The 63609-nt window shown below is 38.9% G+C and overlaps 3 protein-coding genes and 1 pseudogene across 3 annotated transcripts in view; all 4 read left to right on the plus strand.

Annotated features, from left to right (window-relative positions):
• Positions 1–9099, plus strand: part of LOC138032781 (uncharacterized) — a 45413-nt gene extending 36314 nt beyond the window's left edge. The window contains exon 7 of the mRNA XM_068880507.1: positions 7950–9099. Within this exon, the coding sequence (XP_068736608.1) occupies positions 7950–8290 (341 nt within the window). The 3' untranslated portion in view covers positions 8291–9099. The remainder of the gene's footprint in view (positions 1–7949) is intronic.
• A 10359-nt stretch (positions 9100–19458) lies between these two features.
• LOC138032799 (uncharacterized) lies at positions 19459–50786 on the plus strand. The gene is made up of 7 exons (XM_068880528.1): positions 19459–19516; positions 22312–22669; positions 22758–22904; positions 23390–23512; positions 24674–24796; positions 42436–42954; positions 50264–50786. The coding sequence occupies exons 2-7, from the start codon at positions 22351–22353 to the stop codon at positions 50602–50604; spliced, it is 1572 nt and encodes a 523-aa protein (XP_068736629.1). The 5' UTR covers positions 19459–19516; positions 22312–22350; the 3' UTR covers positions 50605–50786.
• Positions 50787–56633: 5847 nt separating this feature from the next.
• LOC138032797 (uncharacterized) lies at positions 56634–57798 on the plus strand (annotated as a pseudogene).
• Positions 57799–63247: 5449 nt separating this feature from the next.
• The window catches only part of LOC138032786 (leukocyte tyrosine kinase receptor-like), a 52935-nt gene continuing 52573 nt past the window's right edge, over positions 63248–63609 (plus strand). Inside the window, exon 1 of the mRNA XM_068880514.1 lies at positions 63248–63302. The gene's annotated coding sequence lies outside the window, so the exon portion shown is untranslated. The remainder of the gene's footprint in view (positions 63303–63609) is intronic.

The raw sequence follows: 63609 nt of genomic DNA on the forward strand, positions 1-63609 counted from the left end.
CATAAGTGACAAGTAAGCAGATTCAGTTCCCCCCTTAGGGGCTGAAGCTTGTGAGTTCCTAGTAGGGTCAGGAGGTACCAGCACAACACCTTGGGATACGAGATCTCAACACCTTGGGATACCAGATCTGACTGGGCCAAAAGGTTACCACAAGGATTCCATCTGCTTTGCAGGCTTGAATGTTGCCCATGCATCTTTCTATCAGGCTAAATGGGGGAAATGCATAAAAATAAAATTTACGCTAATCTACAGAGAGTGCATCTATAAATAAGGCTTCTGGAACTGGTCTCTAGTAGGAGACATAAGGCAAACACTATTTGTTCGACTTGGTCGCAAATAGATCAATGGTTGGGGTTCCCAATTTAAGTGTAATTGTTTTTAAATACTAGGATCAAGCATCCACCCAATGCAATCATTGAACTGCCTGGATTCTACGTCTGCTTGGGTTTTTCGCATTTTGTGTGGGCATTGCACTCTTTAGACTTAGATTCACCCACATTATTGACATAGCAAACAGCCGTCGAGTTGTCACATTGTACTTGAATGTGGCAACTTGAGCAATAAGCGCACAAGAATTTAATGGCCAATAAAATGGCAAGACGCTCCAGATAGTTAATGCGGTGTGATGCTTCCTCATTAGCCTACCTCCCTCCTGTCAATTGTTCATCTCTTATACCTCTCCATCCCTGGGAAGAGGCGTCTGTTTGGAGGACGATATCAGGGTTGCGATGAGAGATTATGGATCTTATAAGAGGGGGAGACTTTGCACAACCACCATTGTACGTCTATCTTAGATTGTTCTGATAGAGTACAAAGGGCAGAGAAGTTTCCTCTGCTTGCTACCAGAGCCTACGTTTTGTCATGTTATAGATTTCAATAGTGCAATGGGCCATATTCTACCCCCTGAAAGCTGAAGACAATCAGGCCTATTACTTCTGCCAGGTCTTGCATTGTGCACTGGTCTTCCTTTAATAACTTGCCACAAGCCAGCTTTAGTTCTGTCATTCTCTCAGGAGTGAGCTGCACAGTCATGGTAGTGGAATTCAATACAAAACCCAGGTAGGTCAATATTTGAGAAGGGATCAGTATAGATATTTCCCTCGGGATGTAAAGCCCCACGTTTTCAAGCAGAGATACAGTTTGTGTTACATTCTCAGCACACTCTTTAAAGGTATAATCTTGAAGATAGCAATAATCAATTTATGATGATAATAATAAGCTTTTTTGTCTAAGCACCTTAAAGACTGGCTTAAGAATCTTAGTGTATATTCTGGGGGCAGAGGCAAACCCATTAGGTAAGCAGGTAAACGGATATAACTTGCTCGTTAGCAACTGGTACTGTGTATTAGTCACCTTCGATATCCACTGATACCATGAAACATTCCTGAGTCATTAAATCTGTGACTGATTTTAAAGAGTCTATTTTAAAGTGTCTGTACACAACAAATTGGTTAAGCTCCTTTAGGTTTAGAATCATGCAGTAGTCAACACCATTCTTTTTTAATCTGAGAAAAATTGGTGAAATAAATTCACCTTGTGAGTGTTTGGATACCACAATTAGACTTTTGCAAAGGAGCTTTGTGGCTTTAGAGTCTATAGTCTCAGAGTCCACATGGTCAAATCAAATGACTCTGGGATCACCCACTTGTATAGGGTGTTTATTGTGCCACAAACTCAACGTTTGCGTTAAAAGGCTTGGGGGAATGGGTGTGTTGGTCTTGACTGTGCTTGTAACCAAACCCTGTAGGTTTTATATTTCTCTAGCTCTTGTTACCACGTGTTTTTCGAGCATCGTCTTTAAAATTACGACCAATTTTCCTACTCACTTTACTTCCTCAGAGAGGTCTTTGAGCAGTTTTGAAAGGTTGGAATCGTTGCCAAACAAGGAATCAGTAAATGGCACTGACCTTGAACACAATTTTTTGTAGTCCTCATTCAGCTCTGGTTTAATTTCTTCACGGCGCCGCATGCTAAGCTCAAATTTAGCCGCGCCAGTGAGTGCAAGGGCTTCAGTAGTCATTTTAATTCGACCATTTGAGAGATGAAAAGTGCATCGTTTGGAACTTTATCCCGAGCTTGCACTAGCTCCTGGATGACATAAACCAAAGAAATAACACCTTTCATGAGGTTCCTTGAATTCACTGTAGTTTAATATCAGCTGATCGTGTCTCTGATTTAAGTTTGTCCCAGAAAAGGTGATTGATTTTGGTGGTTTCTAAGCAATCACAGTTTTAACGTCTCTTGTAGCGGTTTTGAGTGTCAGTCAAGACGTCTTGTGAGAGCTTTATTCTCATTAACCCTCGCACGATTTTCGCGACCTGCTCATTTACAGCAGGCGCTTTCTTCTCATCGAGTTTAAAAGTGTCGGCAATTCCTGCCGATACCTCGATCTCCTCCAAGGGGTTTTGTGAATCACTTAAGGCATCAGAGCCCTTAGATAACAAATCCTTACCTCTCTTCTCAGTAGCGCCAGATTGCTGGTCAATGCTCCTGCTTTCTTTGCTTGTACAGGAGTCAGATTACTGGCCTGAATCCTGTTGTTCACCAGGATGGGAGAGGACAAAACGCGACACCCTACTCCTTGGCGTACTCTATGGAGCACCCAAATGGAGTAACCCTAAAATTTATTTATTGGTCAAATTTAATAATTTACAGTTCGATGCAGTTCACGAATTGGCCGCCATCTTGAGGTTTCATGGGTATTTCGTGTATCCCTTATTATAGTGTATTTTTATAACAAATATTCATAAAAACCGTTTACCCCTGGATACCCATTCAGGCCTGTGTATGCCCATAAATATAACAATTATTCCATGAGAGTACGTTGGATATGAGATGGTATATACGTAAATGCCACAGATCAAGTGATCAATCACCCATGTTGCCAGCATGGTTGTCCTGATAGTGTAGTGGTCATCACACCCGACTAGTTGATCAGGGGAACGTGGGTCCAAATCCCGCTCAGGGCAATTGCAGATTTCCACAGAAGTTGTCCAATGTTGAGTTTCCTGTAACTCTCTCTCACACTTCCCCTCCCTTCTTCCCGTTTCAATGTTGACTGTTTAAGTTTTCAACATTTTTTTTTTGTCTTGCTGGCAACACTGATAAGGGGGAGGGGGGAAAAAAGGGGGCTGCAGTGTGGGAGAAAATAGGTAAATTAATAACGCCCCTAGAAGGTGAGGTCTCTCCACTAATTTTACAACTTGTTGTAGCGATTTTGCTAGCAGTGAGCCCCTGCCAGTGAGCTCATGTTGCTGATTGCACCAAAAATTTCGGTTAAGCCTTTTTCAGGGGGCCCCGTATGGCCCTCAACTCCACGGTTCTCGCTTGTTTCGTCCATCCGTGCGCGACAAATGAATTGGAGTCTGCGAAATAATGCTCCTCGATCGTAGGTACTGTCTTGGACAATGTTTCTGGGTGATTCAAGTCGGTAAAACGTTGAAATAGAGGATTTGCACCTTGCATAGTTTTTTTTCGACCGACACGAGCGAAGGCGGCAAATGCACTGACCACTTGGGCGGCTACTGCTTTACTGCTTGTACTGCTTTGTTCGGGTTGGCTACTCCTTTCTCACGTAACTTCGTAGTACGTATGATGACGAGGCAGAATTAGATCTTTCGCCCCGCTTAGTGCCCTTGTAACTTTATACCTATTCACATACTCTTACCTTACTTCAATTACTGTTCGCCTTTATGGGATACTTGCCGGTAAACAATTAAAAGAAAAACGACAAAAAGATTCAAAACCGAGGGGAAAGGGTTATTACGGGTTCTTCATATGATATTAGGTCTGTTGATGTGTCGAAAAACTTGAAATGGAAAACACTTGAAACTAGACACTTCCACATGAAGGCTTCATTATGTGCAAAATCCTCAAAGATCAATCTGTTCCCCACCTGAGAGACTCCTATGTAAAGCTCAGTGAAATTAACATTATTTATAATCTCAGGAATCTGGAGACTGACCTAGCACTTCCAAGGCCAAAGAAAAATTTCTTAAAACGCAGCTTTAAGTATAGTGGTGCAATGCTCTGGAATAATATTCGCCATGAGGCAAAAGCCACACAATCACTTTCGGAATTCAAACGTAATCTTGCATCTTTGCATTTTGATGGATCACGCTGAATCCCTGTGTTAGTATCACTTGACTTAATTTTTTTTATTCTTATTTAGCTCTTATTAACCGAGCAGGAGGTCTGTATTGGAGAATCTTGACCGAGGTCGTGAGTACAGACCGAACGCAGTGAGGTCTGTACAAGCGACCGAGGTCAAGATTCTCTCATACAGACTGACTAGGCTCGGTTAATAAGATGTTTATTATATGGCAAACAAGAACAATTTAACGCGTTTAATGTAACTGGTTTGTACTAACTGACATTTTGCTTGCAAACGGCGATGAGTGACGATGAGCTGAACTTAAGTCTGGCAAAGTTTGCTCATCATCCTCTCTTTTGTCATCATGCTGTTTGGCACTTTCATAAATGAATATTGGTAGAAGAAAATACTCAATATCTTTGCACTTTAGTTTGCATCTTTTCACCGCAAAACATTACCGGTCTGGATGCCGGTCTAAATAGGAAAATCTAGACCGCGGTCAATATCGATTTTAGCCAATCAAATTCGTGAATTTTGTAGTTCCCAGTCCTCGTGAGACAGAGCCATATAATAATATATATTATTATATGGCTTGTGTTTGTAGCCGATATAACGCGCGCTCTGATTGACTAATTGTGACTGAACTGAAGGGCATTATTCTCCCGTAATGCCCACGGGTCGACTACGGGCTTGCAAAAACAAAGCAAAAGGTAATTAAAAAGCCATATAATAAGCTACTTATTAACCGAGCTATAGCTCGAGCCGTACTAGGGAATAGGTCGTGGCAGTACAAAAACGACCGAGGGCCAATATTCCCCAGTGCGGCCCTCGTGCATGCTCGGTTAGTAAGAAGTTAATAATGAACAATCACTCATCATTTCGGTTTCAAAATTGTGATTGCATGCGAATGCTACAATCAAGGTCAATTGGATCATGAAGGTTGGTGGAAAAAAATTAACGAGGTGTATTCTAAATCAACTGTTGTTGTAATTGACGACGAGGTTTGGACATCATGCTGTGACGTCATGACCGGGATTGGGATTGGCCGATAAACGTTTCATTTTCCGGGGGAAACAGTTTCGTAGTCGTGCTCTCAAATAAAATAAATAAATAGGTCTTTAATGTTTTTTTAAGAAAAACAAGAACAGTTACATTAAAAAAAAAAAAAATAGCCGAGAGAATTAATTAGAATTACAAGGCTATCGACATTACATTAAATAGCTACTCTATATTTGAAAAAATGCCTGTTAAAAAAAACTATTTTTAAAACGCTGGGTATTAATCCTAGGGAGTTGACTACTAGGAACTCTGAGGCGCCGAGCTTTCTTTCCTTTTGGGGACGGAAGGGTACAGAGGGTGACCGGGCATACTGGAGATCTTCTTGAATAGCGAGCGATCAACCTCTTCTAATTCGCCATATATGTCAATTCGGTACGAAACATTTGCGTTTAAAGCAGCGCTGTAAGTTCTGAACCGTCGTTAATTCAGGTATTAAGGAGGCGTATACGTGTAGACCGTACGTTAGTTTGGGTAGAACAATTGATCTAAAAACGTAATCTACGTCTGGTTGTCGGTATCCCTCTTTCCGTAAACATCTTATCACATAAACTTAAGACACTTGTTGGCCTCCTGCAGCTTAACCTTAATATGCTCGTTAAATCTATGATTACCTTGTAAAGTAACCCGTAACACCTTTAAACAAGAAACTTGCGTTATTTTGCTCACAGGGTCTATATCATGAGCAACCTTCTTACAGAGTATTAGTTCATTATATTTTTTAGGATTACATGCCATGGCATTATCTTGGGTCCAACGTAAAAACTGATTGACAACCTCTTGAGAAAGATCTATTTCATTTTTACATACGTTGACTGGAAAAGTGGTGTCGTCAGCATATTTAACTATGCTGGTAAGGTCATTATCCCAAATGGCCAAATCGTTCATAAACAAATTAAAAAGATGGGGCCCACTGACACTACCCTGGGTTGTTCCTTTGTTCACATTATGCCATTTGTAGATAACACCCTTGAATATGAGTCTTTGTTTCCTATCCATGAGAAAGCTTAAGTACCAGTTAACCAGATAAGGATTGAGATGAAGAGCCTTTAGTTTTTCCACAATAAACGAGTGTTTTACATTATCAAAGGCTTTCGAAAAATCCACTGCAAAAAGCCTAATATAGTGACAATCCTTATCATCAAGTGCCCTTAAGTAATTATACTGTATTTGAATCAAGGCGTCTGTACAACTGCAGCCCTCCCTATACGCATACTGTGTGAAAGTCAGATTTTCTTCAAAGACTTTCTTACTGTAATGATGGTATACAGTTCTTTCAAAACAGCGTGCTATAACTGGAGTCACGTTAATTCCCCGAAAATTCGAATATTGAACAGGAGTGTCTACCTGTGGGAAGAGATTGATGTTAGCTTTTTTCCAAGCTGTCGGCCATGTGTAGGAGGACAGAGACTTATTCCACAGAGCAGTCACCACAGGAGCGAGACTTGTACAATTGTCCCTCCAAGCTCAAAACGGCAACCCATCAGGGCCTGTAGCGGTTTTTTTAATCTTGGATAATGCCACCATCACATCAAATTCCTGGACCGCACTGGTTTGACGTAGTTCTCATCATTGCACAAATCCTCAAAATAATCATTGAGACCAGCAAGAAATCCCTTTTCTAAATATGGCTGAGATTTCTCTTTCCTTAAGGTGATGTTATCCACTCTCCTCCACCAATGCAAACTCCCCTGTGCTCCATTCCTACCCCAGTTTTCTCGATTTTCACCAATCAACTTGTAGACCGATGGCAAGTCCTCCACTTTGCGAACGTGGCCCTTATCAGCAGCTCTTTTCTTCTTCCTTAACAGATATTTAACTACTGGAGTAATCCACGGAGGGTCAAGGAAAGACATCACAACTCTCCTCACAGGGAAACACTTATCCATAAGATTGTGCAGTTCGTTATTTAATACGCTAGTTGCTATTTCAACATCTGGAGCATTGATCACAGGTGTTCAAACAAAATCTTCTAACTCTGAAGTAAATGTTATCTTGTGATGCTCTCTAAATTCCCTAAAACAGCATTTAGATCGGATTGGTTTAATTTTGTTTCCAGGAGGAAGTATCACGCCCCAGTGGTCATTCTTTATCAGCGCTTGAAAGCGTAAGGGGTCGTTGAACAGCTCAGAGTGGTTTGTGAGGCAGTTATCCAAGGCCAGATGAAGTGGAAAGACAGTCCAGATCTAACCGGTTCAGATCACCTCCACAGAGTACTAACCCATTTGGATGCATGACTAAGAATGTATCACAACGATCGATGATGGTATCAATAAGATCACCTTCATCATACTGAAAACTTGGAGGATGGTACAATCCAGTGATCAGAATATGATGTCCTGACAGAAGTACTAATTCCACACTCAGCATCTCGAAGGAGCGTTCGCGATTAACATTCAAAACCTTTAAGTTTTCCCGCACATATACTGCAACTCTACCTTTCTTTCGCTTATCAGTTCCGGCCCAATCTCTATCCCTTCGATATACTGTATACCCTTCAATAACAACAATACTGTCCGGTTTCTGTCTGCAAAGATGCGTCTCTGAAATAACGCCAACATCGATATCCCACGATCGAAAATCTGCCGCCAGAGCTACAGATGCCCGTACTCTATTCTTGGTGTTATTGAGACTACAGGAACCGGAAATAATCCCGTAGAAGATGATCCTTTATTAACACACGCTAAATTTTTCCAGTTAACACCGCCTTGACACCTCTTGACAGCCCGAGACATATGGGGAATAGGGACAACGGTATTTGAAACTACCATTATTTTACTTAATTTCCCTTTATTTTCAGGTGGTGGTGGGGGTGGCTTCTACTCCAGCGGAAGAAGTTCAACGCAGTTTGGAGGTAGCATGGGAAATGGCGGAGAAGGTGGCAAGGGGTTTCTTCAAGGAGGAGTGGGTGGACGAGCCTGGTACAACAATGCTATTGGAGGATTTGGAGGTGGTGGTGGTGCCTATGGAGATGGAGGTGGTGCGGGAGGTGGTGGAGGTTATTCTGGGGGAAGTAGCGGAGACAACAAGTGGGATTCATGTGGGGGAGGAGGTGGATCTTACAACGCTGGAAAAAATCAGCAGAATGAGTGCTGTTACAATACAGCTGGACATGGTCGGGTGACCATAACTTTAACGTAACTCATCAGGTTAAATTGAAGAGTTCTTTTGAAGGATCATTTTAAACTTGACGTACAGCTGCCTCCTGATTTCATTGTCACTTTGTGCCCACAAAAATCTCTTTTTAGTAAGCGCCTTTGTCTAGTGTTAAGTAGAACTATGAAATGTGAACATCTCGCAAGGTTGTAGATATTGTGATGTTTTATTTGTGACCGTGCTAGACTCATACCGTAGCCCTGCTCACTCTGGAGACGAACCTGACACTGATTGGAATCCCGTGTTATATCCGCAACTTGCTCTCGCACTCTGTGGACAGCATTTAATTAATTTAATATGGAGCCAACCGTTCTGGCCTCGTCTTATATTTTAGCATTTTAATGGAGAGCTTTTTGTCCTCAATAAATAGGGACTTTGTGCAAAGGAGACGTAACGTTTCTTTGATGCGGTTGCGGCCGAAAAAGTCATAAACTCCACCACTTAGTGCCGCCGAATTATGTCTCTCGCTATAATCCAAGCAGACAAGCGCCTATTTGTTCGCTCTGTCACACGCACTGATAAGTTCATGAAGACAATGCCAAAGCAGTGGCTTTACTTTGCCTAATCTTCTACTTGTGACATTTTAAAGTTTTTTTCTTATTTTTCTATTTCAGTCTAAAATAAATTTTAAATCACCGTAAATTGTTTCTCATGTAAGTTTGTGCATTTCAGCCTTATAGTAGGCTGCTTATGTGAATATTCTAAGTTAACCCTTTGATCCCCAGGAGTGATCGGTACGTAAATTCTCCTCACGATTTCAATGAAATGCCAGCCAGACAGGTATTGAGAATTAAGAATAGAATAGAATAGAGTAGTTGAAATGACCCTCGGAAAGGAGTTATTATCAACAGAAGATTTTTAACCCATTTTTGGAGTAATTTCAACCGCAGTTTTGGAGTTGAAAAACAAGGGGTTAAAGTTACCCCCAAAAAGGAGTTATTTTGAACCTCAAAATGTTACTCCATTTTGGCGCAGTATTGACTCCAAGAGGGGTAAAAACTATCCCATTTGAAGAGTTGTATTAACTCCAGTTTTGGAGTGACATTGAAGAGTTAAAGTTACCCAAAAAAGGAGTTATTTTGAACCTAAACTTTGTACTCTATTTTGGAGTCATAGTAACCCCATTGGAAGAGTTGTATTAACTCCAGTTTTGGAGTTTTATTGAGGAGTTAAAGATACTCCAAAAAAGGAGTTATTTTGAACCTAAACTTTGTACTCCATTTTGGAGTGTTTATAACTCCAGGAAGAGTTAAAACTACCCTATATGAAGAGTTAACTTAACCCCAGTTTAGGAGTTATTTCAACCCCATTTAGGAGTTAAAGTTACTCCAGAAAAAGAGTTATTTTGAGCCTAAAATTTTAACTCCATTTTTGGAGTTAAAATAACTCTCTAAAAATTACTGTGCAACAAAGAATCCATAATAGACATAATACTAGTTAGGAGAATACAGGTTTCGATCGTGGGAATGAAAGGGTTAAATAAACTATCTTTTTTATCTTCTTTACGTTTTTGATTCATGTATTAGTTCTCCTATTTCATGGAGCTCCCTTTACTTGGAGAACCTATAACGTTGTATGGTTGAGAAGCACTTTTTTTTTCATTCACTCTTCGGCTCGTGAAAGTCTTGTTGTTGTGAAGTTTTCAAAGCTTCGTGGCATATGAAAAAAAGGTTTACGGTGTTGACAACTTGCTTACATAGTTTTTATTTCTTTGAAAACACATTTCTCAGTTTCATATATGAGTGCAATCAAATTGTCATTCGTAGCTAGTTGCTAAAATTGTGTTGCGTTTTGTAGCTTTAAGGGTGCCATGAAAACAACGAACAATTAGATAGTAATTATGGCAATGATTGTTTCACCTGCAAATGAGGTTTGTTTGCAATGGATGAGCAGACCGGACTCATTGTCATTTTGGTCGATCGCATGCATTTGGTAGGCGAATATACAATCCTCAAAAATAATCTTATAATAAGCGGTTTTCCCAATCCCGTAATGCATGCAATACGTTTTGTGGGCTTCATAAAAACAATGCAAGTTATTTACGCTTGGGACTGTTTCATGCTTCAGTGAACTGGGTATCTATTGTTTTAATGCAAATAAAGTCCAAAAATGAACTGTATTACGGGATTTGCGAATATATTGAATGAGAAATTTAATAAGTTACATGCCAACTCCAAATAGACCTTATTCACGATGGCCGCCATGATGAATTTGCTAATATCATACAAATTAGCTACACACTTTAAGGGGGCAAACAACACATGTTCGAGAGGTTGTAACGAACAGATGATTTGTTTCACTTTCATTGAATGTTTATCGCCTAAGTTGTAAAACAGAATTATTATACACAAATTACTTTGATGTTTTTTCTTTTTTTTAGTGAAAAATGAGCAGATAAGGAAGTAGTAAGTCAAAATGTCAAAGGCAATCAAAGATATAAAAATTATTATAAAAGGTACTTAATTCTAAATTCAAAAATATACTTCTAGCAATGTTATTTCAACATTTCGACTAGCCAATTTACGGAAATTTGCCTTTTTTCCAATGTTTGCCCCTCTGCATAAGACATGGCTAATTTGCATGACCATTTGAAAACCAACATGGCGGCTATCGTGAATAAGGCTTATTTATTAACAAGCTAAGCCTTAAGTAGTAGCTAAAATATGAGCGGGAGATCTGTAAGGGCGTTTACAATGGTGAGCCGAAGGCGAGTAATTGTAAACCCCCATACAGATCTCACGCGAATGTTTTGTCGTACTTGTGAAATCGAACAATGGATCCGTCCCAAAGGAGTGAGCGCATAGGACACCAATAGAAGTATGAATAATTATCAGTGACTGATGAAGCGTGATTATGGTGACAAGACGTTGTCGTTTTCCGAAAACCGAAAAGGAATAAATCGCCTTGCTGTCTGAAGCAGTATCTATATATACGAAATAGGAAGTGAATGTTTTTACCTGGCAAAACACAAGAATGAACAAAAAGGTGCAACTGGCATGGAAACACAAGGAGGAAACGAACTTGAGTCAATTGATCTCGAGGACCTGTCAGTCCAACTTGAGCACATCTTCGCAGAGAGTTTAAACTTCTACCTTTTTTTATGAAGTAGCGAAGTAAAGTGACGAACGGTACCCTGCTAAGACGCTTTACCTGCTTGTTTGCGGTATTAACCGGCATTTAGCAGATGTTCATGGGGAAAAGGCTTTCAACTACTGGGGAAAAGTGACACAAGGTTAAAAGACATTCTTGAATGTTTGAGGAAATTTGTGTTGCATATTGTCAGAGAGAAAAATTTGACGGGTAAATAAAATTAAATTCATGATAAAAATATGACCATTGACCACCAATGTGTTTTGCATTTTAATCCGTAGAGATCTGTATTAAAGTTAATGAATACTCATTAGCCGAGTAGGAGTCTGTGTCAAAAGTTAATACAATTGATTAATAATTCATCCACCCTATCCTTTCCCTGCTAACTATTCAATCCCTCCTCGTGCTTTCAGACAGTTGATTGTATTTGGAATTTACGGAGGTGCACATGCGACCCAAATACTGGCTATTGATTGATCATAACTTATGAATATTAATGACTTTTACAAACGTTTTGGCAAAGTAAAGCAACCATATTTAACGTCGGTAACTCGTAACAGTAATTACTGGGTTGCCTATGGGCAAACCCAGTCGAGGTCTACGTTTAGTTTGTTTGTTTTCTTTTTTTTTTTTTTGTTTTTCTTTTTTTTTTTTTTTCCGTGTCGGTAAAAGTCTTGCCTGTCACTCCCCTGGTAAGTAGTGTCTTTGTGTATAGAGCCTTCTGCGCGTATTTTCTTAGGATCGAGATAAAAACTAATGACTGCGCAAACTAAAGCATACATGAGAACAATAAAGCGGACGGAATAAATAATTAGTAAAGCAACAAGAAAAACGCGATCTGCCGTTAGTAGAGTTTTCGACCCTAAGGAAGAACTCACACCTTGAAGACACAATTTATATACCAATATGTAAAACAATACCACAAAAGAGTTGATTACCAATAACTCTTAAGGAGAAGGAAAACTTCTCTTTCAATGCAACTACGACCTCAAATATTTATGTATCAACGAACACTTACAAAAATTCTATCGAGTTGTATTAATACACTGGCAAGAATTAAACTGTTCAACGCCTAAAGATAAAGAAGACATTTTAAATCAAATTAATTGGAATAATCGTTTTATACGAATAAACCAATCATTTGTTAATTAACAATTATTGGATGAGGTTGAGCATGTTAGCGATAATTATCAAGGCCAAAGTTTGTGTTATGTAGGTATGACGTCAATTCTACATATATAAATATATTGTTTGTAGGTATGACGTAAGAGAAACAGAGCAAGCAAGAATTAGCTGCGTGCTTATAGTTAATCAAAATCGAGCTAGTGACACCAATGTATAATAATGTTTATTATCGAGTCTGGAATCAAGTCGGCATATGTAAACTTGCCTGCCTTGTTAATGATTTAGGAAATAATTTTTTGTCGCTTAGGGCGTTTGTGCAAAAGATTAAAATTAAATGTAATTTTTTGCACTACCTTAGCTTCTTGTCGGCTATACCTGATCAGTGGGAAAAAGCATAAAAAGAGACGAGCAGCGGAAAAAAAAGCCTAAAAAGAGACGAGCATCAACATGTCCTGACAAGCACTCAACTAGCGATCGATAAGCTCACGTGCAAGACAATACTCTGATTAGCCGACAGCAGTGTCCACCTACTGCAGAAAAAAAGATTAATAGAGTGCGCTTTTGATGCACAAAGGCGACAAAGAGTTTACTATTTGACATTTCGTGTAACGAAAGAAGTGAAACTATCCATTTTTCAGTACAAAATAATACATACTATACTATGTACAAATAACATTTTACACAAAATGAAGAAAAAAACCTCACCCTTACTGCCCATATTGTATTAATGTTGACCAAACGATTTCTCATCTACTCTTTTCGTGTTAATATGTTGCGAAATCGTTCTGGTCTCAGTTTACTACTTGGTTTAATTCGATTTCTCCAGAAAAGAAATCTACGCTTTCTAAAGATGAAATAATATATGGAGTGCTTGACGACTGGTCATCTTGTTTAACCCTCAATCACTTAATCTTAATCGGAAAATACTTTCTTTATACTAATGCCTTAGATGATAAAAGACCTCAGTTTGCTGATTTCATCACCCTTGTACAAGATAAAATCGACATAGAAAAATATATCGCAATCATGACGAATAATTCCTCTGCTTTTGTTAAAAAGTAGTCCATATTTCTCACCTGAGTAAATTTCTCAATACCTTTAGTTAGTCAGCAAGTCAGTTCCTGTAGTTAGTAATTACATTGCATGTCTTGCCTGTCTAAGTAACGTTATTATATTTTATGCGTCCCGTATTTATATTAGTATTAATATTGTAAACTGCGCAAATATTGCATTGTAAACAGTGTTAATACCATGTTTTTAGCAGTGATTAGATTGCGATAAGGTCAGTACTCTGTTGTAAGTAATATTAAAATTGTGAATAGTATAATTACCGAGTCGTATGTAGTATTAGTATTGTTAATAGAGTAAGTAGTATGTAGTGTTAGTAATGTAAGCAGTCCAAGTAAAATAAGATTTAAAAAAAAAAAGGACAATTATACGAATTCTTTTAGCGACACACGGAAAATGAATATCTGCTAAACTGCGTACTGCAGATATTTTAACATTCTGCACTATCCAAAGAATTAAGTCACAAACGCTAGAGAACATTGGATATGGGTCGGTCGAATGACGTCATATCGAAACCAAGGCAAAAACAAAGAATGTCCTAAGTAAAAGGAAGAAATCATATTCAATACTTATCTTGAAGCAAAGCCCCAAACGACTACGCTTGTCATCAAAATTACGAGTGTTTGTGGATTGAAGATGATGATAAAGCTGCTTGGGAGCTGAACAGCTTGTTCCTCTTCGGTCTGTGACTTTCTTTGATTTTCCTTTCCGCTTTATTCTCAGACCGGGACTTCCGCTTCTCGTCGTAGGTATCAGAATTCGAGCCATCACTTAAATACTTGCTGACTGTATATTAACCAACCAAATTCGCTCTTATCTGCTAATTTGATTGCCATGATCCGCTTTACTACCAGGTAGGAGCCATCTTCTAAGGATCTGTCTCTCTTCCAAGGATTTTCAATCAGTCAAATATGCGACAAATCCGTTTTCAGATTCTGTGTTTGATTGGAGATCCGATAATCCAGATTTTAATATCCTCATCCAGATTTCCCAATCGAAAGCACCCTGTATTTCCGTAATTCTGAATGGTTTCGACAAGACGTTCTTTCTTGGATTTATCACCAAACAAACTGATGTAATGTTTTCCACAGTACTTTTGCAACAGCAACAGTAATCATCCTTAGCAGCGCGTGGGAAACGGCTGCTGTATATGTTTATTAATATTTTGAGCATGCAAGACCCTATACAAGGCAGATTTGATTTAGTAATGAAGCATGAATCATATACTGAACTGCCGATATAAAATCAAGTAAAGCTATGATACTCGCAGTTATGGACGCCATTTTAGCAATTGTGTACCTTAAAAAAATTCAGGATTTCAACGGGGTTTGAACCCGTGAGCTCGCGATCATGACCGCTGCGACTCTCCAACCAAAGCCACTGACTTTGAGAACTGGTCATTTGTGGGTTTTAATTTTCCCTAGAGGAATGAATCAATGAACAAATGATGTATATGCTAAGATTGCGTCCATAACTTCGAGAATCATAGCCTTACTTGATTTGCTGCCGCAGTTTAGTACATGATTCCTTTTATATACCATTTCGTTCATTGATTCATTCCTCATGGGAAAATTAGAAACCACAAATGACCAGCTTTCAACGTCATTGGCTTTATAGCTCAGTTGCTTAGAGCGTCGCACCGGTATCGCGAAATCACGGGTTGCACTACCTTAGCTTCTTGTTTCCGGCCCTATACCTGATCAGTGGAAAAAAGCATAAACACAGAGACGAGCAGGCGGCAAAAAAAAACCAGCCTAAACAAAAACGAGCATCAACATGTCCTGACAGCACACAACTAGCGATCGATAAGCTCACGTGCAAGACAATACTCTGATTAGCCGACGCATGTGTCCACCTACTGCAGGAAAAAAGATTAATAGAGTGCGCTTTTGATGCACAAGGCGACAAAGAGTTTACTATTTGACATTTCGTGTAACGAAAGAAGTGAAACTATCCATTTTTTTCAGTACAAAATAATATATATATACTATATACAAATAACATTTTACACAAAATGAAGAAAAAACCTCACCCTTACTGCCCATTTGTATAATGTTGACCAAACGATTTCTCTCTACTCTTCGTGTTAATATGTTGCGAAAATCGGTCTGGTCTCAGTTTACTACTTGGTTTAATTCGATTTCTCCAGAAAAGAAATCTACTCTTTCTAAAGATGAAATAATATATGAGTGCTTGACGACTGGTCGCATCTTGTTTAAACCCTCAATCACTTAATCTTAATCGGAAAATACTTTCTTTATACTAATGCCTTACAGGATAAAAGACCTCAGTTTGCTGATTTCATCACCCTTGTACAAGAATAAATCGACATAGAAAAATATATCGCAATCATGACGAATAATTCCTCTGCTTTTGTTAAAAAGTGTCCATATTTCTCACCTGAGTAAATTTCTCAATACCTTTAGTTAGTCAGCAAGTCAGTTCCTGTAGTTAGTAATTACATTGCATGTCTTGCCTGTCTAAGTAACGTTTTATATTTTATGCGTCCCGTAATTATCTTAGTATTAATATGTAAACTGCGCAAATATTGCATTGTAAACAGTGTTAATACCATGTTTTTTAGCAGTGATTAGATTGCGATAAGGTCAGTACTCTGTTGTAAGTACTGTTAAATTGTGAATAGTATAATACCGAGTCGTATGTAGTATTAGTATTGTTAATAGAGTAAGTAGTATTAGTGTTAGTAATGTAAGCAGTCCAAGTAAAAATAAGATTTAAAAAAAAAGGACAATTATACGAATTCTTTTAGCGAACACACGGAAAATGAATATCTGCTAAACTGCGTACTGCAGATATTTTAACATTCTGCACTATCCAAAGAATTAAGTCACAAACGCTAGAGAACATTGGATCTGGGTCGGTCGAATGACGTCATATCGAAACGAATGCAAAAACAAAGAATGTCCTAAGTAAAAGGACGAAATCATATTCAATACTTATCTTGAAGCAAGGCCCCAAACTATACTCTTGTCATCAAATTACGAGTGTGTGTGGATTGAAGATGATGATAAAGCTGCTTGGAGCTGAACAGCTTGTTCCTCTTCGTCTGTGACTTTCTTTGATTTTCCTTTCCGCTTTATTCTCAGACCGGACTTCCGCTTCTCGTCGTAGGTAGCAGAATTCGAGCCATCACTTAAATACTTGCGGACTGTATATTACCAACCAAATTCGCTCTATCTGCGAATTTGATTGCCATGATCCGCTTTACTACCAGGTAGGAGCCATCTTCCAAGGATCTGTCTCTCTTCCAAGGATTTTCAATCAGTCAAATATGCGACAAAATCCGTTTTTCAGATTCTGTGTTTGATTGGAAATCCGATAATCCAGATTTTAATATCTTAATCCAGATTTCCCAATCGAAAGCACCCTGTATTTCCGTAATTCTGAATGGTTTCGACAAGACTTTCTTTCTTGGATTTATCACCAAACAAACTGATGTAATGTTTTCCACAGTACTTTTGCAACAGCAACAGTAATCATCCTTAGCAGCGCGTGGGAAACGGCTGCTGTACATGTTTATTAATATTTTGAGCATGCAAGACCCTATACAAGGCAGATTTGATTTAGTAATGAAGCATGAATCATATACTGAACTGCCGATATAAAATCAAGTAAAGCTATGATACTCGCAGTTATGGACGCCATTTTAGCAATTGTGTAACCTTAAAAAAATTCAGGATTTCAACGGGGTTTGAACCCGTGAGCTCGCGATCATGACCGCTGCGACTCTCCAACCAAAGCCACTGACTTTGAGAACTGGTCATTTGTGGGTTTTAATTTTCCCTAGAGGAATGAATCAATGAACAAATGATGTATATGTTAAGATTGCGTCCATAACTTCGAGAATCATAGCCTTACTTGATTTGCTGCCGCAGTTTAGTACATGATTCCTTTTATATACCATTTCGTTCATTGATTCATTCCTCATGGGAAAATTAGAAACCACAAATGACCAGCTTTCAACGTCATTGGCTTTATAGCTCAGTTGCTTAGAGCGTCGCACCGGTATCGCGAAATCACGGGTTCAACCCCGCTGAAGTCCTCAATTTTTTAGGCTTCTTTACGGCATTGCTAAAATTGCGTCCACAAGTGCGAGGATCATAGCTTTACTTGAATTCATATCCGAAGTTCAGTATATAATTCATTTCATATATCATTTAAAGTTCGAACTGAGATTTCATCATTTCAACTTACCTTTAATGTTTCCCTGTTATGTTCCTGCTGTGTTTTCAACGGTTGCTGTGTCGTGTTCAAACTGTATGTACGAGGATCTTTTTCCATTTGTGGACACTACCTGCCCCCTGACGTCTCTGTCAGGGCTTCGATTGCACAGCTAGTGGATTGAAATGAAAGAAAAACCTTTGCCCTTGAATTCCACGTGGATTTGTGGCCGTGGGAATATTTTATCCGGGAATATTTGACTCAATTTGGTTACTTGGTAGTTCATTATAACCCTTGAAAACCGAGGAGCTGATACTGGCTCAATTCGCTTTAAATCTGAAAAAATATATATTATAATAATAAAAAAAGAAAGAAACACACACAAAAAGGAAGGAAGCGAGCCACAATGGTGATAAGGTTAGGCTTTTTTATTGAGAGTTTTATCTTAAAACTATCCCCTCAGTTCTTTTATCAGGATTCCCATACAAGTCCTCATTTTTTTTTGTTGGCTTTCCCTTGCACTGAGCTTGGGGCGCCTTTCTTCTCTGTTTTATGAAAGGAAGCAATAAATTTTGACTGACAGGCGTTCCAGGAATGGTACTTTCTCCGTCCGTAGGCGAACGAAGGTTTCGAAAATATCGAGGGGTTGATTGCAGGCGGTCCCCCCCCCCCCCCCCCCACTTGCATTCTCGTTTGACTTCGCTCCAGGTTTTCTTCTACGGCCATATCCAAAAGGATCACTTGAAAAGTCAACCTCGGGGAAAAGAAGCGTCTAAAATTAGCCAAACCGTCTGCTACGCGGGCTATAAAAACTGATTTTACTTGCCTTTACTTGCGGACGTCAGCGATTGAGCAAGTTGCTTTTGCCACGAAATAAGCCAACATCTTTTTATTTAGCTGTAACTTCATACAGAGGTATTACACGTAAAATGAGTAATAGTGGACAGCAGTAATCCACTGCTAGTAAAATTTATTGCGTGCGCTCCTAGTTCTAACAAGTAGGGAATATATCTGATACTAGTAACTATATGTTTATTTACCCTGCTTTACGGAGGTTTCCTTAATTTGCTTCTCTGGAGAGAAGGAAAGAAAACCTCTGCAGGAATCTCCTCGATGCCATCCAGAACTTTGGACGACAAAATAACTCTTAACCGGTTTAAAACCCGCTATAACCAATTTGAATTTTAACGCTTGCCTAATGGCTGCTGAGTGGAAGTGACGTTGTATTGACGTCAAATCGCGCATTCGTGACAGACCATCGAGGAGATACATGCAGAGTTTCCTTTCCTTTTCACTAGAGAGGTAAATAAAGGACAACTGCCAAGTTAGGTAATTATTTTTATTGGCACAGATTACAATAATGACGGGTCAATCATAGTCTGAAAGCATCATGTGTGTGGTTACACACAGTTTTAGCATGTGACTACATGATATTGATTTCTTCAAAAAGGTATTTCGAATTCAATCCACACCCCAGTAAAGTTCATCAAAGCTACTGTGAAGCAATAACTGTGACTTTCTTTAAATTAGAAAGAAAACAATATTTTTTTAGGCAAACACGGAAAATGAAGAAATTGCGAAACATTTAATTTGATACTACCAATGTGTTCGACCCCCATAAAAAATTTAAGCTTGAATAAAAAATTCATTAAACCCCTTTTTAGAGCTTAACAGGACGCACTCTTCAGGCAGCGTCTAACGATCGCATTGTGTCTTAATAAAGAAAATCTGGCGACAGCAATAAAGGTATGTAATAGATATATGTTACAATGAATAACAGGATTCAGGAATAAGGTATATGGCATGTGTAATAATAGTAAAAGGAGTCCGTTTGTAAATTAGGATGCCCATAGGGAACTTAAGCAGGGACGACGACTAAGAGAGTCATCTACAAATTCAATATGACTTAAAAGAATTTAATATTTTCGTAGTTATTCAAAATGTTTGGTACGTCAGCTGTATGCCATTTTTCCAGGAATAAAATTGGAACGAACGGTGAGAATGTTTGAAGAAATGTTGACTCTTTTCGTTGAATGTTTACATCCTACATTTCACGTTTTTTTTTTAGCTTGAGCACTGTTAAAAATGATATAAAAATGTTAAAGGAACGTGAAGAGCATCGTTGTTTAAGGCTGTGAGCTACTCAATAGCGAATTAAGCATGAGCAAAACCTATTGACGCAAAAGGGGAAATTGTCGTCAATTAGCATCTCGTTCTAACAAAACGTGATCGAAACACTTACCACTCTGTGTACCCATTGCTGCAGTAAATACATGCCAGCGTCGCAATTAAAGACCAGCCCTTAAGCTCCATGAAATAACATGATCTCGCAGTTGGCCCTCTTTCAGTCGGCGTGATACTTTATTTAAAGTATTGCGTGCAGCGCGAATGCTGTTCATACCCGGATTTTCCAGGCCTTTTTAACGCTACTTGAATTCCTTTGAAAGACAACCATTCTCAAGAATAAAACGTCATGGAATTTCAACAGCGTAACTGAAAGGAATCTTTAATTTAAATCGCGTCATTTCAAAATAAATGCATGTGATTGTTGCTTTTGCTGAAACAGCTGATGTGCACCTGTAATTCAGCTCATCTAAAAATCAGAAGAGAAAGTACCTGTCGTGTTTATTTCATTAAGGTAACAGAGGGCCTTCGTTTCTTGAAGCAGTAATATCCGCTAAGACATTAAAAATTGAAACAAGTTGATTCCATAAGTTTCTTGTAACTAATAGACTGACCAATATACGGGTTGTAAACGCTTAAATTATTTGTATAAGAGACTTTATGTATCTGCGAGGGAAAACAAACTGACGGATATAAGACTGAGTTAAAATCCCGCATTTATTCGGATGTCGCTCCCAATACGGGGCAAGTTTGTTGCCAAGAAGGACTATGAACAAGATGTTAAAGTTCAAGTCTAGCTTAAGTCAGTTGTTGCGAATGTTCTGTAAATGTCCGATCGCCGGTTTTTCGGACTAATATTTTTGGACTTTAAAAATACCCATAAAATGACCGAGGCATACTAGAGTAATTTGTTATTAACTTATTGTTCCTTCCGTTATTGGTCACCAGAGCCTTGTGAAATTGTAAATTAGAGAAAGTTAAACATCTTAAGTGCCTGTGTGTTTGTAAGGAAACAGTAAGTATTTGCATCCCAATACACTTCAAACCAGATTCCATTTGCGAATGTTGTGTAAATGTCCGATCGCCGGTTTTTCGGACTAATATTTTTGGACTTAAAAAATACCCATAAAATGACCGAGGCATAATAGAGTACTTTATTATTAACTTATTATTCCTTCCGTTATTGGTCACCAGAGCCTTGTAAAATTGTAAATTAGAGAAAGTTAAACATCTTGAGTGCCTGTGTTTTTGTAAGGAAACAGTAAGTATTAGCATCCCAACACACTTCAAACCAGATTCCATTCCAGTCGCGAGATTACATCTTAAATTTAGAAGCAAGGGTGGCACAGTCGGTTAGTGCGCGGCCTTGGTGCATAAGGTCCCGAGTTCGATTCCCGGATCTCACATCCTTGTTTCGACTTCTTTCCATTCAGTGTAGCCTAGGTAACTTTAAATACCCTTAAAACGGAGCACTGATGGAAAGAGGGGGTAAAATGAGCGCACCGTCGGCTTCCTGGGAGAGTACTCTCTAGAGAGTAAAGGAACTTCCGACGTTAAATAACGTGTACCTTTACCTTTACCTTTAAACCTTTCAGATTCTTTGATGGAATCGACATGTACCTTCCGAGCATTCTAATGTATTTTTATGTATACATATGAATACGTTCACGAATTTTGAACTGGATGAAGAAAAATAATTCATAATGATTTACAGATCTGGAGATGTATTTGAAAAATAAATTCTCGTGCGTGTATGATCTAGAATATAAATGTATTGACACAATCAATTGTTGACTGAAACTTGCAATTGGGATAACTAATCAAGAGAGCTTTTATCCTGTCTTTATTAGGACTAGTGCTTTGTGTTGTGTATCACAATTCGATGTCTTCTCTGATTGCTCGTGCAGCTATGGGATACGAGTGGCAAAGCGATGATACTGTTTGAGAGATAGTTGTTTGTGCTTACCGTAATTTAGTTTAACCGATATTTACGATCCGTTTTACAAGTAATATTGAAGAAAGATTTTAAACTTTACATGTACCGAATCTAATGCAAATGAGAAAATTCTATTGTTTTCGCTCATTTGAATTAGATTCGGCACATGTAAAGTTCAACGTTTGAAACGGGCCTTATCCTCGGTTAATGAGGGAACAACTCTTCCACTCGTGCTCTCTGGAACTTGAATCATGCACCAAATTGAGTGATGCTCTGTACTGAGAAAAAAATCAATAATTAATTATCAAGAAATAAAATATCGTTTTAGTTATTACGAGCCACTTTCAAATACAGCAATAAAAACTTACCCATGTATAGTTACAAACGAACCGAAACCGTCAATGCCATGATCGATATGTTAGAACTACTAGTGATTAAAAAAGATCTAGTTCATAGGTATGTGTTATTAATCTCTTTTCAGTTGTCTGGAAAACGGTTTACAGCTGTTACCGCAAAGGAAATGAAAACGCTATCAGTGTTCTTGATTTGTGTAGCCATTTGTCAAATTGTCGACAAAACAAAGTCGCAACAATGTCCTGCATTTGGATCTGAGGAGTCCATCTTGGGATGGATGTTGCAAGGACACATCTATCAAACAATGATGGCCAATATTGGCCTTCATTGCCTTTCGGTCTGCCTCAAGGATGATCGATGCCAAAGCTTCAACTTTGTGATGTCTCTCCATATGTGCGAATTCAGTGATCGCACCAAGGAAGCCAGACCTGAAGATTTTATTCCTGATGCAGACAGATATTACTTCAGAAAATACATAAACAGAGGTAAGTGGAGTTTAACAACCTAGGTTTGTTGCATGGAAAAGACTGCTCAAAAAAAGATAAAGGAATAATACTAGTTTCTCAATTTCAGTCCCACTAGGCTCCATCTCTGACCTAGCAGCCACGTCCTGCAAGGAAATTAAGATGAGTGAAGGAAGATCACCCAACGGCAAATACTGGATGTCTTCAATAAAGCCAGGGATTCCAGTTCTTGCATTTTGCGATATGAAAACTGAAGGTGAGATCTGATAACCTCACACTTCTGTAATTAATCTTCTTCTCCATGTTCTTCTTCATCTCCATTAGCTATATCCTAACGTCAGGATTTATGTAAATCATCATCTTCATCTCCATCTCGAGCCTTGTCTTCATTTTCACCTACATCCACATCTTAAAGCTCATCCAATTACATCTTTATACCCCTTATATTTTTATCTGGCTCTATTTCCATTTCCATCCGCAGCTCCACCTGCAGCTGCCTCATCTTTTTAACTTCCTTTTTCTTCTCTTAACCTCATCCGTGTACCCTGTTCTCCTGCAATCCTTTCACTGTCTCGTTCTCTACCACTTTATCTTCTTCCACGTAATTCTGGTTCCATCGAAGCAAACCTACCACTGTCTTTTCGGTTGCCTTATCCTGTTGAATTTAAAGCAAAATAATGGGGCGGGTTTGGAGATGGACTACATGCTAATCGCGGTTAAAATTGTTCCTTTATGTTGTAGATGTTAACGAATGCACTGCTTCTTCACCTGTGTGTCATGTAAATGCTACATGCAACAACACTCTTGGTTCCTACAGGTGCACTTCGAAACCCGGATATGCTGGGGACGGAAAAACTTGCAAAGGTAATTTAAAGTCCACCAGAGATAGTTCAAACAAGCATTTTCTAAAATAAGAAGGTAGTAACTTTGCACGCAAATCTAGAGTAAGGGCTACAGTCAACGATTTTGAATATTACGTCTTTATAAAATAAACACGTTGAAACCCGGGTTAGAAATGTGTTTCTTAGGACTTGGTAAACTCAATACCTAGCTGGGATTAGATACCATGAGAACTTATTAAAAGTTATCTCACGGGTGACGGATGATAATTCAGACAACAATTTAAGTAATAGATAAAATATTCGCGTCCGACCTTTATGGGCATTTAAAACGGCGAGCCCCAGGCGAGCCGTTTTAAAGCCCATAAAGGAGTTTGGAAATACTTAGCATTGAATTTAGCAAATCATTTACATAAAGCTTTTGTAGTAGAAACATGGCTGCTCGTTTTCGGTCTCCAAAGTGTAAAGAAGAAGAAACCAGTCTAGTGTGGGAGCCTATTCGAAAGGAACACAATACAACACTAAATGGGGTAGAAAAGTCTTCGAGTAATGGCAGCAGCGACGGCAAAATAAAATGCAATGTCAGTAGTTGTTGGAGTGGCCTATCTCAAATGCGAAAATGCTCAAGATCTGACCTTTTCAGTAGAACACTTGTCGCCAAATACGCTAAACGTTTGGCTGAGCAATTTCGTTTGTGAAGAGGCCAAGCAAAATGGAGAGCGTTAGCCGCCCAATTCGTTTCATTTGTTAGTTTGTGCGATTAACTGTCGTTTACCTTAGACGGGAGGAGAGGATGCATTATACTTTCTTAACAAATCACGCAAAAGGCAAGTAAATTGTTACGTAATAGTTGTGATTGAAATTTCAAACTTGTGATTGATTAATGAACATTATATAATTTTACAGCCTCGTCTTCATTAAAGTTAAGCATACTAATTACGCGAGTTAGAGATTTTATAAAAGTTAATCATATTAATAATTCAACTAATTTACAATTTATCAACCCCAGCCTTTTCCCGCTACCTATTTAATCCCTCCCAGTGCTTTCAGACAGTTGAACTTTATCTGGATTTACACACCTATATATCTGACCTGAATAGTGCGTTTTTCTAGGCAGTCACCCTTATGAATTATTAGTGAAGTTTACAAAGTCTCTTAAAGTTGATTTTTTAAAATTCATTTTTAGATTTTGATGAATGCAGCGCTTCCCTTTCCGTTTGTCATGTAAACGCATTATGCAGCAATATCTTTGGCTCTTATCATTGCGCGTGCAAGCTGGGATACGCTGGTGATGGAAAAACATGCAAAGGTAAACTCCAGAAGAAAATACTAGATTACAGTTCACATAACCAGTCACAGAGCAGCCAGGTCGACAAGCAATTTTCACGATACTCCGGCTTAAGTTAAAATGATTGTTACGATTCAAGACCCGACCCGACCCAGAACCTGGTGTTTTGTTTGGGGATGATCTGCTGCTGTTACACTAGTCCTTTCGTACATTCACTAATAAACGTCATTTGTTATTAATGAAGTGTAAATTGGTTTCACGTGAAATACCTAGAAGGAACTTCTTAGAAGGAAATATTAGCAAATGTAACCAACTTTCCTCTTCCCGCACAAAAATACGCGGGTATACATTCGGGACCAAATCCAAAATAAACGCCATTTTAATAAGTAACCGGCAATTATATAACGCTATGTACAATTGTGCAGTGACAGTGTGGTATTGCTTCATGATTGGACGTAAGTGCTTCCATAATCTTCAACTGCGGTGCCCTCGGCATCTCTGCAGGATTTTGCCATACTGGCTTGGGGACTAGAGTGCTATCAGATCTCTCTGTGATTGTTGCATGCAGGTTTTGCGGATGGGGTTGCCTCTGGTTGGCCCGCATGTGCCTGCTGATTAACTGTTGTCTTGCTGGCCCTTCTTTTGGGGATTTCTGGAAAAATGTTGGTCAGAGAATGTGTACTGTGATCGGGCCTGTTCCTCGGGCCATTGCTAGAGATATATATGTCATTCTCTTTTCACGAACACCCGTGACTCTGCATCAGCGACAGGGATACTAACTGTGGGCCGGTATTTGACTTCGATGTCGTAATCAGAGCAAGAAAACAGCAAGCTTGGCAGACGAGCAGGAGCTTCGGCGAGTGCATTGTCGGTTTCAAATATGGTGTGTCTTCCTACTATATACGACTGGAACTTCTAAAGACCAAATGCTTATTTGTTTATTTTTCATTTATTTTTCGGCGTGGCGATGATTAATACTGAGCAAGATAATAGTTGAAAAGTGGTCTTTTGAACGATTTTTTAGTTCTCTTTTCACGTATAGATAAGGGATTATCATTCCAATAATAACATCCTATAACTGTTGGGCAGAATTTTCCTTTATTTATTCTAAAGCTACTAGGATTTACGTGTTGCGGGGATGCACTTCTTGTATCATAATTATATTGCTCAGATACCAAGGCTAACGTGAAATTAGATGGCTTTTTATCTACCAAGTGATCATAAATCAGTTGGCAGGTATTTAGCTTAACAATGTCAGGGAGCTCAGTTAGGCCAAGGTTTACATAATGAGGCGTAATATGATCTCGAAGTGGAACATCATTAATAACTCTTACAGCTTGGTTTTGCAGCTTTACCAATTGTGAGCTTCGTAATTATTACCCCACAGAATGCAGCCGTAGTTTAAATAGGGGTAGACAAGTGCGTAGTAGATACTAATCACGCGATGATATTTCACTTTTGCTGATTTTACTACTAATATGGTCAATGTGATCATGCCAAGATAAAGAGCAATCAATAACTAATTCTAAGTATTTAATGTTGTACGACTGCTCAAGGTATTGGTCCGCAATTTTTAGAGGAGGGTGTACGTTAGAATTAACTTTTTGTCTCGGTTGGAAAACTAGGTATTTTGTTTTACTCAAATTCAGAGTTAATATGTTAGAACAAAGCCATTCATAAATTGCTGGCAATTCAGAATTAATTAACTGTAGCAATGAATCTGGGTCCTTACCAGTCACAGTCAGCGAAGTATCATCGGCAAATATTCTTATGCAATAGTAGTGAGGTGCATTAATAATATCTTTTTATATAAACTAGAAAAATAACCGGACCCAAGATCGAACCTTGGGGTACTCCTGAGTTTATTTCTAGTAAGTCAGATTCAACGCAATATTAACAAACATAAACGTTAAGTTGTGATAATAGGATATAATGGTTGACCGTATCGAATGCTTTACTTAGGTCTAGAAATATGGAAATAGCATGATTTCCTTGGTCAAGGGCTTTTGTTATCTCATCTATAAGGTCTACCACCAGTCAACTGTGGTCATGCCAGATCAAAAGCCATATTGATTAGGTACCAAAATATCTTCATAGGTGAGATCAAATGATAATTGGTTAAGAATGCATCTTTCAAAAATTTTACTTAGTGCTGAAAGGACTGATATAGGACGATAATTATTGCATGAAGAACGAGAGCCTTGTTTAAGGATTGGTATAACTTTGGCAATTTTCAAGTTTCAGGAAATATGCCATGTTTAAGTGACAAATTTATGATATGTGTCAGCGGTCGAAATATTTCAAGTGCAGCAGAAGATAATAAGAGCGGATGTACGTTATCATAGCTACAAGATTTCTTTGTGTCAATACTTTCTAATAGTAGATAAACCTCGGTTTCATTTACTTGAGCGAAGCGAAATGTTGATTTTTTTCCTCTTCATATAGGTTGAGTAGTGGCGATCCGCTTTAGGCAATTTCGATGCTAGTTCAGTCGGAACATTGCAGAAGTACCTGTTAATAGCATTTGATATTGAAGATGGATGCTGGAGATCTTTATCCTTAACTTTCAGATTGTCAATGTTCCAGGATGGCCGCTTTTTATTGGTTATAAGGTTAACATTATCACACTTTTTTGTTTTTGTTTTTGCGGAGTCCTTAAGTACACTATCGTAGTGTAAGGTTCGTAAGTATCAATTGAGACAATCCTGTTTTGATAAATTTTACATTGCTTATGATAATAAATATTTTGAGTTGGCAACCATTTTTTATAGAGCTCGTTACTAACTTTGATTCATTTCCTCAATCCTTTCGTCACCCAGGGCTTGTCGGACTTATATTTTTATATTAATCGATTTAAGCGGTGCATGTGCATTGCTAATGCTATTGAAAGTATGAAGGAATCTAGTTAAGCTTTCGTTTACATCATAGCTCTTGTATACTGTTGTCCAATTATCATTCCTCAATGCTTTTTGAAAAGCAATGTTATCGAACCTTTTAAAATCTCTAATTTCAATTTTATTGGGGAAGGGACTTAGCGCAGGGTCATACGAAAGAGTAAAGACTGACAAATGATCAGCTATCTCTAGGGCAATGCTACCACTAGTACTTGAAGACACAAAGTTATGTAGAGCCAGGCACTGCATCTCTGAGTATCTGGACTCCGTGTCGGTTAACCATCTTGATGCCATGGATACCGAACTCTCCTTACCGCTTTTACCAATCTAGTGCAGCCGGACTCCCAATCCACTTTGTATTGGGCATAGATAGAGCTCTGCCCTGCTGGTTTTCTTCCTACTTAAAGTGGGCATTTTCCTTTGCGAGGGTGGCACTCAGCGATCTTGATGGAAACGGTCTAGATAGGTAAGTAGCCCAAGGATGGATAAGAGTTCCTTAGTGTTAGCTGGTGCAGATATTTTTCTAATTGATTCAAGCTTGTCAACTGCAGGGTGGATGCCTTTCTTTGCTTGTGTATGACCGCAAAATTTGACACTTTGTTATATGGATATTAATGACATTGCGGAGTTGACGCTCAGGTTGTCAGCATGTCTAAGAAAATCTTGTCTAAGAACGCCTTCCTCTCTGGAACCGATAAGAAAACCATCGTTAGGAATATTACTATAAATGTCATCCATTTGTTGATGGGAGACATCTTGGGGCACTATTATGCCAAAGAGGAGACATTTGAACCTGTATCGCCCGAAGGGCGTATTGAACGTGCAATTATAACATGCGAGACGCGTGAGCGAGTTCGCTGTGCAAGTACCAAGTTAAAAACTGGGAAAAAAAATCTCATGATATTGGGGAAGGATCTCGTCGATACTGTGGCTGCAGCGATGCTCACACCGAATGTACCAATTTAATTTCTTAGGGTCCAAGCATAGCCTGGCCTTCTTTTTCCCGTTTGATGTTTCTCTGATATTGCGAACAATGGTGTTGACCCAATCGGTAGGCCCAGTTACCTCTGTCATAATGTCTTCTGCGAGAATCTTGTCCAAATCGGCTTTGTGTAAAGTAAGAATATTTATCGGTAATGTACGGGAATAGAGGGCACTTATCTTGGGGTTTTATATCAGCTCTATGAGGTATTAAACACTTGGGAAACTGCCAATCTGTTCTTCGTATTCTTCTAGGCCTATGGATGCGGGCTGTACCAGGCTTGCAAGTCGGGGGGGATGTTTTTTTCCTCGTGTGGTGTTTGGGTACTTGAGAGCTCCTGGTTGTGTATAGTGATGATACCGAATTCTTGTGCAATCTGGCAACCGATCATAGATGGGTGACCAGGGGCCTGAGTTGTCTTTGAAGGTTACTTTGAGAACGATAGCGTCAAAGTTGCTGGTGGAGGCTCCTCTGCAGCCCTTTAGGACAGCAATGCAGGGTTTTATTTCAAGAGAAAAGCCAAGTCAGCAGATCATCCATAGTTAAAACACACGTGTCTGCACCTTCAGCAACCCTCATTTAGATATTGTGTTTATCATAAACTCAGACGGTGGTAATTAATGATCTTTCGGGGAATCAGGGTTGTGTAGTGGTCATCGATCGTGACTCCCACCTCTGTAACGAAATTTAAACTCTAGCCTCGGGACGTATGTAGGCTGAGTTTCAGTCGATCTCAACCTCACTCCTCAGGTCTCTCTCCGGGTACTCCGTTTTCCTCCCTCCTCAAAGTCAACTCCCAGTCAATCACATCTCGCTGGGTTTGCGGTGCTCTGAGATCACACATGGATTGTATGGCGGAGGCCAAGGGCGCACCCATATGCAATTGGTCCTATCTCGTTGAGCCTGTCGATCCTGAAAAGCCCTTTTGGGAGCGGTCAACTAAGCGCACATAAACTTCTACATTTACATTTACGAATGTAAGAATGATATATACATATGAAATGAAATGTTGGTAGAACCCACTGGGAACTCGGAAAAATCCGAGCCCCAGATGGGATTCGAACTCACGACCCTCCGTGATCTAGTCGGATGCTTTAAGCACAGAGCTACTGGAGACTCATGGGGAGCGCTGGTGAAATGTGAGTCTTTGACTCGAAATGCATCACGCAGCTACAGAGTCAAACAACGACTGACAGCATAGCTCATACCTTGTATAGCGCAAGTCATCTTAAAGCATATCTGAGATGCGGCCAACCAACCACCCATGCGAGCGAACGTGAAAATCTTATACACATATGAAATGAAATGTTGCTCGTCATAGAGTCTTCAGTTGCTCAGTTCTTAGAGCATCCGACTAGATCACGGAGGGTCGTGGGTTCGAATCCCATCTGGGGCTCGGATTTCTCCGAGTTACCAGTGGGTCCTATCAATATTTCATTTCATATTTACATGTACATTTACATTTACGATTGGGATAACGGCTAACGCTAAGCTAACTGAACTTTCACCGCGAAGTTGTGATGGTGTCGAGGACTACTGTAATTAGGTCGGAGTCGTCATCGCCGGCTTAATCGTGGGTCGTGTTCTCTTCGTTGCCCAACTGTAAGTGGATGATATGGCCTCTTTAGCCTCGGATTTGAACAATTTCGTCCACTTGTTTGAGTCGTGCACTCTCTGGAAATGGCCTATTTTGCTGCAGTACGTTCATGATTTGGTATACAGGCTGGTCACGTATCATATAATGCAGCCCTTGTGTTTGAATTTAAACCTCGACTTGTCTTGGGGCTGGAAGTAGAATGGTGGGCTTTATTTGGGATCGTCTACTCTTGAACAGTGAGGGGGAGGAGGTTGTGTTGGGAGTTGTATCAGGGTTTCTCTTACTCTGCAGAGACTGTACACTGTCTTTATTTTTTTTTAATTAAATGAGTTTTCTTGATAAATAGAATCCGTCCTAACGAAGTCTGTTTGCAAGCCTAATACCATTATATCTTCGAGCGTTTATTCCATCATGTGAATCTTCATAAAAACGAAATATTTCTATGCAATTCCAGAATACAGTCAATCGAACGCGCCCTAAACACGCGCGTTATTTCATCGGCTCAGGGTACATCTTGAGGTAATAATTGAGAGGATTTTTATAGTAACACTTGAAAAGAATCGGATAGGAAGAAAGTCGAGAGCATATGGAACACTGCCTTATATAGCTTATGGAAAATCACTCAACTTAAAACCTTGTCGACTCAAAACTCTTCTCGGTTTTTTGTTTTCAAGATAGTAATTTACATCCCTAGGTAAGGGGCCCTTTGTACGTTTTTATCTTGTTTTTTTTTTTTTTTTTTCCGATATATATATATTTTAATTTAATGCAGGGGGATAATTTGTACACCAAAATTATGCAATAATAAATGTAGGTCACCGTCCTCATTTAAGAGTAAAACACCATCGAACCTGTCTATCTCGATTATTATAGATCGAAACAACAAAATTTTCCACGTTCTCGGAATGCGCGGGCTTATTCGAAAGGAGTTATGGGTCATTATTCAAAACTTGTCTCACGTTTTTTGAGAACTGTCCCAGCGTGTATGATCCACTTACACATTTGACCAATTTATAAATATTGACACACCACATGCGCAGGAATCACCTTAAATGCTGGGTTATAGGCGCTGTCATCAATAAGGATGACAGCTTTAGTTAGGAATTCGTCTTGGGGCATGTAGCCTTGTTTCAAGCATCTCAGCTGGTACCGGGAAAGAATTTAATTGCTTTTGGGTCTTGCTATTTTAACACCAATTTAAAACTTTATCTAGCTTTCACCCCTTTTGAGGTACATACGTACTTAATTGACTACTCCTCATAGGGAAGTTTCAGGGCCCATGTAATCCAAGCAACAAAATAACAGAACAGAACAGCAAAACTGTCAAGAATCCCAACTGGCCGGAGGCAAAGCATTTAGTTATTTACAAGTGCAGTTCAAAAGTTGAGGCAGGGACTACCAGGATAAAATGTAACGAGACGTACAGGAGAGCGGTTTTGTAACCTGGGATCTATGGATCTCAAGCCGGGCAAGCGTCCTAACTAGTAGGTAGTAGTAAGGGTAAGGAAGTTAAGACCAGGATATTAAAACAGCGTTGGTGGGGATATGTAAAGTTCATATTTCTGGTGAAAACTTGAAAGCAAATGATCAAATGCTGCTCTTCTAAATGACATCATATTTTTGTTGAAGATTTTAACGAATGCAGTTCATCTCCTTCACCCTGTCACGTCTACGCAAAATGCAAAAATACCGAAGGGTCTTATGTGTTTTCATGTAAGGCTGGATACACTGGGAATGGAAAAACCTGTAGTGGTAAGGGAGTCCAAATAGCTGTCAGGACCACTTTTGGCCACTTTCCAAAGACAAATCCTGTTCCTTGGTGTATATAAAAGGAAAATATAAACTTACAAGGAAACTACTGTACGTCATAGCACATTATACTTTAAGATGATTAACATTTGTAGAAAACGTAGTTTATGCTTGAATGATTAAATGATTGAAAAGCCAGCTGCTTAAGATTAGGGTCAAGGCGATTAAAGAGAGTTGCGGTACAATAAACAAATCGAAAGTGGACTCTCTCAGCTGCGCCTCGTGAGTCCACAACATTTTGATGACGAATATCGTTGTCGATAGGAGTACAGACAACGCTGAACCACGTTTGATTTTTTTTTAACCACAATACAGTCGAACCTTTCTAATACGGACACCAAGGGGACAGAGCAAAGTGTCCCTATTAGAGAGGTGTCCGGTGTCTAGAGGTCAAGAATATTACGTCACTTTAAAGGCTCCAATGATGGCATTAAGCGTTCTTTAAGTCAAACCTGACCCAAACAAGTCTTTGAGGTGCATTTAAATTGTTTAATGGACAGTACAAATCATTACCATACAAGCTGTACAATTCCAAAAACGTATGACAAACTATAATACAGTTTCGGAACAGTAACAAGTGTAGCGGACACCAACATACAGTAGAGTATTTAATGAAAGTTCTTTGTTATTGATTCATATTGTGTTAGAGAAGTCTGTAATGTTCTTCTGGACAGCATTCGCCAGTCGTTTTTTGACGAACAACGACTGAGCTTTTGAAATAATCTTGCATAACTCATCAGCCAAATTTCATTCACCTTATGCAGTAAAAAAAAAAATCAGAAACATGGTTAAGTTTTGAGGAAGCCTCACTATATGACTTCACTTTTAGCGGCTCTAGCGCTTGAAGATCATCCAGCTCCAAGATCTCTTCATCCTTACTGCCTGCACCTTCATTGTCACCATTGAGTCTGATGACAGACTTGATAGGAACCTTTCCTCTCAGTTTTCACCTAACTCTTGACAGACTGGAAGAAGACTTTCGTTTGCAATAGCTTCGTGTGCTGACACAGCAGTGTCACCACATGACTCGTTCAGTAACATCTCAACCTGAGAAACCTCATCTTCCAGGTCTGCAAATGGGTCCTCGTCATCAGGCGGTTCTACAGCTTCAACTGCATTTCTCCCTTTGTCTAGCACTCCAGCATTAGGGAAACACTTAATTATAGTGGATGGCTCTAAGGCTTCCCAGGCCTGGCCTATCCATCTGATGGCATGTAGTAGGTTTACAGACTTGCACACATCTCCAGCTGTTTCACAGTCATCAATTAGGCTGATCACGTGAGTCAACATCGGCTTTGCGTACTTTACCATGAAGGATTGGATGATCCCCAAATCTAAAGGCTGGAGCCTCGAGGTGTAATTCGGCGGAAAATACACAATTAATGTTCGGATATTTGCCTTTCATGTCGTATGGGTGACAAGGTGCATTATTGAGTAGCAAGGGGACACTTCGACTTCCACGCAGACACCTCCGATTCAGGAGGATATCGAATTCCATCCAAGTCTTTTTTTTTGATGAAAGGAAGTGCATGGAAGGTTCGAAAGATCTTTGATGCTTTTAAAACAACGGGGATTTGCTGACTTTCCGAATACTATCGGTTTCTCTTTACCCCCTGCGGTATTTACAAAGAACGCACATGTAATCCTCTCCTTGGATTGTTTGCCACCTCTGCACTGCTTTGCTGGTTCAGAAAGGGACTTTTTTGGTAACGCACGGTAGAATGTTCCTGTCGTGGGGGCTGTAACCTGCGAATATTACTGGTAACCGCTCTTCCCAAGACTGAACTGTTTCCTCGCGTACTTGATTCCCTTAATGTTGTATCGGATCTTGAATTTCTCTAGCCATCCATTTGAAGCTTTAAACGTTTGCTCCATGCCCATTTGAGCGGCTACTGCTCAGGCTTTCTGCTGCAAAATTGATCCCGAAAGAGGAAATTCAATGTTCTTACTTCTAGCCTTTCTGAACCACTCCAACATTGCCAAGTCGATGTCTTGAAATCTGCATGTTCTAGCTCTCTTGCTGGCCGCATTTCCACAAGCCGTGAATTTATCGAGCAGGTTTTGTTGATCGCAGGGATGGATTGGATCTGCGTTTTACCACATTGAAACTTATCTGCAATTGGTCACAGTGCTGTCGCTGGATTTTTGTTTTTCAATATATATTAGTTCTACCTTTCCTTGCGGCAAAGTCAATTCTTTACGTTTCGCCATTGCATACCATTCACGACACTGAAGTGAGGAAATTCATTCTGTAATCATGTTTCGTTGAAGAGCTAATTTCGATTCACGCTTTTAAATTTTGGGAACCAATCAGAAACCATCGGTACCACAACTACAATTAGCGGAACGGAAACAACAGAAGGATAGTTTTTGCATTTCAAGTATTAAACACCTCAGTGGCTTTCCTTCAGTTTTTCGGTCTGAAAACCATTCAACGAGATATGGCTAGCACTCCGGTCATTAAGCGTTCTATCATGGTTAATTAAGAGGGTTTCATGTCTGCAAGGGGTGGTGTACTCCTCACAACGGAGAAAGTCTACAACTTCAACCAGAACCTGAGAACCCGAAAGACACAAATGCAGTCAGCGTATTCAAGGATAGCCGAGTTGTAGGGCACAAGCCTTTGATGTTGATCAATACGAAAGAGGGCTTGGGACTTATAAGACATTTTCTTGTAAAGCCAGGGACCAATGGAGTTGTCAACGTATGTGGGAAGGCAGTTAATCGGGGCGGAGGATTAGCCATGGAGATCCCATGTGAATATATTTTCCCCGGACCGCACAAACTCAAAAAGCGTTTGGAAAAGTGCTTGGACCTTACAGAAAACTCAGCTGTCCGCAGGGGCACCCAACGAGAATGTAGTTCAAAACCACCTAGACATAGGATCGTTAAACGTATTTTAGTATTTAAACGGTAGATATAGGCATATTTTTATCCCCTAAAAATTTTTCATCTGTTCGGATTTCCTAGCTGAAAGTCTAGTGATCCGAAAATTATAGGGATCAAAACTTACCTTTTCGAAAATTTCAGCCAGAAACAAGTCTCCTGAAAATTCTAGGTGACCTTTTTAGGGTAAAAAATCCGTTAAAAATGGGCAATTAATACCATTTTTTAGATGTTCGAAAATCCTAGGACAGGCAGGCAAACAACAAATTTTACAACAAATGTTCCGAAAATTCTACATCTCAAATCGTCTTCCGAACAGATATTTTCCGAAAATTGACGTTGGGTGCCCCTGTGTCCGTAAAGACAGTCTTTCAAGTGAGGATTTCTAGAGGAAAGAGATAGAAAAAGGAAAGCAACAACTGGAGAATCTTCAAAGAATAAGAAATCTAGATGATAAATGGCAATGACATGTCGATATACAATTGTTCCTGATTGAAACAAATGATACTGTTATCGTATGAACAATGAGACAATTGATTACATTTTAATGTGTCCTTGGACAAACAGGAAATCGTGTTAAATAAGAACTGTCATCATTGGAGTGTTCGCAATACAGAGGTTAAGCCTGTATGAATTTTCTCTTTGGGGCCAAGAATTAGTGTCTGTCGTCCGTATTATAGAGGATCCGTATTATGGAGGTTATTTTTACAAAGAGTGTATTTGATTTCAAGGATTATACGAGCGGTGCGTGTATCTATTTTAAGTACGAGTTGTAAATAAAAGGAAGAATTACTTCGGCTCTACTGGGAAAAGAAAATATTGCGGAAATATTGTCACTTATATGCAGAAAATAATGAAAGAAACAGCATCTCCCTTTGTACCTATTTGATGATGTTGTATCTCTCTGACAGACCTCAACGAATGCAACTCATCTCCTACGCCCTGTCATGCCAAAGCCAAATGCAAAAATAATCAAGGATCTTATTTGTGCTCATGTGACGCTGGATACACAGGCGATGGAAAAACATGTACTGGTAAGATTGTCCTTGTTGATATGATACCTTAGTTCAGTCTCCATCTCCATCTTTATCCCCAAGTCAGAGTTCACCTATATTTTCATTAGTGAAATAATACTTCTTATCTAAAACAATTATTTTGCATCTCTATTCCTTCTACTCATATTTCAAACCTACTTGGTTAGTTCCAGGAACTATTTCGGTGTCTCAAACTCTGCACAATGAACCTACAATTGTAAAATTTCGTTACTTAAGCATTAGATTAGAGTCAAGGCAATTAAAGAGAATTGCACTACAATGAACAAATCGAAAGTGGACTCTCCTAGATGCGTCTTGTGAGTCCACAACATTTTGATGACGAATATCGTTGTGGATACGAGTACAGACAACGCTGAACCACGTTTGATTTATTTTTTTACCACAATATTTGGTTTCAAGGATTATACCTGCAGCGCGGGTATCTATTTTAAGTACGAGTTGTAGATGAAAGAAACAATTACTTCGGCTCTACTGGAAAAAAAATATTGTCACTTATATGCAGAAAATAATGAAAGAAAAAGGATCTCCCCTTGTACCTATTTGATGATGTTGTATCTCTCTGACAGACCTCAACGAATGCAACTCATCTCCTACGCCCTGTCATGCCAAAGCCAAATGCAAAAATAATCAAGGATCTTATTTGTGCTCATGTGACGCTGGATACACAGGCGATGGAAAAGCATGTACTGGTAAGATTATCCTTGATGATATGATACCTTAGTTCAGTCTCCATCTCCATCATTATCTCCACGTCAGAGTTCACCTATATTTTCATTAGTAAAATAATACTTTTTATCTAAAACAATTATTTTGCATTTCTATTCCTTCTACTCATATTTCAAACCTACTTGGTTAGTTCCAGGAACTATTTCGGTGTCTGAAACTCTGCACAATGAACCTAAAATTGTAACATTTCGTTACTTAAGCATTAGATTAAAGTCAAGGCAATTAAAGAGAATTGCACTACTATAAACAAATCGAAAGTGGACTCTCTTAGCTGCGTCTTGTGAGTCCACAACATTTTGATGACGAATATCGTTGTGGATAAGAGTACAGACAACGCTGAACCACGTTGGTTTGTTTTTTTACCACAATATTTGGTTTCAAGGATTATACGAGCAGCTCGTGTATCTATTTTAAGTACGAGTTGCATATAAAAGAAAGAATTACTTCGGCTCCACTGGAAAAAGAAAATATTGTCACTTATATGCAGAAAATAATGAAAGAAACAGCATCTCCCTTTGTACCTATTTGATGATGTTGTATCTCTCTGACAGACCTCAACGAATGCAACTCATCTCCTACGCCCTGTCATTCCAAAGCCAAATGCACAAATAATCAAGGATCTTATTTGTGCTCATGTGACGCTGGATACACAGGCGATGGAAGAACATGTACTGGTAAGATTATCCTCGTTGATATGATACCTTAGTTCAGTCTCCATCTGCATGTTCATCCCCACGTCAGAGTTCACCTATATTTTCATTAGTGAAATAATACTTCTTATCTAAAACAATTATTTTGCATCTTTATTCCTTCTGCTTATATTTCAAACCTACTTGGTTAGTTCCAGGAACTATTTCGGTGTCTCAAACTCTGCACAATGAACGTACAATTGTAAAATTTCGTTACTTAAGCATTATATTAGAGTCAAGGCAATTAAAGAGAATTGTACTACAATAAACAAATCGAAAGTGGACTCTCTCAGCTGCGTCTTGTGAGTCCACAACATTTTGATGACGAATATCCTTGTGGATGAGAGTACAGACAACGCTGAACCACGTTTGATTTTTTTTTTATCACAATATTTGGTTTCAAGGATTATACGAGCAGCGCGGGTATCTATTTTAAGTACGAGTTGTAGATGAAAGAAACAATTACTTCGGCTCTACTGGAAAAAAAAAAATATTGTCACTTATATGCAGAAAATAATGAAAGAAAAAGCATCTCCCTTTGTACCTATTTGATGATGTTGTATCTGTCTGACAGACCTCAACGAATGCAACTCATCTCCTACGCCCTGTCATGCCAAAGCCAAATGCAAAAATAATCAAGGATCTTATTTGTGCTCATGTGACGCTGGATACACAGGCGATGGAAAAACATGTACTGGTAAGATTATCCTTGATGATATGATACCTTAGTTCAGTCTCCATCTCCATCATTATCTCCACGTCAGAGTTCACCTATATTTTCATTAGTGAAATAATACTTCTTATCTAAAACAATTATTTTGCATTTCTATTCCTTCTACTCATATTTCAAACCTACTTGGTTAGTTCCAGGAACTATTTCGGTGTCTCAAACTCTGCACAATGAACCTACAATTGTAAAATTTCGTTACTTAAGCATTAGATTAGAGTCAAGGCAATTAAAGAGAATTGCACTACAATAAACAAATCAAAAGTGGACTCTCCTAGATGCGTCTTGTGCGTCCACAACATTTTGATGACGAATATCGTTGTGGATACGAGTACAGACAACGGTGAACCACGTTTGATTTGTCTTTTTATATGCAGAAAATAATGAAGGAAAAAGTATCTCCCTTTGTACCTATTTGATGATGTTGTATCTCTCTGACAGACCTCAACGAATGCAACTCATCTCCTACGCCCTGTCATGCCAAAGCCAAATGCAAAAATAATCAAGGATCTTATTTGTGCTCATGTGACGCTGGATACACAGGCGATGGAAAAACATGTACTGGTAAGGTTATCCTTGTTGATATGATACCTTAGTTCAGTCTTTATCTCCATCTTTATCCCCACGTCAGAGTTCATCTATATTTTCTTTTTCATCTCCATCATCATCATCTTCATCTGTTCATTCAACTCAATACGGCATTCGTTGTCTCCGTAACACTTGTCCCAAACTTTGGAATTCCTTATCCATTGATCTTTAGGAAATCAAGCAGTTTTCCAGTTTTCGTCAATATATCAAAAATTCTTTGATTGATGTGGTTATAATACTATTATTGATTCATAATGTTTTAAGATAATTTTATCCTTGACTGCTATTTAATTAATGAAGTAATATTTATTATCTAAAACAATTATTTTGCATCTCTATTCCTTCTACTCATATTTCTGAACCTACATTGTAAAATTTCTTTACTTAAGCACTAATTTTTCTTAATTATTATTTCTTTTACCCTTCGAGCAGAGTCTCTTTCGATCTTCCTAGATAAGTCGGGAACAAGAGGAAAGTAGTCTCTGCTCGCCGCCTTCACACTGTTTGATTTGCCGCTCATCCAAAGAATTGGATGAGTCAGTCCAGTTTCGACTTGTCAAACCTGTTTTTTTAATTTTTGCGCATGATCAATCGCCACGCGTCATCAATATTTAGAAAATTTACAACAGCGTGTTAATTTTAACTGTTAGATTTTCCATGAGCTTTTCCTATGTATCGGTTACAGAAACTAGTCTGACAGAAACCTATAAATATTTCAGTAAAAAAAATGAAATGGCATTTTAAGAGTATGGACTATCATGAGTTTCCAGTGAAATATTCCTTGATTGTCGTGTGTTTGCCAGAGTTGATGGAAAATATCCCGACTGTTTGTTTTCGTTTTGTGGTTTTGTGGCTAAAGGTCACGCGTGGCTGACACCGAATGCATTTAAATTTTTAACGCATGCTCAATACGAAATGTGCAGGCGGCTAGCAGAGTCTACTTTCCTCTTCCCGACTTTTCTAGGAAGATCGAAAGAGACTCTGCTCGCAGGGTATATTTCTGTGCGAGTTTTAATAAAACTGACTTGACTTGACATCTCGAGCCCCGTCTTCATTTTCATCTACATTTACATCTTAATCCTCTCTCCAATGTGTATTAGAATTCCTTCTTCTCCCATTTCCGTCGTCCTTATCTAGATGTTTATGACTTTTATCTTGGCCATATTTCCGTCTTGATCTGCATCGCCATCCTCCTCGTCTTTTTAATTTCATTTATCTTCCCTTAACCTCATCCAAAATTCCGTTTTTTTCCTGCAATCCCCTTAACGGTCTCTTTCCCTACCACTTTCTCTTCTTTTAAGTTTTCCAGGTTCTATGTAAACCAAAAGTACCTATTCCTTTCAATTTTGCTTTCCTTATCCTGTTGGACTAAAGCAAAACTCAGGGGGCGGGTTGGAGATCGTGTACATTCGCGGTTGACGTTGTTTCTTAATGTTGCCGATGTTCATAAATGCACTGCTTCTTCACCTGTGTGTCATGTAAATGATGCATGCAATGACACTTCGGTGCACGCGCAACCCGGATACGCTAGGACGGACAAATCTGCAGACGTAATACTGCAGACGTAATAGCCCAATTTCTATATATTAATATTTAGTCGAAAACAAAAGGCATTATCTCGAGGCTCTGGGGAATAAACTCATACAAATCCTTCTTTTTATTCCCCAGAGGCTAGAGATGATGCCTTTTCAAGTTGACTGAAGTTTAATTTCTACACTCAATCATAACGACATTACCATCTACTTAGAAAGCTGAGTGCTCTCTGAGAGAGCCAAGGTGTGAAGAAAAACCCACGGATATCAAGAGGAGATCTAAATGTCATTTTGTTATGTGAACACCTGGTGAAACGCCTCTCTATACACGCCTTCTATGAGTAAGGATGAGGAAATGTTCATCCTTTGAGACTAGCATAAAACTAATTGGTAGTGAAACTATGATGTCAGAGATGGTTTCTTATTAAAATTGAAAAGCAGTTTTCCTAAACGTTATGGTATTGATGTTGTATTTTGGTTTTAGATTTCAACGAATGCAATGCACCAATCTCGCCCTGCCACGTCAAAGCCACCTGCAAGAATAACGATGGATCTTATGTGTGTTTGTGTATGGCTGGATACACTGGAAACGGAAAAACCTGTACTGGTAATAACACCTTTGTCACTTTCGGTCATGTGATTGAAAGCTAGACTCTTTGAGAGGCTACCCAATTGGCTTGGGATTGGCTCCTGGACTAGCAGCTAATTTTTTTTTTCTTTTTTTTTTTTCTTTGCTTCTTGTCTTTTCCCGTCTGTCCCACCCTCCTCCCTCAATGTCACACCTTAGAGGGATTTTCTTTCTTCTCATTCAATCAAACAACCGGGGACTGGATCAAGAGTAAGGCTGATAATACAGACTACATTTAATGGATTCTTAATATTGTTTCATTTTTGTTGTAGATGTTGATGAATGCGCTGCGTCCTCTCGTGTCTGTCCCATAAAAGCCTCATGCACCAATACACCTGGCTCTTACCGATGCACTTGCCTTCCGGGATACTCTGGTAACGGGAAAAATTAAACATAATCATTTGCAAGTTAAATATGAGGCGTCTCTGCAAAGTTATTACAGTGCGACGCGCCTTACCGCGGCCACCTGACAAAATTTTTAAAGATTGTACGCCAATGAGGATGTGTGAATTTGGTTGACAGTCACACCTCCTCGCAAAGTTCGCACAGTTGTAAGTTGAACACCGTTGCATGGGTTGCTGGGTTGACGTATTTATACGTAATTGTCAAATGTGGAAGTTTATTGGGTGGCCACGGTAAGGCGCGTTGCACTGTAAGGACATTTGTCAAGAAGTTACCAGAATTTTAACTGCAATTTTACTTCGTGCATTTAAAACGACTTATGCAATGTCTGTGCACAAGTTTGTTTTAAGTGTAATACCTGTGAGCATCGTTTCATTCTTGTAAACCGTATGATGATTTTAGCAAAAAAAATGGCCATATTCTAGACTACCGGGACAATTACCGGCACATAAATTGCGTGTTTTGATATACTTCTATGGAAAAGCTTGCTAAGACTTGCATCACAGACTTTATTCCCGAAGTCAAGTTACTCATTGACAAAACTCGCGCATTCTTCACTGAATATGTTAAACTGTTACTATGTATCACGTTTTATTGCCTGTAATATTCAAGAGATTTTCTGAAAACCCCTCTAGAAATCAAATGCTCCAAAAACGAATAAATGCCGATTATATCTCGGAAGAAAAAATGTTACGTCACTCGTAATATATGGGCACAGTTTGATGGGGAGGGGGGGGGGGGGGGTCGCTTCTTGCCCTTCCTGTTTTTCGACATAGTGCAAGTAAAGCGCGGAAAGTAACCACCATTAATTGTGTCTTTGAAAGAATAAACTTCGCTTTGGGAGAGTTTTTAACCCACATTACAAACAAGTCTAAAACGCGAGAAATGGAAGAATGATAAAGGATATTTAAGTAACTTATGATTATTTTTATAAAAAGTCACCAACTCTGATATAATCATAGGGAACTCTCCTTGGGAAGCTTCAGTGTATGCCAATAGGCAACGCCCAATCGTACTTTCTGTTTAATTAACCTTGTACTTTCAGGTTCCTCTCCAACTGCTTAAATTGCATAGTTCACTGTGTTAATAAGTTTGAATAACTTATAACTTGCTTAATTCAGTATTGCTTTGTCCTTTTTATGCAGCATTTAAGGCTGTCTTCACAAATCTTGGAGCAACTGGAAGACTGGGTCCAAGTTCGCTGGGTGGCTACTACAGTGGTCAGGATCACGATGGCCAGGTTACACTGGTCAGCGGTATACAACATTGGGTTGTTCCTTACACTTGTGACTACAAAATAGAAGCAGTTGGAGCTGCAGGGGGGTACGATCGATACAGTAATAGTCGTCAGTACCGAGGAAGAGGTGCCAGAATGATAGGAATCTTTAGGTTGGTGAAAGGAGAAACAATCAAAATACTTGTTGGTCAAGAAGGCGGCATTAACAGAGCACGTTCCTCTGCCGGGGGTGGTGGTGGAACATTTGTGGTAAGAGGAAGCAACACTCCTTTGATTATAGCTGGAGGAGGAGGAGGCGGTGAAACAGTGAAATCAAGGCATACTGGATGTGACGCATCTACATCTACATCGGGGAGAGCTGGGTACAGGTCATGGTCAGGAGGAAGTGGTGGACACGGTGCGACAACTGCTGACAACAGTAATTCAGGTAACATTACTATGCTTTCTTTCAGTTTGTGAGTTAGCCATGTAAGATTATTCCAAATCCGCAACAAAACTTTGTTTCGATCGTGTCTTCGGTAAAAGAAAAAAAATCTGATCTTGTGTTTGTCTTCCCTCTCAGATGATTTTAGTGATTATTATTTTTACGTAAATGGGATGTTGACAAGTTGAACCGCAATAATACCAAAGGAAGGCTGTTGAAGTGATTTTCTTTTTCTCACCTTTTCACACACCTTTTCAAGTTTTCCAAGCTGATTATCATTTCTGAGAGAATAAAATTAGCATGTCATCCAAAAGACCTGAATTGAAAGTCGATGATGGAAGAACCACTGGCATATATTGGTTGTCTTCACCTCTATTAAAGCCTTGTTTATGTTTAGGTGTCCTGATTACAAGAAGTTAACGTGATCCAATCGAAAACCAGTACCTGGTCAGTGGTCAACAAAAAAAACAAAAACAGTTGACCTCGATGAGCTCTAAACTTGAGCCCGCGGTATGGCCAAGTGATAACGGTCAGCTGATACCTTGTTTTGATAGGTGTCAATTGACCATACCATGGATGTCTAATATCAAAGATGTACGCTGTAAACGGCCGCCATGTTGGGCGTATTGATTATTATTATTATTGTTATTATTATTATTATTATAATTGTTATTATTATAATTATTATTATCATTATCATTATCATTATCATTATCATTATTATTATTACTATTATTATTATTATTATCATTATCAATATCATTATTATTATTATTACTATTATTATTATTATTATTATTATTATTATTATTATTATTAACGAACGAAATGTATGAAATGAATCATGTAATGAACTGCGCATATGAATCAAGTTAAGCTATGACATTATTAACCTGCGATCAGGCGTACTTTTCTTTAGACACTGCGTAAAAGGTACGCCTGATACAATTCTTAGCGAGTTGTCTGCCGGTAGTCCAGAATCCAGACTTTACTCTGATTGGCCGAAAAACAATAGAGCTCTTGGAGCCTCTCTCCGATTGCCTGCAGAGTTGCAAAAAAATCGGTAAACTGATGAAAACTGATGAAATTATGGCCGCCTATATGGATTTGAACAGGAATGATGTTTAGGCTCCGTTAACACCTGTTGTTGTTGCATAATCTGGTTTCATTCGTTTCCTCTAATAAATGTCTGGGAGTAGTCCTTTTAGATGAAAGGGTGACTTTTTAGACTCATACTGAACATGTTTGTAAAAAGGCATGCGCTGGTGTAGGACCTTTTAAAATTAAATCCTTCGTCCCGCTTAGCACCCTTGTAACTTTAATACATACTCTACTAACTATGCTTATGATAAATCACTTATACAACCTTCGATTACTGTTGGCCTTTGTGGGATACTTGCGGTAAACAATTGAAAGATTCAAAACCAAGCAGGAAGGGTTATTACGGGTTCTTCATATGATATTAGTTTTGTTGATGTGTTGAGTAATTTGAAATAGAAAACCCTTGAAACTGGACGCTGCCACATGAAGGCGTCACCTATGTGCAAAATCCTCAAAGACCAATCTGCTCCCAACCTGAGACTCCTTTATAAACCTCAATGAAATTAACATTAATTGTAATCTCAGGAATCTTGAGACTGACCTAACACTTCCAAGGACAAAGACAAATTTCTTAAAATGCAGCTTTAAGTACATGTATAGTAGTGCAATGCTCTGAATAATCTTCCTCATGAGGAAAAAGCCGCTCACTCACTTTCGTATTTTAAACGTTATCTTGCCTCTCTGCCTTTTGCTGGATCACGCTGACTACCTGTGTTGTTATCACTTGTCTGATGACCTATTTTTTTATTCTTGTGACTTGTTAAGGTATACAGTAAGTCTTTACATACGCCCCACTTGGAAACCAGCGGTAACGTTGTTCAATGTGGCGAGCGTAGCTAAATAAAGCTCTACTACTACTACTACTACTACTACTACCACTACCACTACCACTACCACTACCACTACCACTACCACTACCACTACCACTACCACTACCACTACCACTACCACTACCACTACCACTACCACTACCACTACCACTACCACTACCACTACCACTACCACTACCACTACCACTACCACTACCACTACCACTACCACTACCACTACTATTCAAGTTCAACAAAGCGATTTTAGGGTCAGAGTTTGAGAACCTTGGCGGTACACACCTATAAATTTCTCTTGCATGGTGTTTGCAGAATCTATCGATAGCTCTTTTATCACACTTGATCGACAAAATCGAATTCAAAGGAGACTTAGTTCTTAGAACAGACGAAGATCATTCGAGGGATCTTTTTTTTGCGAATTAAGTCTGAGGACGCGGTAATTAGAAGGAGGGACATGTTAATCACTTCTCAAAAACTTGACCCTTATGTTTAGATTCACGCACGTAGCGAAAATTTCAATCAGAAAAGCCAGCCAGATAAATTAAAAGTATTACATAACTTCAAGAACAAAGCAGTTTTCCCGTATCTTTACACCGCTGTAACATTTTCATGGCTAGACTGCAGAATACCCGGCCACTTAATTTGCAATGAATAGTGTCCGTTTTTTTTTTTGCCTCGTGCTTCAAAGGATGCCGCTAGAGAATGTTTCGAAAAATGGTACTGAACGTTCTGTACTCAAAAAAAGTATATGGGAATGTGCCGTATCATATATTTGACAGAAAAACGGGTTGTTCCGGTTGAAAAACAAATGAAACGGTCTATTTTCTCTGGCAACTGTAATTGTGGACAAATGGTACAGTAATTTCCGGGCATTCCGGTCAAAGCGAGGAAAAGGAAATACCTCAAAAGTTACTACCTTTTTTTCCGAAAACATTCCACAGGGATGAACTGTTCCATTTGAATTCTCTCCGGAATTACCAAAAATTCCATTGAAATGGAAAGCAAGAAAGCATTATAGTGCATATGGGAACACGTGATGGAAATAATTAAGCTTCTGCATAAAGTACAAAATTAATCGTCATAGGGTATACAGTTTACAGTGATCAAACACCTCTGAGGTGACAACAGTAAATAAACAAGCCTTTGCACAAACAATTACCAACAATTTTGATCAACAACTAAAACTAAAATTACATGCACAGTAATCTCTTTCACGACATTTTCCGTTTGACTGATAATCTTTACACCCTCTCTCTTCAGTTTAGAACAACAGCAAAAATCTTACTAATTAAAAAGTCAAGCCAGCCATAGTTAATAGAGGGAAATGGTTTTGCGAAACACTACAAATTTCTTTGTTGTAGGTTTTTGTTCTCTTTTTTGGCCCTGACCGTGCATTTAAAACACAATAGTTGTTTAGTCCGTACTGAGGAACTAACCAACAGAAACGTGTTGATTACGTAATTCATGCACATTGTATAAGCGCAAAACAAAAGATTCTGCACGGTCGTGGACTTTCCAACCTAAATCTTGGCATCTTTGTTTGCTCCTTTGATGCTTGCCGAGCCTCCAAACCATTCCCCTCTATTAGCTATAAGCCAGCTAAAGATTAGTAAAGGCTCGTTATCAAGGCTAAAAGGCTTAAAACTGGAGATTTAGCGACTTTGAACAAGTTCTTTTACCTTTTGAAGTCAATTTGTAATAGCATGACGCCCTTTTTGAGCAAACTCGAAAGTTAATGAAAAAAATATAAACAATGACGTCAGTAAAGATTCCCCTATAAACCAGGGCCCGGTTGTTTGAAAACCGATTAACTTAATCCAGGATTAGCGTAAACTTTTGTTTCACTTTCTTTTGCTTACTTTTGTTTTTCAAGATTGACTTCTTCTTATGCAATTTTTTTGCCGAATTTCCGTGTTGAACAGCATTTGGGAGTAGAGAAATAAACACCCTGCGAGCAGAGCCTCCTTTTGTCTTTTTCTTTACTGAGGAGGATAAAAGTAGGCTCTGCCCGAATCGCGTCAACTCTTTGAAGCCACCGCAGCCCGAACTTCTGGACTAGTCAATCTTGTTTTCTCTCGTCAAACCGGTTTTTCCAGTGCGAGCGTCGGTTTAGTGACAAAATCGATGGTTATAATTGAGCCCGCTGTACCATGAAAAACCAAGAGGGTGGCGAGAATGAGACCCAGTTTGTAAGAACGCGATGCAAACTAAAGTAATTAGTCAAAAGGCCCTGTAAAGCCGGATAAAGGTAATGGGGTTGTTGTTTTAGATCGTGCTGATTACGACCAAGGCATCCTGAAAATCATCAGTGACACTTCCAAATTTCGACCCATCAAGGAAGATCCTACCCTCTTGAGAGAAGGCAGGTTACAACGACTTCTCCGAAAATTAAAGAAAAACGGTCACCTTGACAGTGATGTGTATAACAGCATTTATCCCAGAGGTTCACAGCCAGCAAGAATTTATGGCTTACCAAAGATGCACAAGGAACGTGGACACAACTCCATCCCGCCATTCCGCCCCATTGTGTCATCTATTGGAACTTACAACTACAACCTGGCCAAATACCTGTGTAATTTGCTAACACCGCATATTCCTACTGAACCTTCCTCCTATGACACTTTTAACTTTGTCCAGGATATTCATTGTTTATCTATGAATGGCAAATTCATTGTTTCTTTTTACATAGTGAGTCTCTTTACTAACATACCTCTTGAAGAATGTATTGACCTGGCGGTCAAGTACATTTCTGATGGCGATCCTGATATTAATTTAAGGTAATTCCCTTGAAATTGTTCTACTATCAAACTTTTTTGGAAACTTGGCATAATTAACATTCATGATATGAACATTAAAAAAATTCAATAAAAAAATGAGGTCACCGTGCTTGTTTACGTGTCAGCAGGCTCTTAAAATGGGGTATTTTTACTGTTTTCGAGTTAAAAATTCGAATCACCTTCTTACAAATTTAAGTCTTGGCTACTTCAAAGACACAAAATTTATTTTGAAATAAAGGTTCTTTTATTTACATAAGCAGTAATGCTTCATTTACGCCGACTTTGATACCCTGGTTGTGGGAATAGTGCACTTTTTGGGACAGTTCCGTGGTTAGCTTGAAGTCCTCGCCTTGGGTAAAATACACCCAGTACAAAACTGTTTTCCAAAAAAAATTCATGTTCAACTATCAAACTTTTTTTCTTCTTCAAATATGTTCTTTATTAGACTGTTCTTAGCAAATACCTGAAAAAAAAAATCGGGGGTCACCGTGCTCGTTTGAGAGAAAAGAAGCATTTATTTCGCTATCGGGTTTAGTTTGAGCGAAATCTGTTACGTTTTGTATGCGCACGTGCTCATGTGCGCGCGCTAATGCTGCGAAAATCGTGCCCAGTAGGGATGCGCAATGCAATACTAAGGAATTACCTTAAGCAACACCGAACTTAAGAGCCTTTTTTCCGTAGCTACCGCTCAGACCCACTTTTTATTTAAGGGTTCTTTCTACGACCAGATAGATGGTGTAGCAATGGGCTCCCCCCTCGCTCCTGTTCTTTCTAATTTATTTATGGGTCATCATGAAAAATTATGGTTAGAAAATTTCCAGGACTCTGAGATATTGTTTTACCGACGTTATGTTGATGATACATTTTGTTTATTTCATTCGGAGAATCAAGCGCTATTATTTTTCAACTACATTAACGCCAGGCACCCTAACATCAGATTCACTGTGGAAAAGGAAACAGATCATAAGATACCTTTCTTAGATGTTTTGATCAACAATGGCATTCATTTTCCTGTCACAAGTGTTTACCGTAAGAAAACCTTTACGGGCCTAATTTACATAAGCTTAGTAGTTTGTTTTAGGCCTCCTCGCCACCAATGTAATTCAATAATTTTTCTTTCCATCCTCTCTTTTTTCATTGTTCATATTTGTATTTTAATTTCTTTTTTCTGTGGCAAATAAAAAATAAATGTAAAAATTAAAAAAAATTAAGTATTTTTCGTTTTGCGTGTAAATCACAAATAAAAAATGTGAACATTTTAAATAGAGTTTTCCATTTTCTACATTCAAGTTTTACTGAAAAGTAGAATTGAAGGAAGTGATAACTGATTCTGAAAGCCAACCGTTGTAAATTAGTGTTTTATCTCTCGCTCTATTTATAAATTCTTTCAGCTTTACGGTGTTCTTCATTGAAAGTTTCTCTTCTTCTTCTTCCTCAGCTTCTCTCGAGGCTGTCTTTGCTTAAATTTCTCAAATTTTGTTGCCTCTTCTTTCGTGCTCTTTACGGCTCTTTAAATCTTTATCCCGCTTCTCTTCGCTAAGATGATTTTCCGCCAGAAAAACGCGGTTTGCCAAATGCAATGCTGCCACGCGATTTCCCGCTAAGCAAAATTGCCCGAACACTCCGGTCCCCATTTGCTGTCCTGCCTCCCCACCTCCACCCCGACAGTCCGTACGCACGAGTGCACGCTGACGTCATAAGCAACATTTCTCACATGGATAGATTTCCCAAAAAATCTTACCCATGGTGCTCCGCAATCGTGGCCGGTTGATTCTGGAATCGCACGTTTTAGTTTTCTTACAGTGTTAATCGACCTCAAGCGTTTTGATAAACCAATCTCACATTTAATAAAAGCAATTTTAAATTTAGTTACATTAATTTATAGTGGGAACGGGCACTAACAAAAAGAGGTGTAATATTTTTGCGTTTATCGCTGTTCTAGCGTGCTTAATCGACAAAACTTCGTCAAGTCAGATTTTAGACATTTTAACAATTCCTGTTTCTTACTATTCATTTGGTCACTTATATCTGCGATTACATAATCCAGATCAAGGACATCTCAATAAAGCAATGACATTAAACCGCGCAACAGCCGTGTTATTCATTACCTTATTCAAGAGAGAGAGGAAAAAAAACAACAACAACAACAACAATCCCTTGTAGTGTATACTGATGAAGTGATTTGTTCTCTCCCCGCTAGCATCAATTGCCTTATGCTAAAGCTGCTCCGTTTGTAAACGGACACTCATCTATCTGGGGCCCTAGACATCTTAAATTCTGTGTACAACTATACTTAAAATTGGGGGCAGCTTTAGTGTCCACATTATTACCCTGTGGTCACATTCGCGCTAGAACCTTGCTCGCTTGGCCAATATTTGGTTAACTAGCACATTCCTAGGTGGTGACAGGTGTGTCCGAGCAGGGCGGCACGGCGTTGTTTCCTCGTTTAATAAAGAGGCAGAGTAGCTTAGAACTTCACAGGATCCGCAGTTCAGCTCAAGAGCACTCTACAGTGCAGTGCTCTTGAACTGTGCTTGGTAAACAAATCACGAAGGCTGACCAATAAGGAAGAGGGTTGTAATTTACTTCATTTCCCTTTGTTTTCAGGTGGTGGTGGGGGTGGCTTCTACTCCAGCGGAAGAAGTTCAAAGCAGTTTGGAGGTAGCATGGGAAATGGCGGCGAAGGTGGCAAGGGGTTTCTTCAAGGAGGAGTGGGTGGACGAGCACGGCTCAACAATGCTATTGGAGGATTTGGAGGAGGTGGTGGTGCCTATGGAAATGGAGGTGGTGCGGGAGGTGGTGGAGGTTATTCTGGGGGAAGTAGCGGAGACAATGAGCACGATTCATGTGGGGGAGGAGGTGGATCTTACAACGCTGGAAAAAATCAGCAAAATGAATGCTGTTACAATACAGCTGGACATGGTCGGGTGACCATAACTTTAACGTAACTCATCAGGTTAAATTGAAGAGTTCTTTTCAATGATCATTTGAGACTTGACGTGCAGTTGCCTCCTGATTTCATTATTAGTTTGTGCTCACAAAGTAAGCGACTTTGTTTAGTGTTGAGTAGCCTTTGCCTAGAGCTATGTAATGGGAACATCTCGCAAGGTTGTAGTTATTGAGAGGACTGTTTTCTTTTGTGACCGTGCTAGACTCATACCGTATCCCTGCTTACTCTGGACACGAACCTGACACTGATTGGAATCCCGTGTTATATCCGCAACGTCCTCTCGCAATCTGTGGACAGCATTTAATTTCATATCGAGCCAACGATTCTGACCTCCTATTGTATTTTAGCATTTTAATGGAGAGCTTTGCGTCCTCAATAAATATTTTCCTGCTTTAAGAGCTCTGATAAGCGCTTTCCTAAAAAATTAACTTCGTTCAAGGGAGGAGTAACGTTTCTTTAATGCGGTAGCAGCCAAAAAAGTAATAAACTTCATCACTAAGTGCCGCCGAAGTATTTCTCTTGCTATAAACCAAGGAAACAAGCGCCTTTTTGTTCCCTCGGTCACACGCAATGATAGGTTCATGTAGACTTTATATCCGCAATGTCAAAGTAGTAGCTTTACTTTGCATAGTCTTTTCTTATTTTTGTATTTCAGTCTAAAATAATTTTTAAATCACTAACTGTTTCTTATGTAAATTTGTGCATTTTAGCCTTAGTAGGCTGCTTATGTGAGTATTTTAAGTTAACCCTATGACTTCCACCAGTGATCGGTACGTAAATTCTCCTCACGATTTCGATAAATGTCAGTCAGACAGGTGTTGAGAATGAAGAATATTGTCAGCTTAAAAGGTGTGATCTTGAACTAACACCAAATTCTCATGACTACCCAACAAAGAAATCAATGATATTAGTTAGGAGAATAAAGGTTTCGATCGTGGGAAGGAAAGAGTTAAATAAACTATCTTTTTATCTCCTTTACGTTTTTCATTCGTGTATTAGTTCTCCTATTTCATGGAGCTCCCTTTATTTGGAGAACCTATAACGTTGTATGGTTGAGGTTATTCATTCACTCTTCGGCTCGTGAAAGTCTTGTTGGTATGAAGTTTTCAACGCTTCGTAGCAGTCTGCATATGAAAAAGGTTTACGGTGTTGACAACTTGCTTGCATAATTTTTATTTCTTTCATATATGAGTGCAATGAAATTGTCATTCGTAGCTAGTTGCTAAAATTTTGTTGCGTTTATGTAGCTTTAAGGGTGTCATGAAAACAACGAACAATGAAACAGATAGTAATTATGGCAATGATTGTTTTACCTGCAAATGAGGTTTGTTTGCAATGGATGAGCATGACCGGACTCATTGTCATTTTGGTCGATCGCATGCATTTGGTAGGCGAATACAGAATCCTCAAAAATAATCTTATAATAAGCTGTTTTCCCAATCCCGTAATGCCATACGTTTTGAGGGCGTCTTTAAATAAATAAAATGCAAGTTATTTACTCTTGGGGCTGTATCATGCTTCAGTGAACTATTGTTTTAATGCAAATAACCTCCCATAATGAACTGTATTATGGGATTTGCGAATATTGAATGAGAAATTTAATAAGTTACATGCCATCTCCAAAGAGACCTTATTCACGATGGCCTCCATGTTCAATTTGCTAATATCATGCAAATTAGCTACACACTTTAAGGGGGCAAACAACACATGTTGAGGTTATAAAAGGTTATAACGAACAGATGATTCGTTTCACGTTCATTGAATGTTTATCACTTAAGTAGTAAACAGAATGATTACACAAGTTACTTCGATGTTTTTTTTTCAGTGAAAAATGAGCAGACAAAGAAGTAGAAAATTAAAATGTCAAAGCAATCAAATATGTAAAATTATTATAAAAGGTACTTAATTCTAAATTCTAAAATGTACTTTTAGCAATGTTATTTCAATATTTCGACGAGCCAATTTTCCGCAATTTGCCTTTTTTCCAATGTTTGCCCCCCAGCATAACACATGGCTAGTTTGCATGACCATTTGAAAACCAACATGGCGGCTTCGGGAATAAGGCCTATTTATCAGCAACCTAAATCTTAAGTAGTAGATAAAATATCAGCGGGAGATCTGTAAGGGTGTTTACAATGGCGAGCCGATGGCGAGCCATTGTAAACGTTCATACAGATCTCACGCGATTGTTTTATCGTACTTGTGAAATGGAACAATGGATTGTTTTGCGATTTAGTAATTGAATAGTCACTGATGAAGCGTGATTATGGCGACAGGCCGTTTTCGTTTTCCGAAAACCGAAAAGGAAGAAATGGCCTTGCTGTTTGAAGTAGTATCTAAAAATACGAAATGGGGAGTGAACGTTTTTACTGCCTGGCAAAACACGAGAATGAACAAAACAGTGCAACTGGAACACAAGGAAGAAACGGATTTGAGTCTTCCGATCTCGAGGACCTATATAGTACAACTTGAGCACATCTCTGCAGAGAGTTTTAACTTCTGGCTTGACAAACTTATTTGTGAAGTAGCGATATAAAATGACGAACGGTACCCTGCTAAGATGCTTCACCCGCTTGAATGATTGCGTTATTAACCGGAATTTAGCAGATGTTCATTGGGAAATGGCGTTCAACATACTAGGGAAAAGTGATACAAGATTAAACGACATTCTAGGATGTTTCAGGAAATTTGTGTTGCATGTGGTACCGGTCAGATGCCTTACCACTCGGCCACTGAACCAACCCCGCCATTCAGCCGAATTGGAAGGACCTTTAAATGGCAAGCTCTGAGGAGAATCGCACATTTTCTGCAGTGAGGATCGCGTCACTATGCTCAAGTTGATCAGCGATTCACAGTAAATTTCCCCCTATATATGAAATGATTGTGTAAGTTTGATATATATATATATATATATATTATATATTATATTATATATATATATTATATATATATATATATATATAGCTTGAATATCTGTAATGGTTGACCAAACGATAAACTCCCAACAGAAGGATCCAAAAGGATGCACGTTGTCTCCTCAGTTAGTATTTAAAGTTGCATATAAACTGGAGAGGAAGACAAAACTTCTCGAAGGTCCAGGAAATTTAATAAAAACGTTTCGGCCCTTCGGCCTTCCTCAGTTAAAATTTTAACAACTCTCTCTCTCTCTCTCTCTCTCTCTCTCTCTCTCTCTCTCTCTCTCTCTCTCTCTCTCTCTCTCTCTCTCTCTATATATATATATATAATAATCAATACAATGATTCTTTGTAGATTAAATGTTCGTTACAAGTACGTAAAATTCAAACGAACCAACAATATTATAGAGAACACAACTGAAATAACGGTAAAAGTTTAAAAGTGTAATGCTAAACTCACATGATCAGCTTGTTTGTTGAGTTTAGGTTTCAACCTGAACTCAACTATCATTGTATTGATAGTTATATATATATATATAAGAATTATCTTATAAAAATTTTAATGTTACACTCACTATGGCTGAAGATGATGTTTGAAACATCGAAACATGTTCCGAAAATTCAAAAGTATGGTTGTATTTTTTAAAATATTAAAACATTAAAAAAAAAAAAAGGGATGAAACCCGCCTCATGCAGGGTATCCATCAATTGCCTAAATGTGAATCACCCCTCTTATGGGGAAAAACATCTAACTGGTGAACATCCAACCAAATGCGTACTAAACGGGAACACCACTCTAAATGAGTAACTTGCGGGGCGTAAATGGAGGCCACCCGAAGAGGGCAAACCTTAGTGATAAAAGAAAAAAAACCTAACCTAATCAGTGCTTTAGGCCCATTGAACCCAAAAACAAACAATCTTTCAACTTTCACCTGGCAGTAAATTAAGATTTAACGAAAATCTAAACGCAAGGCAAGCATCGTAAACATTGCGCACCCACTGAAAACTGACGGTCTTCTCTTATACGAGACTTTTTGCCGCGGACTTAGCCTTTCAATAAAAGGTCACGTATCCTGGGTAGAGGGAGGAAGTACTTAACATATGGCCGGAACGAGCGTGAGCCGGAACGCAAGAAAAAAACCAGAAAACGGCTGAAGGTTATTCTAGAATAATCAGAGTGCCACAGCCACGGCAAGCTTCAAGATGGCGCACACACTGAACCACCAAATTCACTGGATAGCACAGCCAGTTGTCCCCGCGATTCCATTCCTGAGGCAAGACATCGACGCCATAAGTTCCTGGTGAAGCATACGTAGATTTAAAAAAGGCGTAGTTTGAGCGTTGTAGTGGGACGCGAAGCGATCAATTGTGTGAGGCCCCTCTGAGCGTCTAACAAACGAACAACAGAAGGATGCAAGGACCAATTGCAATCGTCTGGATCTACGAACAGACTCAACAAATCGGCTCTGTCGCTAAGAGGTCGAGGAATCCACTGGGCTTACAAAAAGGCTGCGTTCTCTAAGCACAGGTGAAAATTTTCAATGGCCAGAGTCTAAAGATGGCCTTTGGATCTAGCCAATGAGACTGCGAGCGGCGCTTCGGCTTTTGGTCTTAACAATTACCCATTTAGACTGAGGCAGGGTTGCGTATGAGCCAATACGTAGAGCATAGCTTTGAGCTCACCAAGCATGGAACTCTGGGCGGCGTCTTTGGGCGTCAGTTCACCTTTTTACTGATTCTTCACATCCCAGACAACTTTCTACCTCCTTCAGCTTACAGTTTCTCATCTTGGTGCAACCTCGTTCCCAGGGTCTCTCATCTTAAGGCCTGGGGCGAGCCGGGCGTTAAAATGAGAGACCCTGGGAACGAGGTTGATTTTGGCGCAATATTATGATGCCACAATTACAAGTGATGTTAGCTTTTGGGCACATTTGATTGTGTGCCTGGGTCTCACTTCTTTTCACACACGTTTGGCACTGAGAACATGTTCCTTCAATTTTTTGGCACAACACAGTCACGTGCTGCTGGATTGCAGGCAGTGGCACATCATTGTTGCAACCTTTACAAGTTACTTTCACTTCAGCGAGTAACTGTTCTGCAAATATATTTCGGCAGAATCCGTTCCTCGGCTGCCTGCACATATGACAATTCCGCGACCCATTTTGCTCGAGCCTTTCCGCGCAGTGTCCACAAACGGTATGGCCACATGGGTTACAGATCTTCAGGTTTACCAAGGGATACGCACTTCGTGAAAAAAAAAAACGAAAAAAACAATTTCTCTGGGTCAATATAAGTTCCAAGGAGCAAGTAAAGAACGAAGATATTGTAACTTACCATATTTCACATGTGAACTCTTTTGGAATGTTAGTTACATTAACACATTCAAAATAATTTTGGATGGACGACATGTTTGATCCGACACTCTTGTGGGCGGTGTGACAATGCTTCAACTTTGCGCCCCAGATAAAAAAAATCACTCCTTGTTTGGGACAAATGTGCATGCAAACGATATTTAATACTCTGCTTGTGTTGTCATTTCCGGCGATGATTAATGCACTAAACGAGCCAGCTGTAATTTCTACCTTCACCGTAAAAGAATGAATCCTCTAGCTATGTCAAATCTTGCAAACGGTCCTGTAAGCGATCTAATACAGTGGCTTCAAGCAGAACGTCCCCTTAGATGTGTGCCCTTCAACCGACCTATGGATTTGAGTGACAGGAATCAAGGGCATGTCGACGGATACATATGGTTAGTTCATTCACCAATTTTCTTACAATGCATAGTACATAGTGTAGGGCGCATAAGTGTTATCGTGTATGAAGTAGACAATTTGTTTCGAAGTATACATACGGGCAAGGTCTATTGAAGTTACGATTATGAATTTCATTTTTTGGGGAACTTGATCAAGTGATACAATTGTGTACTAAATCTCTGTTAATTGTCATAATCTGTTTTCATTTCATTCTGTTTTCATGTTCTGAGTGTCGCAAGCGCAAGTCCCTTCGACGCACTGGAAGCGTTTTTGGAGAGCTTCCTAGAGTTCCTCTCGGTAAACTGTTACTATTACTGTATCTTTGGAGCGAACGTGAATTGCGTTCAACTGCAGCAAGTATGTTAAGTTTAACCAGAAACACAGTGCGAAACGTGTACGCTGTCTTGACAGAGGCACTACTGTGGCAAAGACTTGCCAGATTATTCCCATAGGCGGAAGAGTTTACATCCTAAAAAGTGATGAAAGTCAATTTAAGCACAAGTCAAAGGTAATTTATGTCATCTGGATCCCTACAATTACTAGTAGGGAGAAGGGGAGTATCAGCAGCGATATCAATCCTCCACGTGCACTTCGCTCTGCTAATAAAAATTTACTTATCGTTCCTAAAACACTCAACAAGACATACGGTGATAGAGCTTTCTACGCTGCCGCCCCCAAACTATGGAACAATTTGCCACAAGCAATTAGAGACTGCAACTCCATTACTTCATTTAAGTCAAATTTAAAAACTCATTTGTTTCGTAAACATTACAAGTTATAAACGTATCTTGTAGTTTATATATACACATTATTTTTACTTATATACATTAGTTTTAGAATTTTTTATGACCTGATAGTTTGTAAAGTATTGAAACTTGTTAAATACTTATTAAATTATTATTATTATTATTATTATCACAATTTTCAGTCGCGTTTTTAACACGATTATAGATTTAATAAAAACTTTTTTTTACGTCATAAACTGCTTACGCTTACTACTATCCTACATTCTTCGGTTGTATGCAAGGTATGTTTTAATGGATATCATTTTCTGCTTTGTTTATTTCACAGTATCAAAGAGGCCGCAGAGCAAGAAACGGCCATTGGTGGGTATTTAGCGTTTTGTGCACGGAATACACCCTTTGTAGGGGATATTTTCAGGTGGTGCAACGACGAGATAGAGCAACATTTTGTTGGATCTTACAAAGAATTCTGCTTTCAGGTACAGAGGTGCACACTGATGATTGGGCCGCCTACCGAAACTTGCAACTACACGTTGCCAACGTTTCTGTCCTTAGGGCGGTAGTTCACCAGGACAACTTTGTAGATCCTTTAACAGGAATACACACCCAAGAAGTTGAGTCTGCATGGGCAAGACTGAAGTATTACATTAAAAGAGAAAAACGTATCAGAGGTGGAGAAATTCAATATTTCCTTAATGAACAGATGTGGAGAGACTGGAGAGGTGAAGGAAATGTAAACATTAAATTGCGGTTGCAAATAGCTCGCTACAATCCCCTTTAACGGTTCGAGGGAGTTTTCAGTATCATGATATAGATGGCATAATTTTTGAAAACTAAAGGGGTTATGTCACGATATATTGACTTCACTGAAGATTGTTAAAGAATGTCTTTATTTCAATGCAGACATAAAGTTATGATGATGTTTGTCACAAGATATCTGAGACAGACTATTGCTGCAGAAGTCTATCCAATGTCTTCTGTTGAAATTTTGGCAAAAAAATTTACTATATAAAAATTACTCGCACATCCCATTTCACATTGGCAGAAATATTTTGTGCACAAGTAATGTGAGGTAATCGGGAATTCCTTCTGTGTTTTTTTTTTTTTTTTAATCAGAAAACAGAAAAATCATTGTAAAAACATAGCCCCTTATTAGAGAGTAGAAATTACATTGTGTTCAGTTGTCAAGCGCGTTCACGTGAAAGTGTTTCAAGGAATTTTATGAATACAACACGCAAATTTATTGTGCATAGATCCTGTAAAACCATTTGCGAAACAGGGATCAGTTTCTTCCAAAATGCTAGTCTTTTATCGTGAAACAATTGTATGAAGTTTCATTTCACAAAATGACTTCCCGTTAAAGTTTATTGCCCAGTCAATAGTTTTATTGAATGCTAACTGTTGTAAGTAGAGACTAAGGCTACTTCCACTTTCACAAAAATTGAAGTACAAACCGATTTGCTAGGGGCATTCCATTGTAATTCTCTAAGGGCGCGTTTTTTTATCCAAAATTCTGGAATAAGAATGACCAGAATGAAAAATGTGCGCGTTTTTCTATGCGGCATTCCTATTCCGGAATGGATAGAACGCCATTACACCATTCTGCTCCGAGGGGCAGAATGAACAGAATGTTGCGAATGAAAATCCAAGATGGCACACGGCGGAATGAGCGCTGCAGATTTAAATACGCCTCTACCGAGATGCAACTTGTTTTGCCTGGCACTTTTCTCAACAGCAACGGTGAATTAGTTCTTTTCTGATTTTAAAGCAATCCATTTTTAACTTTTATACTTCTGGAACTCGACAACTGAGGCCGGAATAAAACTCAACAGCTATTACACCTTCGGACATCTGCTTCCCTAATTTTCCGGTTAAACATGAAACGTTAGTGATGTATTGCTGTCTTTGTTAATTTAAACACAGGCAAATTATTTCTTAACTGTCAGGCTACCGAGATGCAACTTGTTTTGCCTGGCACTTTTCTCAACAGCAACGGTGAATTAGTTCTGTTCTCATTTTAAAGCAAACCATTTTGAAGTTTTATACTTCTGGAACTCGATAACTGAGGAATAAAACTCAACAGCTATATTACCGTGACCTTCGAGCATCTGCTTCCCTAATTCTCCGGTTAAACATGAAACGTCAAGGGCACCCAACGTCAATTTTCGGAAGATATCTGTTCGGAAGACGATTTCAGATTTAGAATTTTCGGAACATTTGTTCTGAAATTTCTTGCTTGCCTGCCTGTCCTAGGATTCTCGAACATCTAAAAAACGAAATAATTGCCCATTTTTAACGGATTTTTACCCTTAAAAGGTCACCTACAATTTTCGGGAGCCCTTTTTCTGGCTGAAATTTTCGAAAAGGTATTTTTTGATCCCTGTAATTTTCGGATCACTAGACTTTCAGCTAGGAAGTTCGAACAGATCAAAAAATTTTAGGGGATAAAGATATGCCTATATCTACCGTTTAAAAACCAAAATACGTTTAACAATGCTATGTTTAAGTGGTTTTGAACTATATTCTCGTTGGGTGCCCCTGAAACGTTGGTGATGTATTGGTGTATTTGTTAATTTAAACACAGGCAAACCATCTCTTAACTTTCAGGCTACCGAGATGCAACTTGTTTTGCCTAGCATGCACTTTTCTCAACAGCAACGGTGAATTGGTTCTTTTCTGATTTTAAAGCAAACCATTCTTAAGTGTTATACTTCTGGAACTCGATAACTGAGGCCGGAATAAAACTCAACAGCTATTACACCTTCGAATACCTGCTTCCCAAATTCTTTGGTTAAACATGAAACGTTAGTAATGTATTGGTGTCTTTGTTAATTTAAACACAGGCAAATTATTTCTTAACTGTCAGGCTACCGAGATGCAACTTCTTTTGCCTGGCACTTTTCTTAACCGCAACGGTGAAATAGTTCTTTTCTGATTTTAAAGCAATCCATTTTTAACTTTTATACTTCTGGAACTCGATAACTGAGGCCGGAATAAAACTCAACATCTATTACACCTTCGAACATCTGCTTCCCTTATTCTTTGGTTAAACATGAAACGTTAGTGATGAATTGGTGTCTTTGTTAATTTGAACACAGGCAAATTATTTCTTAACTGTCAGGCTACCGAGATGCAACTTGTTTTGCCTGGCATATACTTTTCTCAAAAGCCACGGTGAATTGGTTCTTTTCTGATTTTAAAGCAAACCAATCTTAAGTTTTATACTTGTGGGACTCGATAACTGAGGCCGGAATAAAACTCAACAGCTATTACACCTTCGAACATGTGCTTCCCTAATTTTCCGGTTAAACATGAAACGTTAGTGATGTATTAGTATATTTGTCGATTTAAACACAGGCAAATTATTTCTTAACTGTCAGGCAACCGAGATGCAACTCTCTTTTGCCTGGCATATACTTTTCTCAACAGCAACGATGAAAAAGTTCTTTTCTGATTTTAAAGCAATCCATTTTTAAGTTTTATACTTGTGGAACTCGATAACTGAGGCCGGAATAAAACTCAACAGCTGTTACACCTTCGTATATCTGCTTCCCTAATTCTTTGGTTAAACATGAAACGTTAGTGATGTATTGGTGTCTTTGTTAATTTAAACACAAGCAAATTATTTCTTAACTGTCAGGCTACCAAGATGCAATTTGTTTTGCATGGCACTTTTCTTAACCGCAACGGTGAATTAGTCCTTTTCTGATTTTAAAGCAATCCATTTTTAACTTTTATACTTCTGGAACTCGATAACTGAGGCCGGAATAAAGCTCAAAAGCTATTACACCTTCGAACATCTGCTTCCCTAATTCTTTGGTTAAATATGAAACCTTAGTGATGTATTGGTGTCTTTGTTAATTTAAACACAGTCAAATTATTTCTTAACTGTCAGGCTACCGAGATGCAAGTTGTTTTGCCTGGCACTTTTCTTAACCGCAACGGTGAATTAGTTCTTTTCTGATTTTAAAGTAATCCATTTTTAACTTTTATACTCCTGGAACTCGACAACTGAGGCCGGAATAAAACTCAACAGCTATTACACCTTCGAAAAACATCTGCTTCCCTAATTCTTTGGTTAAACATGAAACGTTAGTGATGCATTGGTGTCTTTGTTAATTTAAACACAGGCAAATTATTTCTTAACTTTCAGGGTACCGAGATGCAATTTGTTTTTCCTGGCATATACGTTTCTCAACAGCAACGGTGAATTAGTTCTTTTCTGATTTTGAACCAAACCATTCTTAAGTGTTATACTTGTGGGACTCGATAACTGAGGCCGGAATAAAACTCAACAGCTATTACACCTTCGAACATCTGCTTCCCTAATTCTTTGGTTAAACATGAAACGTTAGTGATGTAATAGTATATTTGTCGATTTAAACACAGCAAATTATTTCTTAACTGTCAGGCTACCGAGATGCACCTTCTTTTGCCTGGCATATACTTTTCTCAACAGCAACGGTGAATTAGTTCTTTTCTGATTTTAAAGCAATCCATTTTTAAGTTTTATACTTCTGGAACTCTATAACTGAGGCCGGAATAAAACTAAACAGCTATTACACCTTCGAACGTCTGCTTCCCTAATTCTTTGGTTAAACATGAAACGTTAGTGATGTATTGGTGTCTTTGTTAATTTAAACACAAGCAAATTATTTCTTAACTGTCAGGCCACCGAGATGCAACTTGTTTTGCCTGGCATATACTTTTCTCAACAGCAACGGTGAATTAGTTGTTTTCTGATTTTAAAGCAAACTATTCTTAAGTGTTATACTTGTGGGACTCGATAACTGAGGCCAGAATAAAACTCAACAGCTATTACACCTTCGAACATGTACTTCCCTAATTTTCCGGTTAAACATGAAACGTTAGTGATGTATTAGGATATTTGTCGATTTACACACAGGCAAATTATTTCTTAACTGTCAGGCTACCGAGATGCAACTTGTTTTGCCTGGCATATACTTTTCTTAACCGCAACGGTGAATTAGTTCTTTTCTGATTTTAAAGCAATCCATTTTTAAGTTTTATACTTCTGGAACTCGATAACTGAGGCCGGAATAAAACTCAACGCCACTGTCGATGCGCGCAAACGAACTGAAATAGATTTGTGTTCCCCACAAAATTCATCTCGCCCCTAAATATGGTCATTCAATAAAAATTAACTACTTTTTTCTGCTTAATTAACGTAAGTTCACAATACAATCTGACCGACCCTGAATGCTTTAACACTTTTCTGAAAACGAAACACCTTTTGTGTTATGCTTTTAGCCTTCGTTGACGGATATCTACACCGTCAGGAGACGTCCAGCCGAGAATTCCTGAGTCGGCTTGAGCTCTTCATGAAACGTCTTGAGTGTCTCTGTGTTTGCAAGGAGATTGTAAGTATTAGCATCCCAATGTACTTCAACCAGATTCAATTTTAGTCCTGAGATAACATATTAAGCGTTTCAGATTCTTTGATGGAATCAACATGTTGTTCCTTCCGAGTATTCTAATGTTATTGGACTATTGGAAATGTCAGGTGGTGAGGGATTTAGATAGACTACGAGCATTCCCTTTGTTTTCTTATAGTCCGTCGAGAGCGGAGCGAAAAAAACAGGCCGCGCGAAAGTTGGCCGCGCGAAAGCTGGTGTCTGTTTTCGCCTTCCGCCCAGACACCAGCTTTCGCGCAACCAACTTTCGCGCGGCCTGTTTTTTTCGCTCCGCTCTCGACGGACTATAAGAAAACAAAGGAAGTGCTCGTAGTCTAGGATTTAGAAAAAAACACATGTATTTGTGAAGATAGTGGAAGCGGTGAGGCCGGCTAAAAATTTTGACGGGTCGTGACGACTCGTTTAGTTCGTGACGAGCCGTCATTTGAAAAAGTCGACCCGACTATTGGAAATGTCAGGTGGTGAGGGACATAGAAAAAAATTGTGTATTTGTGAAGACAGTGGAGGCGGTGAGGCCGGCTGGAAATGTTGAGGGGTCGTGACCAGCCGTTTCCTGAAAGGTCGAACTGATTGTTGGAAATGTCAGGTGGTGAGAGACTTAAATAAGATCGTGTTTGTGAAGATACTGGAGGCTTTGAGGCTGGCTGAAAATGTTGACGGGTTGCGACGACCCGTCTACTTCGTGACAGGCCGTCATTCGAGGTGGTGATGTCAATCCACCGGGACACAGTTGTTTCGTTATTCATACTTATGTTAATTTGCGATTTTAAAGACACAGGATAGTAAAAAGTACAGCGGGTGTGAGCTTACAGTTGTGGCTGGAAACGAATTTGGCAAGACTGTGTTGTAGGTTTGTTATTGTATTTGGTCCCCTGCGAGTGATGGTAATTTTTGCCATTTTAGTTTTTGATATTCCCAGGTACACCCTTTTTTTTCTTTTTTTTTTTTTTACAAAAAGTTTGCCAAAAAACGTTCACAAATGTCTCAAAACTCAAATGCAAATTTCATCGAATGAGGCGCACGGTTTCAGTTCGTTTACAGCGAGTTTTGATCCCTTTTCGCTGAAATTTGGCAAGAATGTTGCCCGATAATGTGTCAAAAAACCCGTGTCGGGGAGTGTTTATTTGTTTCCTCCTTCGAAAGTAATGAGTATTTAA

The sequence above is a fragment of the Montipora capricornis genome, chromosome 14 (assembly GCF_036669925.1).
Source record: "Montipora capricornis isolate CH-2021 chromosome 14, ASM3666992v2, whole genome shotgun sequence".
NCBI classification, from domain to species: Eukaryota; Metazoa; Cnidaria; class Anthozoa; order Scleractinia; family Acroporidae; genus Montipora; species Montipora capricornis.

Bases quoted from the DNA above. Each gene is read 5' to 3' on its own strand.
- LOC138032799 (XM_068880528.1), top strand. From the start codon at position 22,351: ATGAAAACGCTATCAGTGTTCTTGATTTGTGTAGCCATTTGTCAAATT. The intron at 22,905-23,389 runs GTGAGATCTGAT...TTTATGTTGTAG, and splicing joins TTGCGATATGAAAACTGAAG to ATGTTAACGAATGCACTGCT. The intron at 42,955-50,263 runs GTAACATTACTA...CTTTGTTTTCAG, and splicing joins TGCTGACAACAGTAATTCAG to GTGGTGGTGGGGGTGGCTTC.